This window comes from Carassius gibelio, chromosome B16, assembly GCF_023724105.1.
Source record: "Carassius gibelio isolate Cgi1373 ecotype wild population from Czech Republic chromosome B16, carGib1.2-hapl.c, whole genome shotgun sequence".
Classification (NCBI taxonomy): Eukaryota; Metazoa; Chordata; class Actinopteri; order Cypriniformes; family Cyprinidae; genus Carassius; species Carassius gibelio.
In genome coordinates this window covers 9,950,271-10,022,359 of record NC_068411.1, presented here as the reverse complement: position 1 = coordinate 10,022,359, position 72,089 = coordinate 9,950,271, and the positions used below count along the sequence as shown (strand labels likewise).

Below are 72,089 nucleotides of genomic sequence, written 5' to 3'. Positions count from 1 at the left end.
ACAAAAGCATCTGTAAAGTCAGTATGACATATGCATGTGTTCATGTTTAGCTGTTGAACAGTATTCTGATGATATACTGGAACAAATAAAATTATAATCAAATAAAGGTGAACTGTGATCCTGGTGGCTCTGCTCAAGTGCACATGCTACAGATAAAACTCTTCTTCATCATTCTGTTATTTTTATGGTAGGCAATGGGTCAAATAACCAATGAGGACTTTTTAATCTGCAATCCTTTTATTTCTCAGTCATATGCATCTTTCACTGTGCTGTTAAGTTTGCCATTCTTGATTTTATGGCACAAAGTAAACAGTCCTGTGTTCCCCGAGCTATCGCTCACTCGCTCCACAGCTCTTATCTGACACACGCCAGTAACATGTCTCACACACATTAGCCTCCCAAATGGACCAGCATCACTTAATTAACCGCTGAACTGAGATCAGTGTCTCTGGAGGACAGAAGGGGATGGAGAAACAGCATCTGTGGAGCTCCGTCATTCTGAACGAACCGCTCTGGCAGTCTGTGTGATAGAAACGATGGAGAAATAACCTGATGGTCTGAACATGCACTGAATGATAATGATCCTTAGCAGTGCACACCGATCTTTGACTGTAGCAGTGATAATGCTGATCTGATCAGTTATGATTAAACTGATGTAATCTGTTTGAACCAGCTTGAGTTCTGAAATGGTCTTAAACAGATTAGACGGCAGTGCTGGGAAGATTGGTCACAAACTGTAGTTCGTTACTGATTAAACATTACATGACAAAAATCCATTACTTTACACATTTTAGATAATATACTTTTGATATTATATAATATTACTTTTTAGATAATGTGTTTATCACACTGATTTGAATAGGATACTCACCATATTTAATGGAAAAGAATATAGAACACATTCATTCATTGTTATTAACATAAATAAATAAAACATATATACTATTAATCATTTTATTGTTAAAATGAACACTTACTAAAAAATATTAAATATTTTATTGGTTTACCTTGCATGTCATGAGACTGTTATCCAGCGTTAGAGAATTGTGAACATGCAAAACTGTTCAATATTAACCTGTTTTTTTTATTTTCAGGTTCAGCTGACAAAAAGACTTAGCAATCCCCTGAATTACGTTAATAAGAAATAACACAAATGTGTGCATTTTAACTATTAGTGTTTGAAAGACAAAAGCCTCCCAAATGACATAGTAACACATGGTTAAATAACCTACATAGTGATCATTCAAAAACACATGAAAGTGTTCATCAGTTATTGTTGCAGTGTTGAAATCATAAGAAAACACTTCTTAAAACACAGATGATTTTTGTAAATCCTGTGATCAAATGCTGTGCAGCCTTTCAGTTTTCTAGTGACCGATTTCTGTGTTAATGTCCACAAGACTGGAATATTTTCTGAAAGCATGTAGACGGTGAGCTATTTTAGAAAGTAACATATAATAGATGAACAAGAAGAGGAAAAATAGGTGAATAGTTTATTGTTATTGTGTGAACAATCTGATAATGCAATCAATAAAAATAATAATTATAGTCTGATTATGAGAACATGGAATGTACTGATGAATGATTTAAGACACCACAGTGTTTTGTTTTTTGGGGGGGAAATGAACTGACGATTCACTTACAGTTGTCTCTGTATATTCAGCATAAAAATGACACAAATCACCTAAAAGAGGTGTATATTCATACTGAATCTGTACTTTTCTGACCAGTGTAGATTCCATGATCTCAGGAAGAAGGTCTTTTTGGGACTGTCCATAACCAGGTTTGCGCTCCCTAGTTGTCTCGTTATTTACCGCTGTGCCCTTTCACATGCATGTACTTAATGTTACTCTTCCCCAGATGTAATTTGTTATCCCACGTTGATTAATATACAACACCCTGGACTTGTTTTCCTTACGTTCTTGTATGAGTTGCTTGGGATTTGCTTTAAAGAGACATTCCATGTGGGACGAACCTGCAGACCATTAATCTTTTATACAAGTGCTACCTAAGCAGGGTGCTAATTGGATAACTCATTGTGTCTTGTGAAAACAGAACATCCATAATATCTATTATCTCAAGATACCTCTTCCGGGATATTCGTTTTTTTATTTATTCATAGAGTCGGACGTGTGCATCCATCTTCTCAGTGCACCTAAACTCGTCTTTAATAAGCAGTTTAGGTGGGGGTGGTAAAGCGTCTCTCCTGCCAAGGATGATATAAAATGAATACGTAATTGGTTAATTAACCCGAGCCTCTGCAGGGGTTTCATTCGTCTCGATGCTCTTCCCATAATAAAATGTGCTTTAGAGTGCCTACGTAATTACATCAACTCTGAGAAATATATAAATAAGCATCTGTTGTAAATTCACCTTCTCAAAGTGACCGAAATGACATCTTGTTTTCCCCTCCCCTGTCCGGAGTATCATGTGTGTTAAGGGCTTGTTTATGGATGCGAGCTACACCTGATGGATTTATGCTGGGCTCGTAAAAGGTCTGTGTTGTGGCTTGTTTTTATTTATTATTTAATTTTTTTCTTCAATAAATCTCAGTGTGAAATAAGTGAGGTAACACTGAACCCCTCGGGTAAATAGCGCAGGAACCACTGGCCACAGTTTCAAAGGCTGTTAACCTTTCGGTTTTCATTTGGACTCATTTGATAGTTATGTGGAAGTCACCTTTGGCAAAGAAAGATGGAAAGGTACCAAGCATTCCCTGATTTCATGTCAAAATCATTCCTCTCCTCACCCCCCAGTCGTTTTTCATTTGGACACATTTCAACTGAAAAGGATATAACCAGGTTTGCCAGATCAGTTTATCCAGCACAATGAATTGTTCAAAATTCGTCCAAATGTATGACAAAACCATTTTAAAACAGTATTTATGAGAATACAACGATGTATAGCCTTACAACTATACAAAACAGTGCAAGCCTTTGCACTCATAATGCTAATATTAAGCAATTAACTGATAAAACATTTCCAAAAACCTACATTCACCTGGCTTTCTAAATCCTGGAAGCTGCAGCATCTTTAAGAACTTAAGAACATTTGTGTCCCGGAAAAGAAAAAAAAGAAAAAAGAAAAACATCAGGATACAACAAAGTTATGATGTTTTTGTATTTATAAACAAACAAACAAACAAACACATATCTAGGGCACCAAGACAACATTCTTCTAAATGTCTCTGAGAAGGTTAGAATAGGTCTAATGAGAAGAGAACGCAATGTGTTGTATTACTATATTTACATGCGTCACTATAAGAAATTATGTGATCAAGAAGTTATGGTTACACATTATTTGTTATTTTTCACTCATCAAAACTGAACTTCACAAATTTCTATTTAATTTATACAGAATTTGACCTTTTATTTTGTCAATTTAATATAGTTTAAGTTGAACTTACTTGTAAAGCCAATTTGATTATACTTAATTTAAGGCAGCAGCTGAACTTAATTGTCACGTTGTAGTATGTGTTTTTTTTTTTTTTTTTTTTTTGGAGTGTTGAATACTAGATAAATTTTTCGGCAGATTAAAAAAATAGTTTTGCTAATAATACAAAGAAATTACATAATATAATATCACAAGGAAACTATCAAATGACTGAGATGGTTAGTTTTCTAATCAATACTGGATCATCAGTTATGGTGGGAGGTTTGCATAGAAAGCCCTGTGATCTGAAGCACACATAACACACAGTCATACAAACAATAACACTGAATTATTATACTGAATTATTGCGATTGATAAAATAAACTTGATATGAATAGCTTGCTAGGACTTTGTGGGCTATTAATTTTTTGTGTATGTCATGTTTTCAAATCACCTTTAATGTCACACCACTAAAACACTGAACTGTAGTCTTTGGTGCAAACTCCAAACAGTGCACTTAAAATATACAGAATATACAGAATACAAAATATATTCACATAATACAAAATATGCATATAAACATATACAGAATTAATGGTTACCATACAGTATGTACACAGAATAAACACATATATAACATTATAATCACAGTTTCTGTGATCAACATTGTCTTATACTCAATGAAGCTACTTTTTGTTGGATGGAATAATCCTATATGCAGGTGAAGCAGAATCCGCACTCCCTGAGAAAACACTAGTTAAGGTGCTCCACAAAGGTCAAAACAAATGAGGAGTAGCATTGTGAAAAATAATAATATTCTGCAATTACAGACCTTCTATCCACATGGGATTCAATTTCTCAGAGGACCGCTGAGCTGGCCGAAAACAGGAATTTCTTCCGATGGTTTCTCTCAAGTTGTGCGGGTAAAATCACAGACAGACTCGATTCACCTGGGATTAAAATCACACAGTGTTTCTGTGAACGATGAACTCCCCCTCAGTCTCCTCTGGGACAACAAGTCCCATCCGAATAGGGCTGTATAACAGTGAAATATTTTCAGAGCTCAGGGTTGAAGAAGCAGGTGCATAATTTTCTCCAGAGAAGTTATATAACAAGCTACTGACCTCTTCCAGTTTATTAGTTAGTGGTCAGATGACTGGGTGAGTTTGTTCAGTAAGGCTCTTTGTGTTTTGTGAAGAGTCATTGATTCATTAAGCAAACTAAACTGGACACGGTGCATGGAAAGGCATGTCTTCCAGCCATCATTTTGTCCCCCCGGAAGCCTCTAGTGTTCTGACTACTAAATAAAACTTAATTTTTTTAAATTTTAGTTGCATGATTAAGCAATAGAATTTCATCATTATATCTTTATAAATCTTTGTTAAATCCACCCAGATGAATACAGGCCAGTTCATATTTTGTACACCCACCTAAGTACATTCCAATTGAAACCATCAAATTAAGCCCAAATGACCTGGAGGAACAGAGAGGATATGTGTGCAACATTTCATTTGGGAGTTTGATCAAAAGCACTGCACTTTCTGACCTCGTTTACCTTAATTACTAAAACAAATGAGGAGAAGCATAGTTAAAGTCTTGTGTCAAGTGAAAGGGATGAAAAGTTTACATTTTTCCAGTGTTGCAGAAGGCCTTGTAGGTATTTCTACTTTATAACAAAGATGATAGAAACAATATATGATGTATTGTTCTCTGGGTTGAGGTTGATAAGGAGGTATAACAATATTGCTAACAATCCCACTAAGGACAGTGTCAGGCCTGCTGTCACATCCGAACACTGTTTGAGCGCCAAATCGAAGGATGTCCCGAGGACAGGAACAGTTGGCAGGTTACACACCGCTAGACAGGAATGGGTTAGGTCTTGGGGGGACCAGCATTGTAAATGATACCTAGTTATTAGGGCCATTCTGGAACATCAGCAAGCTGTTGTGTCCAACTGCTTCATTACCCTGGTGCTATCTCAGGCTCAAGTTGCAACAAGGACCATAAAACTAGAAAGTGCTGGTGCCAGGTTTCTTAAAAATTCCATGCCCTCTGTCGACTTTCACGTGATGACTGGTGGGCAGATGGATAGAGAATAACACATGCGAGCGCTCCCTGAACATGCACGCTCCACCATCAGCAGATGTGCCAAGCAGGCTGCTGGAAACACACCCAAACCCCCTGCATCCACGCGTTTCTGCTGCACTCGAGGCTGAACCTAACTAAGTTAACACTGCAGATGTCTCATACCGGGTAAGTACTTAATTGTTCAATTCATAGTGCTTGACCTTGCTGGAATTTAATTAATTAGAGCAGTGGGAAGGTTAATTAGAACTGCATCACAGAAAACCGCTTGTCTTTATTCACCCTGTCAGGTGTTGCACAAATGGCTCGTCACATATTGAATTTGTACACTATTAACATTTTGGACTATTTGGGTACTTCATGTGGCACTGAGACTAAGTTTGTTATAATAAATGTCTCTCAGGTAACTGTGTGCTTATGTGTGAGCTGAGCTGTTACAATGTTTTCAGAACATTGTTCATTCCTGTTCTGCCATTGGTTGGACAAACAGACAGTTGCACCATAATCTTACACCTTCGGTTGAGTAGTGTTGCTGTGTTGGGTTGGTCGAGCATCAGAGTCAGACAGACTTTTTAGGATAAATAACTTGCAAATAGTATGCATGGTATGCAATGGTGGCAGTCGGGAATTGGAGTTGACTCTGGGAAAAAACTGTCATGTCAATCATGTGAACACTTTAATATATCATCAGTTCAAACAGAGTACATCAATCTTGTGTTTTTATACAAAGACAAGCAGATGCTGATTGTTGCACCATGCTTCAATGTTATGTTAACCAGAGAAAATAACTGATCTGTTAAGCATATTGAAGATCACATTTTAGTTTTACAGTGTACCTCTGTCATTCACATGGATATAAAATAGCTAATCATTTAGAACATCAGAAATGTTTGAAATATTGTTTTTTTTTTCTTAAAGTATCCTGTACCACATTGTGCTTACAAGAAACAGGCCTATTCTAGTCATTTAATCATTCTGAGCCGCACAACAAAATATATTGGCCCATATCTAAATCTTTTGATAGACATTTCACTCATTTCAATTTCACAATGATCAGAGCAGTGCAAATTATTATCCTCTGATTGGCTGTAGACAGCCATATTTGTTGACTAATAAACTAACATTTCATGGCTCATTTTGAATCAACTTGGTGTGTATCTTGAGAATGACCAGTTGTTTATGCATATCACATTTTCATAATTTTGGATATTGTATTGAGCAGATATAGGTCAATTAGTCAAATGGATGAATTAACAGCCAACCAGGAGTTCGAAAAAAGTAAGAAACTAAATTGCTGAAAAGTGTCCCAGGCTTTAACTGTAGTTGTACGTATTATAGCGCCACCTTGTGCCTGATGCAGCATGTGGGGAGTCTGAGTAATGGGAGGACTGAGAACCAACTTTGAAATCCCTGCGATAGACTGTATGTGATGCCCACTAACTTTTAGGGCAGAAAAATAATAATTTGCAGATTCAAGATTTTTATTTGTCACATACACGATTATACAGAGCGCATATAACCAAATATAACATATAACTCAACCCATCTCTTTTAGAGAACTACAGACCAGTTTCTCTTCTTCCTTTCATTGCAAAAACACTTGAAGGAGCTGTGTTCAAACAAGTCTCTACATTTCTCACACACAACAATCTCCTTGACAGCAACCAATCTGGCTTCAGAAGTGGACATTCAACTGAGACGGCCTTGCTCTCAGTTGTTGAAGCTCTAAGACTGGCAAGAGCATAATCCAAATCTTCAATACTTATCCTGCTTGATCTGTCCGCTGCTTTTGACACGGTTAATCACTAGATCCTCCTATCAACCCTACTGGCAAATGGCATCTCAGGAACCACACTTCAATGGTTTGAGTCTTACCTATCAGATAGGTCCTTCAAAGTATCTTGGAGAGGTGAGGTTTCCAAGTCTCAACATCTAACTACTGGTGTGCCTCAGGGCTCAGTTCTTGGACCACTTCTCTTCTCTGTCTACATGGCATCATTAGGTTCTGTCATTTTGAAACATGGCTTTTCATACCACTGCTATGCTGATGACACTCAACTCTACCTCTCATTCCATCCTGATGATCCGACGGTAGCTATTCGCATCTCAACTTGTCTAACAAACATTTCTTCATGGATGATGGACCATCACCTTCAACTCAACCTTGCCAAGACAGAACTGCTTGTGATTCCAGCAAACCCATCACAATTTCACCATCAAGTTAGGCACATCAACCATAACTCCTTCAAAAACAGCCAGAAGCCATGGAGTTATGATTGATGATCAGCTGACTTTCTCAGACCACATTGCTAAAACTGTCCGATCCTGCTGATTTGCTTTATTCAACATCAAGAAGATCAAGCCCTTTCTTTGGGAACATGCTGCACAACTCCTTGTTCAAGCTCTTGTTCTGTGGCTGGACTATTGCAATGCTCTCTTGGAAGGTCTTGCTGCCAGTTCTATCAAACCTTTACAATTAATTCAGAACGCGACATCAAGATTAATTTTTAATGAGCCGAAAATAATACACGTCACACATCTGTTTATCAATTTGCACTGGCTTCCAATAGCTGCTCGCATAAAGTTCAAGGCATTGATGTTTGCCTACAAAACTACAACTGGTTCTGCACCCATTTACCTAAATTCATTACTTCAGACTTTACACAGTCACTTTACACAGTTATTACAGTCACTTTTACAGACTTTTAAACTAAATGTTCCTTTCTGGTGGAATGAACTCCCCAACTCAATCCGAGCAGCTGAGTCCTTACCCATCTTCAAGAATCGGCTTAAAACCCATCTCTTCCATCTTTATTTGACCCTCTAACTATAGCACTCACTATTCTAATTCTATTCTTTAAAAATCTAACTACTTTTCTAATCTTTTTGTATATTTTATTTTATTTTCATTTATTATGCAAATATATATATGTGTGTATGTGTAATGACCTCTAACTAGCTTACTCTATTTTTTTTCTATTCTATCAGTTTTCTTTTTATTTATTATATTATTTAAAATCCCATGCTACGTGTACTGTGTTAACCTAACTGAGACTCGTTATAGCACTTATATATCATTGCTCTTTTTGTTGCTTTTGATTGCTTCCACTGTCTTCATCTGTAAGTCACTTTGGATAAAAGCATCTGCTAAATGAATAAATGTAAATGTAAATATAACCAGCAGTGAAATGTGAATAACAGTATAAATGCAGTAGGCTTCCAGCACCTTCTGAGTTTACATCTTTAAAAAGAAAACACAAAAAGACTGTTGTTGTTGTTTGATTATTTTTATCATGTTTCTACAGATGGGCGGGATTCTACAAATTTGAGTATGAGCCATGTCTGAGAGATTAACTCTAAGCTCTAGGGCCCATGTAACTTGTGCTTGCAACTTCAAGGCTGATATGAGTCTCTGTTCACATTTCCCCAGAGCACACGGTTTTTCAGGCCTCCTGGAATCTATAAGCTGCATATATTCCTTTCCCGCTGAAACACCTGATTTAAGGAGTCATTCACTGCATGGAATCTATCTAAAGGTTTTTTTTTTTTTTTTTTTTTTCACATCTTTATGTCCATACGCATTATTTAAACTGTGTCCATATGCATTATTAAAACATTATTTAAACTGCAATCTGAGACATGCATAACTCTTTTATAAAATACACTGTTGAATTGTGTACATTAGCACTAATAAACCAGTATTATCTGACACAAAAAATAATCACATAGCCACAGTGAGTAAGACCATATTTTTGATTGTGAATCCAGGAGAATCTATGTTTTTCTGATGTACCTGTCATTGCAGGAGGGAACATCAAGGGCATATTATGTTTCCTTTGTGTAAAAACCCTCACCTGACAGAGGGCACATGCTGGTGTGAACACTGGACTGTTACAGCAATCATGCAATAGGCCTTGCCAATATAAGAGTAATTGCTTGCTGTCATGCTAGAAGAAAAGAAGAAAGAGGTGGAGAAAAACTGCCTTGTAGAATAGATGGAGAGATTGGCACACCGTGAATGATCATTGATGATGGTATTTCACAGCACTGGGGGGTGGGGGACTGTATGAGAGTGACTTTTTCTGTGTTTAGATAACACGGAAAATCAATAGCTGCTTGTCCTCACCAGAGAACATCATCACGTCTGACAGGCAAGTGTCCCAAGTAAATACAATATTGTCAAAGTGCAGTTTCAGGAAACAGCTGAAACACTTGTGTTCACTGCAAAAAAGGAGATCGCCCGAGTAAAATGGCCTCTGTGCATAAGTGTGTCATAAAATTACTGTGGAAATTGTCTCCCTGTGTTCCATCAGAACTGAATTATGATTGTGGCCCTGTGACATGTACAATATAGCTCTACTGCTGATTCCCACAGTTGTGCAGGTCAAGGCACTTGAAAATGTGTTCAAAACAAACTTTGGACCAATGAAGGCAGATAGCTAAAACATCTGTTATTTATCTTCTGCTTCAAAGTTTGGGGAAATGAAAGCGACTGGCAGTTTTTCATATCCAACAATAGTCAAACTGCTGAAAATCTCTTCACGCATCAGAAGCCATGCACTTCAGCATAAGAAACCTTCATTCTTTTTCTTGCATTTTCCTTCAAGCCCATTTCAGAGTATGATCACGCAAAGCTTGTGTGTCGTTTGGAAGAAATACATCACAGATGTAGATACCGCTTCCACACCTAGATACCGGAGTCGGCGGGATGTGTCAGGATTACAAACTGGGGAGAGTTAGGTTTGACAAACTACTCCTAATAACACATAACTCATCATTTATTATATTCATGGTGATGTGTATGCAGTCATTGTGCTTAATGTAGTCCACTGTATTTCATTGTGTGCAATACACAGCTCTTTTTAATTATTACACTACCTGTTTGAGGGATGAGTCTATATGATTCTCATAAATCCAACCACATCATCAGCATCTTTCATGACAGTCTTCTGCTTCATCACTGTGTTATCTTCATCACTATCAGAAGCATCATCATCACCATCTCCATCATCAACACTGTCATTATCACACAAAGCACCTGTAGGGCAGATCTGTGTGTCACTCTGGGTTACGATGTCTGGGCCTAAAGGTCAAATGAATAAAGATGAACTAATGAAGAGTCACCAGAAGAGCCGCGCTGTGCTCTATCTAACCTCAGCACATCACATATCATATGAGCAGAACAGCTGTATTTAACTGATGCATCTGTCACAGAAGTGCTGAGGCTCCTTAACATTAAAAGATTATCTCACAAACCACCACCAATAGATTTATGAATCACATACAGATCTGCTATAATTTCTGCTGTTTCTGCACAAAGGGCATGTGGTAAGTCTGTTGAGGAATCGAGGAGACTTTTGCCGTGTAGGAAAACACTAATTCCTCCATTTGATGTAATTATGGAGTCTATAAGACGGACCTGTTAGATTTATATGCGCACTGGCATGTCCTGACACAGGAATCCTGTGACATGTACTAAAAGGGGCATTTGTCATTACACTGATGCAAATGTATGCAGCTCACTGGCTGTATCACAGTAATTACAGCCGTCCTGTGATTCATGCTCGCTGTGTCGCCTCCTGTGTTTTAATGACTGTGGCTGTCTACCACATCTTTTTTCTTCTACTTTTTGCTCTATTTATTTTTCTTGGCAGTGTTTTGCTGTAATAACTTTGCAGTACTTAATTATTAAACATGTTGCTTGTAATTGTATGCATAAATAGGGAGTGGTACAGTAGATTATAAATTGTATGTAGGGAGAAGCTTTATTTCTTTAATAAACTTTCCCCTGGTGCTTTATTTCTAAGGTATTACAGCAATATTTTTGTTCTTTGCGTGGTCTCCACAGCAATGAAAATTAAAGCATTCTGTGTGTCAGCATTCATTTTTTCTAAGTACTTTTTTACTGTTATAAACTAAAAACTGAGTTCCTCAGCAAGCTTTCAAAGAAATTACAATAGGAGAGAATCCAGAGGACTAATGAGAAAAACACACACTGTTAAAAATGTATTGTATTTTTACAGGAAACTCCTGGCAACTAATTGCCATGAATTTACAGCAAACAATATACAAGAAACCTACTGTTTATTTAATACAATAAAATTCGGTGTTTATACAGTAGTGTTGCTGTGATTACAGTAGCATTAATACAATAAAATGTTGTATTTTGTATTGTTGTTGTACAATCCTCAACAGTGGTGACAATCCCGAAAAAAAAAAAAAAAATTGCAGCAATGCATGCTGGGAGCCATGAACAAGCTTTGTATGCTGGCATGAAACATGTCACCATTGTTGTGTTTAATATGCCAAATGTTGATGTCTGTGAGTGTATAAATAATTTAAAACATGTGTTTAACAAAAGGTTAGCAAAAACAATATTTATTCACTGTTAAACATCAGTGTACCAACCACAACAGTGTTTCAAATTATTTATTTTTATATCAGTTGGGTCATTTCAACTATTTTAGTGCAGTCAGTTGGTTGCTATTAAAACCAACTTGTTGATCTGCTTTATATGTGCAGAAGTGTTTTCTGAAAACAACTGCAACTGCAGAAAGAAGTATTGCAGCAAAAGTTGAGGGTCTAGAGCACAACTGAAGCAAACCCTGATCTCTATGATGGTGATCTCAAATTTTTTTTAATTAAGACATCAACATCTTAACCTCTGTCAATTATCAGTAAGAACGTCTGTAGATGCATGACAGAAATAAAATCATTCTGGTTAGTATTACTACAAGTGAAGCTGGTAATGCTGTTTGTGGAGTTGTTTATTCAGATCTTGAGAGATTTAAAGTCTTGTATCTTCAGTTCACATAAGACTGTGGCTGAAGAAAGTTGTAGTTTGTGTTCTTATTTCTCTTTCTTTCTTGCTTGATCACAGCAGGTGTTTGAATGACTGAGAGAATGTTGCAGGAACATTTTACTAACCTTAAAATAACATTACACTAATATGGAAACTGGACCTTTTTATGTTCTTGGAATGTTACAAATTAACGTTCCTAGAATGTTGAGTTTTTAAATCAAAATTAAGTTGAAAGAATGTTTGAGAAACATCATACCTTTTAAAAAGTTTCTTTTAACGTTAAGAAAACTGGACATTTTATGTTAGAAAGAATTTGAAAGTACCAGTTTTAACGCTATCCCACAATGCTTTGTGGTGTCTGTAAAATAATGCTTCTACAGTGTAGTTACAATAATATTACAGGACTGACCATCAATTTCCCATCATGCATTTGCATTTACAAAAAAAACCATGAATACAGTGTATTGTTGTAAAATATATTGTAAAATTACATCAATTGCTAACAGTGCACCTCTGTGTTTTCATATCACTCAAGCACAAGCTGAGGGAAGAAACTTTTGTCCCTTTCAAGATGGTTTATTAGAGATCCGTATTCTTTTAATTACCTGCTCGATGTTTTACAGATTTGTAAAACCAGTAGAAAAATCAATACTTTGCTTTTAGGTGATGAATTAAGTTATGGAAGGTGAAGTTTACCCAGGATGCATTAATAGTCACACTGACAGTCAAATTATACAATTATATTAAGTCAAACACTAATATGAAGTATTTAAGAAAGAGTTTAATCTCTTTACACCTCAGTTTGGTTAAAGTATTGCTTTTTTACAGTCTTAAGCTTCTCTCTAGCACACAACTACATAATTTTGTCCTTGCTCGACACCTCTGTTTGTAATTTTTTTACCCTTTAACATCTCGCCTATCTCTTCATGAAGGCTATAAAGCAGCAAGCAATACTGTCAGCATAATAAAACTGCCTGTGATTTAATGCAATAGAGCTGTGATTTAATTCAGTTTGTTATGGACATTTGGAGACACACAAGGACGAGTAAAAAGCCAGCACAGTAATCCAAGACTCTTGTTTAATGCTGGGGTAAAAAAAAAAAAAAAAAATCCTGATCCTGAATCTGAACTTTTTTCCACGGTTTGGGGGTTGCGGGGCGGACACATACACAGGGTTATCTGACAAATAATAAAAATGATTTAGTTTGAAACTAACTAGTTACATATCTGCCATTGCCATTAGCCATTGACAGGCTCAGACTATGGAGAGATATTTGAAATAGCAATTACAAGAAAGAATACTTAATATGGTGCCAACACATCCCACTGAGCAAAGCTACGTCCAGTGGACGTCTTTTTATGTCTTTACTGACATTGGAAAGACGTCCACTAAGGAGCCAGAATGAAAGTTTTTATGACGTCTTTTTTTGGCGTCTTCTGTACGTCCGATTTAGACGTTCAGAGAACTTCCTTACAAGGTTAAAAACTAGTTCAAAAGTGGTCAGTAGAAATATTTTCAACATCATTTAAGGTTCATTTTTATACTGTTATACTCATTACTTATACTGTTTCTGGACCAAGAGATTTAGAGTCATGTTAATTCAATGTAATTCAATGTAAAATCAATAAAATAAAATAATCTTTATGAAATAATGAAATAACTGCAAACCCCACAGCATTGCAAATATCCAGCATGGACACACCTGCTAGAAAGGCCTTGGAGGCCGCCATACCCCGAGTAGAGTGAGCCTTAGCTCCCAACAGCGGGGGATGACCAGAGGATTCAAAGTGGCGTTGATAGTTTCAACTATCCAACGACTAATAGTCTGCTTAGAAGCAGGAAAACCCCTCTTGGGGGGACCACATCATTTGCAATTTGTCCTTTTTTATCCACAGAACAGCTCTGTGGACGTATGCATCCAGCGCTCGAGCTGGACACACACAATTTAGCTTCTCTTGGTTGGGCTCCTGAAAGGGAGGAGGACAGAAGGCCTGCAGCACTACAGGATGTGGTGTGATAGAGGGCACCTTAGGAACATATCCCGCTCGAGGGTATATGAACACTTTGGTCATGCCAGGTGCAAAATCAAGATAGGTAGGGGCCACTGAGAGGTCCTGTAAATCTCCTACTCTCCTCAGAGAGGTAATGGCCAACAGAAAGGCGGTTTTAAGAGTCAGATGTTTGTCTGAGATATCTTGAATCGGTTTGAATGGAGATTTGCAATGAGCCTCTAACACCACACCCAGGGGGGAACACGGGACCCTACTGGAGGTCTCAGCCTCATCGCACCGTGGAGGAAACATGTAACTAAGGGGTGTCTTCCCAAAGACTGGCCATCGAGAAGGGCGTGGTAGGCCACAATGGCCGCCACGTAAACCTTCAGCGTGGAGTGGGTCAACCCTGCAGAGAGCCTGGCCTGTAGAAACTCCAGAACTGTACCAACTAGGCAGTTTGCTGGGTCTAGCTGGCGGTCTCTGCACCATGAGGAGAAAAGTTTCCACCTCAAGGTGTACAGTTTCCTCGTTGAGGGAGCTCTGGAATGGAGGAGGGTCTCAACAACCTCAGTTGAGAGACCAGCTGCTAACAGTTGTGCCCCCTCAGGGGCCACACCCACAGCTTCCACAACTCTGGGCGAGGGTGAATTATCGTACCCTGCGCCTGTGAGAGTAGGTCTGTCCTGATCGGTATCTCCCATGGAGAGCCGTCGAGGAGCAAGTCCAGATCTGCGAACCATACTCAGCCTGGACAGAACGGGGCTACTAACAACAGACGGACCCTGTCCCAGCGTACTCTCGCCAGAACTCCCGGGAGCAGACCAATAGGGGGAAAGGCGTACAGACGAAACCTCGGCCAGGTGTGTACCATAGCGTCCAGTCCCAGAGGAGCTGGATGAACTAGAGAGAACCAAAGGGGACATTGTGATGTCTCTTGAGTCCCAAATAGGTCTACTTGAGCCCTGCCGAATACTCTCCATATCTGCTTCACCACATCTGGGTGAAGTCTCCATTCCCCGGGCCTCGGCCCCTGCCTCGACAGTATGTCTGCTCCCATATTTAGTTTCTCAGGAATATATACTGCTCTTAATGAGAGGAGTTTGCTCTGGGACCACACCAGGATCTGGTGCGCCAGCTTGTACAAAGGACGCGAACACAGACCTCCCTGGTGGTTGATGTAAGAGACCACCGATGTGTTGTCGGTGCGTACCAACACATGGTGACCCCTTAGGTCTGGGAGGAAGTGCTTCAGTGTACGATTAACTGCTAGCATTTCTAGACAATTGATATACCATGTTAGATGGCGACCGCTCCACAGACCACGTGCAGGGTGGACCCTTGGTCTTGAGCCACCACTGTAGCGGTCTCATGTACAGCAGGCTAAGAGGTATCACGTTGGACGCAGCTGCCATCAGACCCAACAATCTCTGAAATTGTTTGATAGTAAGTGACTTTCTCGACTGAGCTGAGGATTGACTCTATACGAGCAGGGGACAATCGTGCCTGCATCGCGGTTGAATCCCATACTACGTCTAGATAGGTGGTTCTCTGAACCAGAGAAAGTACACTCTTCTTGGCATCCAGTCTCAAACCCAGCTCCCCCATATGTGCAAGAACGACATCTCGATGCTGAGCCGCAACCTGCTCTGACTGAGCTAAAATCAACCAATCATCAATGTAGTTGAGAATGCGGATGCTCTGCATGTGCAGGGGAACCAGAGCCGCGTCTACACATTTTGTGAACGTGCGGGGTGAGAGTGCAAGGCCGAAGGGAAGTACTCGATATTGGTAAGCTTCTCCCCCAAAAGCAAACCTCAGAAACTTCCTGTGTTGTGGAAGGGTGGAAGGTGTGTGGTGTCTTTAGAAAGAAGACCCTTTGGGCTTTACTTTTTATCAACCAGATATGATGATGCTCAAAAATATTAAAAGTTATAGACACTGAAGTGCCTTGAATTTTTTTTTACCACTCTTAAATATTTGTTTATTTGATATAAAAATACATGAAATGAGTCCTGGAGCAATCTAGAAAAATAATGGGTTGAAAACCACATGTCTCATGAGTTTCAAATCTGAATAAAATATAATGAAAAATTAGACTCCTGCAAATATTTTTATGAGACTACGTCTACACCCCCACCCCCCAAATATAAGAAAATAAATTTCCCAATAGTATTGAAGGCTTCTACAAACTATTTAGTAAGTAAACATACCACTGCATAGTTTTATTCAATTATAAAACACTAGACAGAAACTTAGACATCATATAAGTGATTTATTTGAGCGCTAGAAAAATACAATAAGAATAATTTGAGTAAGAAAAATAAGAATAATAAGAAAAAAAAAGATTTAACTTTGTTTGCCAATTACAGAACATCCTGAGTTTGCTAGAAATGCATCTTTTACAATGAATTACGATGCAAATAAGCGCTGATATGCTGATGTCCACTTATACAGATGGTAATAACACAAATGTGCCAAAGTAAATAATCCACTCTCTCTATTCATATAGACGTGTTCACTTTGATAGCCTTGATCATTTAGTAATAGCGAGCTGATTTGGGCTAATTTGCACTCAAACAGATGGTAATCATGCAGATACATTCACATTCAACATAAAACACAATCTCACATATATAAAAACTGTCAAAAATTTAAAGAAACAAAGACAAACGCGATCGCTGTAAGTTCCGCCTCCATCAGCTGACAGGTCAATCAATCAATCACCTTTATTTATATAGTGCTTTAAACAAAATACATTGCGCCAAAGCACTGAACAACATTCATTTGGAAAACAGTGTCTCAATAATGCAAAATGATAGTTAAAGGCAGTTCATCATTGAATTCAGTTATGTAATCTCTGTTCAGTTGAAATAGTGTCTGTTTTAATTTGCAATCAAGTCAATGATATCGCTGTAGATGAAGTGACCCCAACTAAGCAAGCCAGAGGCGACAGCGGCAAGGAACCGAAACTCCATCGGTGACAGAATGGAGAAAAAAACCTTGGGAGAAACCAGGCTCAGTTGGGGGGCCAGTTCTCCTCTGACCAGACGAAACCAATAGTTCAATTCCAGGCTGCAGCAAAGTCAGATTGTGCAGAAGAATCATCTGTTTCCTGTGGTCTTGTCCTGGTGCTCCTCTGAGACAAGGTCTTTACAGGGGATCTGTATCTGGGGCTCTAGTTGTCCTGGTCTCCGCTGTCTTTCAGGGCAGTAGAGGTCCTTTCTAGGTGCTGATCCACCATCTGGTCTGGATACGTACTGGATCCGGGTGACTGCAGTGACCCTCTGATCTGGACACAGACTGGATCTGGTGGCCACGGTGACCTCGGAACAAGAGAGAAACAGACAAATATTAGCGTAGATGCCATTCTTCTAATGATGTAGAAAGTACGGTGTTATGTGAAGTGTTCCGGTTCCAGTTTACCTAATTAATGCAGCCTAAAAATCCTTTAACGGATTTGGATATTAAAAGCATATTAGTATGTTATGTGTATGCCAGGTTAAAGAGATGGGTCTTTAATCTAGATTTAAACTGCAAGAGTGTGTCTGCCTCCCGAACAATGTTAGGTAGGTTATTCCAGAGTTTAGGCGCCAAATAGGAAAAGGATCTGCCGCCCGCAGTTGATTTTGATATTCTAGGTATTATCAAATTGCCTGAGTTTTGAGAACGTAGCGGACGTAGAGGAGTATAATGTAAAAGGAGCTCATTCAAATACTGAGGTGCTCAACCATTCAGGGCTTTATAAGTAATAAGCAATATTTTAAAATCTATACGATGTTTGATAGGGAGCCAGTGCAGTGTGGACAGGACCGGGCTAATATGGTCATACTTCCTGGTTCTAGTAAGAACTCTTGCTGCTGCATTTTGGACTAGCTGTAGTTTGTTTACCAAGCGTGCAGAACAACCACCCAATAAAGCATTACAATAGTCTAACCTTGAAGTCATAAATGCATGGATTAACATTTCTGCATTTGACATTGAGAGCATAGGCCGTAATTTAGATGTATTTTTGAGATGGAAAAATGCAGTTTTACAAATGCTAGAAACGTGGCTTTCTAAGGAAAGATTGCGATCAAGTAGCACACCTAGGTTCCTAACTGATGATGAAGAATTGACAGAGCAACCATCAAGTCTTAGACAGTGTTCTAGGTTGTTACAAGTAGAGTTTTTAGGCCCTATGATTAACACCTCTGTTTTTTCTGAATTTAGCAGTAAGAAATTACTCGTCATCCAATTTTTTATATCGACTATGCATTCCATTAGTTTTTCAAATTGGTGTGTTTCACCGGGCTGCGAGGAAATATAGAGCTGCGTATCATCAGCATAACAGTGAAAGCTAACACCATGTTTCCTGATGATATCTCCCAAGGGTAACATATAAAGCGTGAAGAGTAGCGGCCCTAGAACTGAGCCTTGAGGTACTCCATACTGCACTTGTGATCGATATGATACATCTTCATTCACTGCTACGAACTGATGGCGGTCATATAAGTACGATTTAAACCATGCTAATGCACTTCCACTGATGCCAACAAAGTGTTCAAGTCTATGCAAAAGAATGTTGTGGTCAATTGTGTCAAACGCAGCACTAAGATCCAATAAAACTAATAGAGAGATACACCCACGATCAGATGATAAGAGCAGCTCATTTGTAACTCTAAGGAGAGCAGTTTCAGTACTATGATACGGTCTAAATCCTGACTGGAAATCCTCACATATACCATTTTTCTCTAAGAAGGAATATAATTGTGAGGATACCACCTTTTCTAGTATCTTGGACAGAAAAGGGAGATTCGAGATTGGTCTATAATTAACTAGTTCTCTGGGGTCAAGTTGTGGCTTTTTTATGAGAGGCTTAATAACAGCCAGTTTGAAGGTTTTGGGGACATATCCTAATGACAATGAGGAATTAATAATAGTCAGAAGAGGACCTATGACTTCTGGAAGCACCTCTTTTAAGAGCTTAGATGGTATAGGGTCTAACATACATGTTGTAAGTTTAGATGATTTACAAAGTTTATACAATTATTCCTCTCCTATAGTAGAGAATGAGTGGAACTGTTCCTCAGGGGGTCTATAGTGCACTGTCTGATGCGAAACTGTAGCTGACTGCTGAATGGTTGCAATTTTATCTCTAATAGTATCGATTTTAGAAGTAAAGTAGTTCATAAAGTCATTACTGCTGTGGTGTTGGGAAATGTCAACACTTGTTGAGGCTTTATTTTTCGTTAATTTAGCCACTGTATTGAATAAATACCTGGGGTTATGTTTGTTTTCTTCTAAAAGAGAAGAAAAGTAATCAGATCTAGCAGTTTTTAATGCTTTTCTGTAGGATATGCTACTTTCCCGCCAAGCAATACGAAATACCTCTAGTTTTGTTTTCCTCCAGCTGCGCTCCATTTTTCGGGCTGCTCTCTTTAGGGTGCGAGTATGCTCATTATACCATGGTGTCAAACTGTTTTCCTTAACCTTTCTTAAGCGTAAAGGAGCAACTGTATTTAAAGTGCTAGAAAAGAGAGAGTCCATAGTTTCTGTTACATCATCAAGTTGTTCTGAGGTTTTGGATATGCTAAGGAATTCGGATACATCAGGAAGATAACTTAAAAAGCAGTCTTTTGTGGTAGAAGTGATGGTTCTTCGATACTTGTAACAAGAAGTAGAATTTACAATTTTGGCCATATGAAGTTTACACAGAACTAAATAATGATCTGAGATATCATCACTTGGCTGAATAATTTCAACACTATCAACATCAATTCCATGTGACAGTATTAAATCTAGAGTATGATTTCGACAATGAGTAGGTCCTGAAACGTGTTGTCTAACACCAATAGAGTTCAGAATGTCTATAAATGCTGATCCCAATGCATCTTTTTCATTATCGACATGGATATTAAAATCACCAACTATTAAGACTTTATCTGCAGCCAGAACTAACTCGGATGTAAAATCACCAAACTCTTTAATAAAGTCTGTATGGTGCCCTGGTGGCCTGTATACAGTAGCCAGTACAAACATAACAGGGGATTTATCATTAACATTGGTTTCTCTGGATAATGTTATATGAAGCACCATTACTTCAAACGAGTTATACTTGAAGCCTGCCCTCTGAGAAATCCTGAAAACGTTATTATAAATTGAAGCAACTCCTCCCCCTTTGCCTTTTAGACGCGGCTCGTGTTTATAACAATAATCTTGGGGGGTGGACTCATTTAAAATAATGTAATCATCAGGTTTTAGCCAGGTTTCTGTCAAGCAGAGCACATCTATATTATGATCAGTTATCATATTATTTACAAAAAGTGTTTTCGTAGAAATGGATCTGATATTCAATAAGCCAATCTTTATCATTTGTTTATCCATATTGCATTTGTTTTTTATTTGTTGAACCTCAATTAAATTGTTAACCTTAACTTGGTTTGGACGTTTTTTGTATTTTCTAGTTCGTGGAACAGACACAGTCTCTATAGTGTGATATCTAGGTGAAAGAGTCTCTATGTGCTGAGAATTAACTGACCTCTGTGACGGGAGGCAGCTAGCAGACGGTCGGTTTAGCCAGTCTGTCTGCTTCCTGACCTGGGCCCCAGTTAGTCAAGTATAAACACTAAGACTATTTGCCATATTTCTAGACAGAAGAGTGGCGCCACCCCAGGAGGGATGAAGACCATCTCTTTTAAACAGGTCAGGTCTGCCCCAAAAGCTCGTCCAATTGTCTATATAACCTATGTTATTCTGTGGGCACCACTTAGACATCCAGCCATTGAGTGATGACAATCTGCTATGCATCTCGTCACCACGGTAAGCAGGGAGGGGACCAGAGCATATTACAGTGTCTGACATCGTGCTTGCAAGTTCACACACCTCTTTAAAGTTATTTTTAGTGATCTCCGACTGGCGAAGTCGAACATCATTAGCGCCGGCATGAATAACAATCTTACTGTATTTACGTTTAGCATTAGCCAGCACTTTTAAATTTGCCAAGATGTCAGGCGCTCTGGCTCCCGGTAAACATTTGACTATGGTGGCTGGTGTCTCTATATTCACGTTCCGTACAATAGAATCGCCAATAACTAGAGCACTTTCATCAGGTTTCTCAGTGGGTGCATCACTGAGTGGGGAGAACCTGTTTAATGTTTTGATCGGAACAGAAGAGCGGTGTTTTGACCCACGACTACGCTGCCTCACCGTCACCCAGTTGCCCTGCTGCAGGGGCTCTGCTGGAACCGGACAATGTACAGGAATCCCTGAGCTAGACGCATCCAAAGCCATATCTAGAGCCCTAACATTCTTACTGTCCTCAATTAAAGTTTGAGTGTCTCTAATTCTGAAATCTTCTCTGTCAGCCTAACTGTTTCCCTGCATTTATCACATGTGAATCCCTCATCAGCGACAGAGATAGATAAACTGTACATGTGGCAAGAGGTGCAAATAACAATTGTAGGAGAAGCCATTACTAACCGTGCTTGATGAAATATTCTTACTGCGGTTGTTTGATGAACTTGTGGAAAACTGCAGCGTGAGAGAGGAGAGGAGAGGAGAAAAGAAAACGCTAATGACAAGCCAACGAGTGCTAACGCTTTGCAGGTGTGCTGCAGTCACGGAAGAGTGAACGATCAAAGTTAATCTGATAAGATTGATCGGTAATATCAGAAATATGGTGTGAATTAAGTTATATTTTACAATTAAAAAAACAAACAAACAGACAGTGATAGTAAGAAAGATTATAGAGAAAAAATATAAAATAAAAACAGCTACATGGAGCTATGATTAGCTACAGAAGGCCAACAGGAAGTAGAGAAAACACTGTCCAACAGTGACACCAACCGACAGGTGCGCCAGAGTGCGTCACGAGCCCTCAGGAGAGAGCGCCAAATTCAAATATACTATCTTCCGCCTATTTTTCATTCATTCTTTTTTCCGGTGGATCGCTTCATTCTGTTTGTGACACTGTACGCTGCAAAACCATGCCATGTTTTTACTACCAAGACGCAGTTTCCGACCATGAGTTATTCCATAACGGATGCAAACAATTCTGTCGCTGAAGAAATGAAACGTAAACAAAGGAATTATGATCCATATTACAACGTTATTGCTTCGCTGGACTAAACGTGCTTCATGAGGTCATTCAGTGGACCCTTACCTTCTTAACTAAACTGGGATTTACAGCTGTGGATGTGTTTATGACTCGTTATTCTGATGGATCTGGTATGTACAGCGTTTCTAATGTTCATGTTTGTATGTGTACTGCTTACACAAATGTAGCAAATACAGTCTTTATAAGCTTTCCATTGAAAAAAAGCGATCTGTCGTCGATGCTTGAGGCTTAGATCTTTATAATGATAAATAGATAGTCAAGATTAAATCTGTCCCGTTTCATTTAATCTATTCATAAACACTGACATGTGCGAGTTGAGTGGCTTTGAGGACGAAGGCATCGGGGTGCAGGCTAAGAGGTTCAAAGGGACTCAGACTTATGCCCCGTCCACACGGAGATGCGTTTTCATAAGGTGAAACCGCTATTTTTTTAAACCGGGTCCCAGAGTGGATAAATTTGAAAACGCCGTATTTGCTTTTTTGTCTGGACAGCTAATCCATATATTTTCTGAAACAATGACGTCATCAGCCCACGTCTACCCCCTAGTCATAAACCTCTACGTCACGTAACTGCAACAAAAACATGAACAAACACTGAACGATTGTCTTTTTATTAACTAACATTAACACTGATTAATAAATGTGTTGTTCCATGTTCGTTTGTGTACCACGCGCAAGGTTTATGAGCATAGTCCAAGTCTTCTTCTCTGTTTTTAATGTATCTCTGTGGCAGAATTACAGCGCCACATACTGGTCTGGTATGTATACTACATCATTATGCGGTTTCATGTGGACGCGGATATTTCTTGAGATGAGGAAAAAAAAGATCGGCTTGGGGTAAGCTCCGTCTCCGTGAGGACGTGACCTTAAACACACATTATTATAATTGTAAACAGTTACTTGCATTGGCTTTGTTGCTGAACAAGTGTCCTGATGAGGTAGAAAATGGAGATCTTATTAGAAGGAAGCTGGAGATTTTCCTCTGGTTCGAAAGTCCTCAACGGTTCGACAAAGGTATTTTGAAGAGGAAAAACTGCTGGAAAGTAAAACTCAGGAGAGTTTTGAGGAGTCTTGGAAAGTGTTCGTCTCGAAAAGCAAGGGTTTCTGAGCTCAGATTATCCAAAGATAATGGTTTTTAACAGTTTCTATTCACACCCACCTTTTGGGTGGAATTCCCAGTCAAAGGCATGAAATTTAAGCGGGAGAAAGTTCTTTTGTCTCTGGTTTATTGCTATTGGAATGTTTATTGCTAGTCTAGTGAACTTCCATCCATCCATCGTCTTCTGCTTATCCGGGGCCGGGTCGCGGGGACAACAGTCTAAGCAGAGACGCCCAGACTTCTCTCTCCCTAGCCACTTCTTCCAGCTCTTCCGGGGGGACCCGGAGGCGTTCCCAGGCCAGCCGGGAGACATAGTCCCTCCAGCGTGTCCTAGGTCTTCCCCGGGGCCCCATCCCGGTGAGACGTGCCTGGAACACCTCCCTGGGAATGCGTCCAGGAGGCATCTGAAATAGATGCCCGAGCCACCTCAGCTGGCTCCTCTCGATGTGGAGGAGCAACGGCTCTACTCTGAGCTCCTCCCTCTCTAAGGGAGCACCCAGCCTGCAGAAACTGCACCGTTCCATCTGTCCCTCACTCGTGAACAAGACCCAAGATACTTGAACTCCTCCACTTCAGGAACTCTCCACCAACCTGAAGTAGGCAATCCACCCTTTTCCGACTGAGAACCATGGCCTCGGACTTGGAGGTGCTGATTCTTGGAGTGAACTTGTCTAGTTTTATCCAAACTGTGGTACAAATAGTATGATGCATTTTAGGATCACGTAATGTAGATAATTGTTTGAGGAATAAAAAGCAGATCATTTTGATACTAAGAATGAAACATGTAGAAGATCTTAGAGCAGAGATACACTCATATACCTGAATATAAGCACTGAGAGTCTAACTAATACAAATAAAGAATTTTAACTAGGCTACTAGTGAAACATACAAACAATACATGCATATACCAGATACATTTGTAACTGATTAATTATAGTCTAAATAAATAAATGTATGTGTGTTGTTTATTGTGAGAATTTGTTTTGGCTGGACAGCCAGGCCCATTTGGTGGCCCTATTTAGTTATAATGTGTTTGAAGGACTCTTCCAGATATGGGGGGGAAACCTTGCCATTAAGCACTCCAATAAATGTATACTATGGGGCCAGATTCTGTAATTTATTTGCAAATATCAAAAGGCTAAAGGAATCCCTACGACATAAAGCCCAAACGATCGTACATTATCCTAAGAAGATGCAACACTGGTATTTTTTTGATAAAAAATAAAATCCATTATCAGCTTTCATCCACAGATTCCAGCATAGTTATGCCAACATTGAGGGGATGTGTGAGAATGGTTGTTAGAAGATGCCACCTGTTGAAGAGTTCCTACTGCACAGACCAAACACTAAATCCGAGACAAGCCCGCTGGGCGTTTTTCTTCACCCACTTCCATTTCACCATCTCATAACGCCCAGGGGTGAAAAACGTGAAGGCTGACGCTCTTTCCAGGTGTTACACCCCCGAAGAGAATCCCGAAACTCTGGAAACCATTCTTCCAGAAAGAGTCATCGTCTCTCCTATTACCTGGTCCACTGAGACTCGTCCTCCTACCGAGCCTACCACCAACACCCCGCCGGGTTGCCCCCCGGGATTTCAGTATTTTCCCAGGACCCAGCGCACTCCACTCATTCATCGCTTGGCAGTGGTCACCCAGGGTCAATGAAACCCTCTCGTTGCTGAAGGAACGCTTCTGGTTGCCCAACATGGCCTCGGATGTCAGGAGGTATGTGAATGGATGTACAAGCTGCGCCATAACCAAAAGCCCTCACCATCTTCCACCAGGCAAGCTCCATCCTCTGCCTGTTCCCAATCGCCCGTGGTCACACCTAGGGGTGGATTTCATAACCGATCTCCCTCCTTCAGATAACAATACCTCCATTCTTGACATAGTGGATAGATTTTCTAAATCCTGTCGTCTTCTTCCTTTGAAGGGTCTGCCCACAGCCATGGAAACGGATGAAGTGTTATTTAATCATGTCTTCAGGTACTACGACATCCCAGGGAATATCATCTCGGGCCGAGGCCCCCAGTTCATCTCCCAGGTATGGAAGGCTTTCCACTAACTCCTAGGTGTGGCCATCAGCCTGTCCTCTGGGTACCATCCCCAGTCTAACGGACAGATGGAGAGGAAGTTTCAGGAGATTGGATGCTTCTTCTGTACCTACTGTCACGGCCACCAGAACTCCTGGAACCAGTTCCTTGGGTGGGCCGAGTACGCACAAAACTCCCTTCATCAGAACTCCCCTCGTCAGCTTCGTCGGCTTCCAACCACCTCTATTCCCCTGGTCAGGTGAACCCTCGGATATCCCCGCCATCGACTACTGGTTCCGGGAGAGCAAGAGGGTCTGGGATGCGGCACACCACCAACTTCAGCGGGCATTGCGCAGACACAGAATGACAGCCGACCTTCGCCAATCAGAGGCCCCTACGTACCAACCCGGTCAGAAGGGCTGGCTGTCCACCAGGGACATCCGCCTGCTTCTGCCCTGCCGCAAGTCCCAGATTCATTGGCCCATTCACCATCATCCAGCAGATCAATCCGGTCACATACAAACTCCAGTTACCCCCCCGAATACAGGATTCACCCCACATTCCATGTGTCTCTTCTTAAACCTCACCATCCTTCTGTCTCTCCCTCCACAGAACCTGGCGAAGCCGAAGCCCCCCCTCCACTCCTCCTAGATGATGGTGCAGCATATGCTGTTAGTGACATCCTGGACTCCCGGCGGCGTGGTGGACAACTGAAATACTTAGTGGACTGGGAAGGTTACGTTCCAGAGGAACGTTCTTGGGTCCCACGCAACGACATCTTGGATCCTAACTTACTCGACACCTTCCTCTCCAATCATCCTGACCGCCCAGCTCCCAGGGGAAGAGGACGTCCACCATGTCGTCGGGGGGATAACTTTTAATGGCGGCACAGTGATGTATTCTCTGGACTCCCTGGGCAGACTTTTCAGATATCCCATGGTATAATAACAGCTAAATTAAGTGCATTTTGCTTAAAACAAGTAAAATCATCTGCTATTTTACTTGGTTTAAGCAAAATGCACTTAATTAATTTTCCCACTTGAAAATAAGACTAAATATCTTAAGTAATTTGGCTTAACTAGTAAAAGTGTCTTGATTTAAATATTTGTAAGGTATATTGACTAGAAACTAGACAAAAATAATAAATAAGATAAGCCATTTTTTTGCAGTGTAACTGAACTGACCCACAAGTGTCACCCAAACCAGGTGAGATGGACTAGGGAAGCAGAGCAGGCTTTCACTGACCTGAAGCAGATGCCCTCCATGATGAACCTATCCTGCAAGCCCCAAACTTTAGTGAACCCTTTGCGTTACAAACAGACACATCAGAGATATTAGTGGAAGCAGTGCTGTCCCAGCTACAAGATGTTATAGAACATCCAGTCATTTATATTAGCCTTAAATTGGTTCCTCAAGAAAAGAACTACACAACGATAGAAAAATAATGCCTTGCTATAAAATGGGCTGTCAAAACGTTGAGATATTACTTGTTAGGGCAGAAATTTATCTTGGTAACTGATCATGCCCCACTCAAATAGATTTCTCAAAACAAGGGGAAAAATGCACAAATCACTTGATGGTTTCTTCAGTTGCAGGACTTCCAATTTAAGGTGGAACACGGGACTGGGAATTCTCATGCGAATGCCGATGCAATGTCCAGAAGACATGACTGCTTTGGGGCGTGCGCTCCAAGTGGAATCCTGGAACAAGAAAGTGAGGGAAGTGGTGGCCAGAAGGAGGTATGGTTCCCCACAAAACAGACTGAACACCTTCAGCACCATGGAGAGCCTCATTACTGGAAGCAACAAGAGCTGGGCCAGTAAGAGGGTTCAGGACCAAGAAAAGCCCCAACACAGGTGTTTACCTTTTCCCCTCTAACAGTGAGACTCAGCTGCAGGCTGTTAGGGACAATCAACAACCACCACATGAAAGGGAACAGAGAGGCCTCAGTTGTCTCTCAGCCAAGGAGATTAATGCTGGATCGCCCTTAGCCCAGTCACAGGACAAGTTCTTAAGGACGGAAGTCAAGCCACCTTTATTTATATAGTGCTTTAAAAAAAAGGATTGTGCAACTGAACAACATTAATTAGGAAATAAAAGCAATGCAATGTCTATAATGCAAAATTACATTTAAAGGCAGTCCTTCATTGAATTCAGTGATGTCATCATCTCAGTTCAGTTTAAATAAATGCCGGCAGCCATATCACCCTGGAGCCCAAGACCGGTTTCCCACTGAAGCTAAGCAGGGCTGAGCCTGGTCAGTACCTGGATGGGAGACCTCCTGAGAAAGCTAGGTTGCTGCTGGAAGAGGTGCTAGTGAGGCCAGCAGGGGGTGCTCACCCTGTGGTCTGTGTGGGTCCTAGCGCCCCAGTGTAGTGATGGGGATGCTATACTGTCAACGAGCACCATCCTTCGGATGAGACGTTAAAACGAGGTCCTGACTCTCTGTGGTCATTAAAAAATCCCAGGATGTCTTTCGAAAAGAGTAGAGGTGTGACCTCGGCATCCTGGCTAAATTCGCCCATTGGCCTCTGACCATCATGGCCTCCTAACAATCCCCATATCCGCTGATTGGCTTCATCACTCCGTCTCCCCTCCACCAGTAAGCTGGTGTGTGGTGGGCGTTCTGGTGCAATATGGCTGCCGTCGCATCATCCAGGTGGATGCTGCACACTGGTGGTGGATGAGGAGATACCCCCTGTCTATGTAAAGGGCTTTGAGTGCCTAGAAAAGCGCTATATAAATGTAAGGAATTAATTAATTAAATAGTATCTGTGCATTCATTTGCAATCAAGTCAATGATATCACTGTAAATGAACTGACCCCAACCAAGGAAACCAGAGGCGACAGGGCAAGGAACCAAAACTCCATCGGTGACAGAATGGAGGAAAAACCTTGGGAGAAACCAGGCTCAGTTGGGGGGGCAGTTCTCCTCTGACCAGACGAAACCAGCAGTTCAATTACAGGTCGCAGCCAAGTCAAATTGGCAGAAGAATCATCTGTTTCCTTTGGTCTTGTCCCGGTGCTCCTCTGAGACAAGGTCTTTACAGGGGATCTGTATCTGGGGCTCTAGTTGTCCTGGTCTCCTCTGTCTTTCAGGGCTGTAGAGGTCCTTTCTAGGTGCTGATCCACCATCTGAGCTCAATACGTACTGGATCCGGATGGCTGCAGTGACCCTCTGACTTTAATACAGACTGGATCTTGGTGGCTAGGGTGACCTCGGAATAAGAGGGAAACAGACTAATATTAGTGTAGATGCCATTCTTCTAATGATGTAGCAAGTACATAAGGTGTTATGGGAAGTGTCCCAGTTCCGGTTTACGGATTTGGATATTAGAAGCATATTAGTGTGTAATGTGTAAGCCAGGTTAAAGAAGATGGGTATTTAATCTAGATTTAAACTGCAAGAATGTGTCTGCCTCCTGAACAATGTTAGGTAGGTTATTCCAGAGTTTAGGCACCAAATAAGAAAAGGATCTGCCGCCCGCAGTGGATTTTGATATTCTAGGTATTATCAAATTGCCTGAGTTTTGAGAACGCAGCGGACGTAGGTGATTATAATTTAACAAGAGCTCATTTAAATACTGAGGTCCTAAACCATTCAGAGCTTCATAAGTAATAAGCAAGATAAAAAATCTCAAATCTATACAATGTTTAATAGGGAGCCAGTGCAGTGTGGACAGAAAAGGGCTAATATTGTCATACTTTCTTGTTCTAGTAAGAACTCTAGCTGCTGCATTTTGGACTACCTGGAGTATATTTACCAAATATGCAGAGCAACCATTATACAGTAGCCAGTACAAACATCACAGTGGATTTATAATTTGTTTCTCTGGATAATGTTATATGAAGCACCATTACTTCAAAAGAGTTATACTTGAAGCCTGCCCTTTGAGAAATCCTGAAAACACTGTTATAAATTGAAGCAACATCTCCCCCTTTACCTTTTGGACTTGGCTCATGATTATAACAGTAATTTTGGGGGGTAGACTCATTTAAAATAATGTAACCGGAAGCTCAGTGGAGTCATGAATAGTCTGAAAATGTCTCTCAACAGTGGCAAAAAGAGTATGAGTGTTGTTTAAGTTACTGTTTATAAGGTTTGAGAAGAAATTTTGTCTAGCTGTGGCTAGTTTCACATGAAAAGCATAAAGGCTGTCTTTAAAGATGCTATAGTGAATTTCAAATTTCATCTTCCGCCACATCCGCTCAGCTTTTCTGCATTGTCTTTTCAAAGTTTGAACTGCCATTGATTTTTCTCCAAACTGATTTCTGTCTGTTTGTTTTCTTACTGACTATTATTGGAGCATTATCACCAATAACATTTTTTACTTGAGTTAAAGAAATCAAGGAGACTAACAACAGAGTCTGCAGAAATGCTTGGTGTTAAAGATATAGCCTCCATAAATAGTACACTAGTGTTCTTGTTGATTCATCTTCTGACAGAGACAGATCTAGATTCAATGGTAGCAGAGATCAATTTATTAAATAAAATACAGAAAATACAGAATACATTAGATAGTGCTACGTCCTTAATAACAATGGATGAAATGTTCAGACCCCTACTGATGATTAGATGTAGAGTGTGTCCACCTTTGTGTGTGGGTCCATGCACATGCTGAATCAGGTAAAAAGTGTTTAGGACCATTATCATTTCTTTTGTAGTTTTGTTTTCTGCATTGTCTATGTGAATATTAAAATCCCACCCAATAGCAAAACAGTCAAACTCTGAAGAAATCATTGATAATATTTCTGTGACCTCTGGAGGGTATTTTGGAGACCTGTAAATGCTCAACTGAATGCGTGGTGCTCCTTTCAGCACAATCCCTAGTATTTCAAAGAAAAGTACTGAACAAATGACGATTGCTTGCATTGATAAACATCTTTAAAGAGAGCAGCTACACCTCCACCTTTCCTAACAGTCCTGTAGACCCTCATGAAATTAAAGTTAGGAAGGGATGCTTCATTGAGGATTGTTGCACTGCAGCTGTCTTCTAGCCATGTTTCCTACCTGCCTGGTGCATTGTCTTTGTGAACAACTTGAGCTAATCTCACCAAAGTGTTCAAGGTATGTCTGTATGTGCTGGTGGTAATGTCTAAATAATCGTTCTGTGAGATTGCTTTGCAGTGTTTTTCCGGGACCTATGGATCTCTGTCCTTTAAAGTAGGTCCTCTGTGAGCACCTCCCCTTGCTGGATTCAGTAACCGGGTGCAAAACTTGCAGTTTTACTTCACTCATCGAAATTGTGTCCAGACGGTATGATAGCCCTGGTTCTGGCTTCATGCTTTCTGAAACATGCGGCCAGGTCATAGGCTTCTGCAGGAGCCGCCTTGATCATCAGGCTCCCAGCACGGCATTGCAAAATTTATATAGGCAAATTTTGTATAGGTAGCATTTACTATAACTTTCTTGTGTAATTCTGTCTCAGGCAGTGCTCCCCTCGCAGAGGGTTGTATTTGAACTTGCATCTTGTTCAGTTCAGTACCATCTATAAACAGATGCTTGGGAAGCTTTAAGTACACACACTAAGCTCTGTGTACTTTCTGAAATCCAGATGGTGGTAAGTGTGCATGTTGAACATTTTGTGCACTTTCTAAGATCCACATAAGTAGTGAGTGTGCACGCAAGACTCTGCACACTTTCCAAAATCCTGTGAGGTAAGGGTTACGCATATTAGCTTCATTCCCTTGCTCTGAGTTTCCAGATTCCTCGCTCCATGTGCTGTTCTTGTGGTAGTATTAGCAGTGCTTGAGAGCATGCTCTTCCTTTATTGAAGCAGTTGCTTCGTACCCTTTTAGGAGCTGGTAAAAGCCCCATTCATCTTGGGCACCACTCTACCTATGTATCCTCAGGACACCTATTTAAACAGGGTGTTGCTACTAGGGATGTGTTGAGACAATTCCATCAGCAAGCTTATGCGAGAGCAAGCGGTAACCCCTGTGTGATAGACCAAGACTTAGTATGATGCTAAGGTCTTGGTGGTATGCCCTAAAAGGGATCTATTCTTGATTCCAAGCCTTGAGCGCTACCCCGGGCCCAGGAGTCTGGCCCTAACAGGTACGTTTAGGTATGTAGCCTAGGCTTTTGGCCGTATGGGGTAATGTCACAGACAGCCATCTAACATCCCAGGGGCAATTCCCATGTAGATGGTAGAGTTGGTACTTAGTGCTCACCATGGTTCTGGCCTGCACTTCCCTCAGCATGGTGACATGGGTATACCATTCCCTATAGTGACCACTAGATGATGTAGTTTGAAGTACCCTTGAAAGGGAATGTCTCAGGTTACTTATGTAATCATGGTTCCCTGAGTAGGGAACGAGTCACTGCATCCTTCCTGCAATGCTTCGGACACAAGCGTCAGATGAAGTGGATTACATGATCTCCCGACGCCTATTATACTATAGTCCCACCGGTAGTGACGTCATGGTCTGTCACTGGCCAACATAATATTGGTGTTATTCCCCATAGCGACCCCTAGAGGATGCGGTGTCTCGTTCCCTACTCAGGGAACCAAGGCAAAGTCATGAACTCTAAAGTAATATCAACAAGTGTTTTTAAATGTTGGATGATTTCTAAACTGGAGGTCAGCAGTAAAAATATCAGGATTACTCCAGCAGTGAAAACAGCACGGCTTTGACTTATGGTTTGTCCTCTGGGCAGATATACAAAACATTTACCAGCGAGAGTGATGGGAAGCATAAGAGGACAGAAAAAGAGTCATGGAGGATATTCATAAAATAGATGAATGTGAATACGTTTGTGTCTGGATGTGGTTTTATACCTGTCATCTTGACTGAACCCTAATATGTGATACGAGTCTTGCAACTGACATCTGTCATAAAGCATGAGTGAAGTGAATTAAGGTCACCCCTCTACTATACGAGTGTCATAGGTTGATTACACTGTCAATCAAAGTCAACAACTGTGTTAAATTTCATGTGGCCAATTAATGATATGCCTTCAGAGCAAACATGTAAAAGAAAGAAACAGAATAATAAAACAATAGAATGACAGACAGAAAAAAGGAATTACCTACAACTGTTCTCAAAATCCACTTCAACGTACACAATATACTTTAGTATTTAAGAGAAGCAGAGGTTCAGGGAGTATGCACATTTCCTTGGGAAATATATATATATATATATATATATATATATATATATATAATATATATACACTTAACTAAATATTACGCTAAAGTAACATTACAGCCTCAAGTATTTTTTTATTTTTTTATTTTTTTTATTTTATGTTTTTGCTCTGTCAGGTTGCTCTATTGCTGTGTGTTTAGGATCACTGTTGGAAGATGAACCCAGTCTGAGATTCTGAATGCACATTTACTTTTAGGATGGTACTCTACAGGTGATGATCAAAGCTGGTATCTTTCAAACATGATGCTTAGAATTGAAGTTCATCAGACCAGATAATCTTGTTTCTCAGAGTCTGAGGGTCCTGTAGGTGCTGTTTTGTAAATTCCAAGTATGTTTTCACGTGTCTTCACTGAAGAGATGACTGAGTTTGGCCCCACTGCCATAAAGCCCAGATTGGTGTAGTGTTGCAGTGATGTTTGTACATCTCCACATATGATCATGGAGCTCAACTAGAGTGACCATCAGGTTCTTTGTCACCACAGTAACCAAAGCCCTTCTCCATCAGTTGCTCAGTTTGGCCAGCTAGTCCTGGTGGTTTCAAACTTCTTCCATTAAGGCTAACAGAGGCTCCATGATTCTGTGACCCTTCGTTGAAGTGGAATGTTTTTTCTGAACTTTTTCCCAGATGTGTGGCTTGACGCAAACCTGTTTCTGAGCTGTACAGGCAGTTATTTTGAGCTAAGGGCTTGGTTTTTGCTCTGATATGCATTATCAGCTGTAAGACTTTAATTAAGATGTGTGTGCCTTTCCATATCATGCCCATTCAATTGAATTGCCACAGGTTAACTTCACTTGAAGTGTAGTAACATCTACAAGCAATATGAATGCTCCTGAGCTAAATTTCAACTGTCCTAGATAAGGGTATGAATACTTACACAATGGAATCATTTAAGTTTTTTTATTTTTAATAAATTTGCATAGATGTAAAAAAAAAAACTTTATTTTTTTTTCATTATGGTCATTGGGTATAGGTTTGTGTGGGGGGAAAAAAAGCTGTAGATATATAGATAGATTTCTTTGACCTCTGTGCAAGTTCATGAGCTGTTTTATTTGCTGATTTAAACATGGGGCTTCCATTAACATATATATTAAGTTTTCATTTGCTTTCTGTTTCCTGTGTGAACTCGAGTCGTGTGTCACGGGAGCTCAGCGCCGCTCTCTTGGGCTGCTGAGAACCATTTCTCATTTCCCTGTCCTGACAGAAGGCAGTTTAGAGACGATGGGACAGAGGTCACACCTCTGACGCAAGACTCCCTTTAAAACGGTCTCACTAAAACATTTTCTTGTCTTTGTGTATTAATTTTTCTTGGCGTCTCTTAAAGGACAAACATCACAACCAGTGTGGCACAAAAGAGTGCCACACTCTCCAAAGGAATGTCATTTGTTTTGTTTAATTTCTCACTCTAATAGGATAGTCAATTTCTTGAAGGCAAGCTCTAGAGGCTTTCTTCTTGAAGATGTACCGTCATAAGAAATTCTATTAGTTGTGAAAGTGTGCTGAAAAATAAATGATTTTTCCATGGGATGAACTGCTGGACCAACAAGGCTGTCAGTCACCTTGTGAGTTCAAGGACTCAGAGAGATATGGAAGCATTTGCCACGTGATTGAACAGTTTTTGTTGGCTTATGCTCAAATTGCCAGGCCTGACCTTTCACCTTCCTGGTAAAAATACATCCACAGGATTGGAAAAAGGTGAAAGCTTGGGAATATGTTTGCAAACCCCCAGCAACAGCTCTATCACTCAGAATCTTATCAGAGAAAAGTGTGAATGTTCTGCTGTGACATTAACCTGATAAACATGACACTGGTCCACTGAGGCTGAACACAAAGGTAATGACTAGGATATTTCTGCTTATTCACTATGTAAGACCCAATGTAGATTCTTAAAATCAATCAAGTTTCATAAGCTATTTAACTGAAATTCTATCTATTATTGACCGAAGATTAACATTTCTCAATTGCACAGTTTATTTTCACAGTATGGCAAGAAAACGAGTAACCAACCATTTTCTAAATTTTAGTAATATTATTGTGTTGACAACATTTGCAAGTGTTTACAAAGAACAAATAAAACAATATTTAATTTAAACTCCCGAGGATGACAAGAAACATTTTCAAGATTAAGCATTTGTTCATATATATATATATATATATATATATATATATATATATATATATATATATATATGCACGTCCTGATTAAAGTTAGATGTGTTCCTAGGTCAACATATTTTGTTGACCCTGGAACAACATTTTACTCAAAAAATGTCGTCGTGACCATATCCCTACACCTAAACCTAACCTTAATATGATAGATACACTGATGTACAAGCACCTAACAGTAATTGTAAGCATAAACTTCACAAAATCTATAAACTTGTTCTTCAAATCTGATTGGTTAATCACAAGTGTTGTTCCAGGGACAACAAAGATGTTGTCCCAGGAACATGTCTCACTTGGTAAAATCAGGTTCTGCATATATATATAAAGCCGCAGTTAAAAATAATTTTAATCACTTAAGACCCTATATTTTATGTTACTCATGTGCTTTCTGTTCCTTTTTCTTAATTACTGACAAATTCAAACACCATTTGAAATCATTCTGTTGAACTTAGACAAATTTCCTAAATGTTCATGTCATACATCAGATGCTCAAGTCCTTATATTGTCTTAATGGTGACATAATTGTCCACATCTCTACTCAAGAGCCTTTTCCTCAAATATTACATTTACAGAAGTGTTTGGTGTTCCCTCTGATAGCTGTATGGAGCAGGATAGGTCTCGTGAATCATCCCATTATACAGTGTGTGTTATGTAATATGTTATTTACTGCTGCTGAGTGGTCAGATTGGACGTACAGAGCCCATTTGACTCTCATTTGTGAAGGAGCATGTGGTTCCAAGTACATACATGTAAAACATGCCTCTGGAAAATGAACTTAGACCTGATCAAATTACCAAGATTGAGTACTTGTCATTAAAGGTGCAATTGACACATTATAGGCAGACTTTCTAATTTCTGTAATGACGTCTCAAACTGGATCCGGGTAAGCAGAAACAAAAGGATCCGTTTTAGAGCCACAATGCAAATAAGTCTCAAATTAGATAACATATTCAGACATGGCTATTAAAATGCATTACATTGTAAGTCAGTAGCCAGCATTACAGGTCATTGCATTAGGAAGAATGTTTATAAAGTGCATGTAGTTTGAGGGACATGTCATTGTCAATAGGGGAAGAGAAGGTGAGCCTTCGTCATGAATGTGTTGGTTTATCTGTCATTCCTTTTTCTTTTTGTCCTCTCTGTTCTGACACTATCATCCCAGGGGGAATTGCTCTATTCTTCGAACTGTCCATTGGTGCTGATGGTTCCTAATCCCCCTCTCTAAATGGAGGTAAGGAAAGGGCAGTAGAGACACAAACAAAACCCTATTTATCCAGGACACAATGCTATCAGGCGAGGCGTGCTGGAGACTCACTGATGGAATGACCCACACAGTCCGGAGGTGAGACATCAGCTATCAGCAGCTCGCGCTACGCTCGTCAGATCCCAGCAGCTGTTAGAAAACACACATTCATCTGTGTACTCACAAAACACATTATTCTGTTTATTTTGGGATCCCTGAAAATATCTGAGAATCTTTCTAAATGAATCTCCTGTTAATCTTGAGTACCTATAGAGTAGTACTGCATCCTTCATAACTCCAAAAAGTCTTTAGTTTTATTATATTCATAAGAGAAAGATAGTCTGTACCGATTTTTCCTGGAAAAACACGAGCGGCTGGAGGCGTGACGTGTGGGCGGAGCTAAAGAATCACGTGCGCCAGTAGGCTTTTGCGTTGAGAGCATTTGGAAGTTGTGACACAGATCCAGAGGCTGAAATTTAACAAGAGCAGCATCAGCAAATGACGTCTCTATGTGGTATGTACTAAAACTGTATATATTTGCTTAGCGGTTTTGGAAAATGACTAAGTTCCACTTTATGTCGTCTTTTTTTTTTTTTTTTTTTTTTTTTAAGCTGTACATGTGGAGAGTGCAGTTTGATGACAACATCACACGATGTTTACTTGATGTGCTTACACGCCGATAGCTAAGTTAAAAACACAGAGATATTTGAAGCAGTTTTACTCACCGCCTGCGGTTCCAACACACGATCGTGACCCTTTTTCGTTGGGATTGCATCATCCTTAAGAAATAAACGATAAGCAAATCCGTCGTCAAACTGGGCCTTGTTTGTAAAACAAGCATCTTCGAAATGCAGGGAACAAACACAAACACTTGCACAACTCCGTTGATGCTCTGTAAAAATAAACTCCATCCACTGGTCCCTTAATGCTGTTTCTCTTTTGGTAATCTGTGCAGGGTTGTCTTGTCCTGGCAACCAAAAACACACTTCTTTTGTGACATTTGGTGACGCTCTCGCTCTGATCAGTGAAGTCTGTTGTGCTCTCAGTGCTCTGCTATACGGGAGCGCGCTCTTCCGGCAGAAGTGCCTCAGGACACATATAAGGAAATTCCGCTCCATCTAACGTCACACAGAGCCATACTCGAAAAAAACTTTCCCAAACTTGTGACAAACCGGAAGGAGTATTTTTGGAACAGAAATACTCCTTCAAACGTACAACTTAATTTTTGAAACTTTGTCCATGTTTAGCATGGGAATCCAACTCTTTAACAGTGTAAAAAACTCATTATGAATGAAATAGCATTTCACCCCGCCTTTAATACATACTGATTTAAACTAGATAAAAAGTTTGTGAAGAAACTTTAGGTTGGCTTGAGAAAGTTTAAAGTAGATGTAAAAGCCTGAAGTTTGGAAATTTAGATAGATTAGACAGATGTTGAAAACTTGTTTCTAGCATTAGCATGTTTAAACATGATTGGCCTGTTACTAGCATATTGCTGGCATGATACACATGTTGCTAGCATGATTAGAAAGTAACTAGCATGTTGGTAGCATGATTAGCATGTTGCTAGCATGAAAGCGCTATATAAATGCAGTCCATTTACCATTCATTAATCTCTACTCGCTGAGCAGGGGTTTACTTTACTTCGGAACATGGACTGGAATTGGGAACCGCTGATGTAGACTATAGTATTAATGTTGTCTCTGGTATTCTGGTCAGGGGTCGTGGCTTTGGACAGTGATTGCAGGGAGGGTGGGACGTTCGCATTCAGTGCTATCAGGCTAATGTTAGCATTGTCCAAGATCTCCTATTGCACCTTTAACAAGTTACTAGCATATCCTTGGTGACACAAGCTTGATTAGTTAGAGGCTTAGTTATAATAGTTAAATGTTAGCATTTTTCAAGATCTACTATTGCATGTTTAACAAGATTCTAGCATGTCACTAACATGTCTCTAGCATGATTAGCATGTTATTAGGACAAGACTAGCATGTTTCTACTGTGTCAAGCCAACCTAATTATGAAAAAGAAAGAAAGAAAACCACTAGAAGAAATTATATATAGCAAAAAATGCAGCCTTTTGCATTGTGAAATTTCTTTCATAACAATTAAACAACAACAATTTCAACTATGTCGCATAAATAATCTTAGATCAACTAATCTCATTACTTCTCATCTCATAACTGAAATTATGAGATGTCTTTTTCCCCTTCAAAATTTAAATGCAAATATTAGGTTTTTAGATACAATAAGCAATTTTATTATAAAACTGTTTTTCACATTACAGTAGACAATACTACATTACAACAGCAGGAATGGCTTAATTTTGCTTAATTATCATGAAAGTGAAAGTGACATTCAGCCAAGTATGGTGACCCATACTCAGAATTTGTGCTCTGCATTTAACCCATCCGAAATGCACACACACAGAGCAGTGAACACACACACACACACACACACAACTATAAAAATACTAATAGTTATAAAACAGGCTTAGTTATAATAAACTGCTTCCATGTTTATTTTAGAATGAGTGATTATATGTTCTTAACAGGTGCCATAAGACTCAACCTTGTATTAGTCTATTCTTTTTCAATGTTCTTTGCATGTTGAATATCAGTGACAACAGTACTGTAGAGTCAACTGTTTTTGCATGTGTACAAACAAACCCCTCAAATTGTGTACCCTTTTAAGAGATATTTTGCAAAACTCACTGTTTACAATATTTATAAAAGGTACAAGCCATCTAATGCATTATTTCTTCAAATCAGAGCTGTGTAAGGAAATGAAGGTGAATGTGTCTCAGTGTATTTACATTTTCCTGCTTTGTAAGGTGACTGTTCCTTTTATATGACCAACTGAAACCTCTCCTGGATCACTGGCTATGCTTTGCATGTAGCAATTTGCAGTAGTGGATAAGAGTCAATGATAGAGCTCACATGCCTCTGCGGTCTGGAGGTGAGAACATGTCAGGGCAATGAAATGAAATTTAGCCACTTTGTCAACAATGGAGCTAACTTGTAGAAACTGAGACAGACAAAACCAATTCTTTAAATGTAGAGAAATGGTAAAATATTTTCTCAGTTTAACATTAAAGAGAGCGAGGTAAGATGAAGCTGCAAATCATAGTGTTCCTGTAGCTCAAGTGGTAGATCATTGTGTTAGTAAGCGCAAGGTTGAGAGTTAGAATCCCAGGGAACACATGTTAGGAAAAATTGTTAGCCTGAATGCAATGTTAGTCACTTTGGATAAAAGTGTCAGCTAAATGCATTAATTTAATTTAAATAATTTAATATTAGTCCACTTTTAACAATACATTTTACAATAGAAATGTTAAATGACCGACAGTTATATCCAGTGATGCTAACTACAAATTTTTTCCATCAAATATGACAATTTTGAGAGAGAGAGAGATGTGAACTGCGTCTGAGTCTCGCTTTATAAACAATGTAGCTTTAGTTACTTAAAACAGCATTATACCCCCCTCCTTGCTAATAAATATAATGTGGTGATTCATTGTAGATTAGTAAAAGTCATGTGGCAGTACTGGCAACAAGTTTATGAGATTCTGAAAGTTATTTTTTGCACAACGCGATCTCAGATCTACATGCCATTGTGGTGTGTGTGTGTGTGTGTGTGTGTGTGTGTGTGTGTGCACACACATCAATTAAAGCAGTGAATTAATATAGAATGGTGATTAAACTGAACAGTTTTAATGCACTGGCCTTATCACATTGTATATCTGCTATTCAAGAAACATTTATGAAAAGTTTAAAAACAATTTATGAAAAAAGTGCCTGCTCAATAAACTTGATTAGAAAAGAATATAAGTTATAAAATAAACAAAGCAAACATTACAAAATACAAGATTAACCCTTTAAAACCCTGAATGCTTCTTTTGCCTTAATGAACATGTTGTTTTATTCTGAGTGACACGAGACGCAGATTCACTCTCTGCCAGCAGGTGATGCTTACAGCAGCAATATAGTGTTTCTTTGGTTAGCACTGTAAACAAAGCTTTTGTACGAAAGTAAGAGGAGAAGAAAATGCCTTTGATATCAAAACCTTTCTGAAGACAGTAAATTCAGTAAATATATATATATATATATATTATATAACTACCAGATCTACCAGTTGAAAGTGATCCATGGGTTAGCGACCACTGATCTATAAGCCTATGAGCCCTTGGACTTTATTAGGTAATGCACCCTTGGCAGTATGATCGCATACTTTTAATTTCTATAACTATGTTTACACAGTCAGTTTTTGGGATTGATAACCACATTTACTTATAGGTGTGAGTCTTGAAAAGTCCCGTTCACACAGCAGTTTACAGTTGTGTTTAGACTACTGTCTGTATGAACGTGCAACAGAAGTCAAGTATTCCTCACCAGCAACCATAATATCATTGATGGCAACGCCCATAAAACTGAAAGTCTTATCACTTTCTGACACGACAAGAGTCCAATCGAGCTGCGAGTTCTTCTGCCAAATCTTCATTAATCGACCAAAGCTTTTATATTTGGGTGGAGAGCAGAGCATTTGAATCACATGCAGAAAACAAAACTGATGGGAGCCTAAAAAACCTGAAACTTCTCCGTCACTGTAAGACACTAGAAACACACATGAAAACACACACACACACACACACACACACACACACACACACACACACACACACACACACACACACATATATATATATATAGGTTTCTGGAGGGTTAGGTTACATACTCCAATGGCAGATGTCAATCTCATTTTTTTTTTATGTTTATTTATTTATTTATTTATTTATGTCGGGCAAATAAACATAAAATATGAAGAGCAAGTCAAACACAGCGTACCCAACCCGGAAACTCTTGTCTTCCAGTATTTAGAGCTGCGCCACACTCAAAGCGAAAGTGAAAGAAACAACGAGCGGAGGCTACTTATCATCAGCGTGTTTACTGTAAGTTTTTATCTGTTAAAGCATTATTTATATCGTCTATTGCGACATTACGAAAACTAATAGTGTTACCTGCTAATATTGTGATGTTAACCTGCTCCTCAATTATAGAGCAGGGAACAGAAAAACGACATATGGACTTCCTGTCTGTCGCACAGCACAGCTGCCACAAATTCAATCCAAAGTTTTAGATCTCTTGACACGCAGGTTAAATCTGCTGAAAATGACACTAAATACATAAGGGCCAGCGCTGCCCTCTTGCATAAAAAAAAAAAGAAAAGAAAAGAAAATCCTTCTATCATTTAACCGATTTATTTCAGAAGCGGATTTTGCTGGCATTAAAGGAGGTTCCAAATTGGTCTCGTTAAGTTACATAAAATTATTAGAAAATTTTATATATATATATATATACAGTATATCAAATCGAATGTGAAACTAATTTTAGACATTTTTATCTTAACGCCTATTGCTTATAGGCCTACAGAAGGTGTTGTATAGTTTTAGTTTTATGTAAGTGTGTTTTACTCTGACCACACCCTCACACCCTGGTTGTCTGTTTCCTGAATCATCTCTGGTAAATCATGCGGTCAGGTTGGCTCTTTTAAATTTGTGGAACTGGCATGTAAGCAGGTGTTGTAGGCTATATAGCCTATTGTTTTGTTTTGGCTGTATTATGAACGAAGTGAACTGCTGATTAAGTTGAGTGCCATAAGATCTGTATATCACAGAACTCTCCCACCTTTGCTTGGTCTGTAAAGCTTGCAGTGTGTTTCAATGATAATGAAATGTGCTTACCATTTACTTTTAATGGATCAATATATTAGTTTAGACTAAACTAATACATCATTTCTTGATTAAAAGTTAACTGTTAAACTGTTTAGCAGTAAATTAGTTAATAATGACTGGCTGCACTCATACTTTTAGGTTGTCATTATTGCATGCTGTTTATTAAACATACCATAACACTAATTTAACACGACACAAGTAAGAATTTGGGGATAAACATAAACTGAAAAACATTAACAGTATCAATTTGGAAATCACAATGAATCATTTGGAGCAGTTCTTTAATTAACATTCTACTGTAGTTTGCCACTGGTAGCTGGGACATTATACATTATAACTGACTTTTGATACGTAACTTTTATACATTTATGGATAAATGTTCCCTCAATATAATCATTGCAAGCTCTATTCATAAGTATGTAGGAAGTTGTGGAGTCAAAAGGACAGTTGTTTTGTATGTTTGGTTCAAACAGAATCTGAATCGCAAACACATACAGTAGGCATAGGTCTCATATTCAAAATGGGAACAGAGAAAAACATTTTTTTTTGGAATGAAACTATACATTGGTCAAATCTTGTGTCTTGACAGGAATGCATTAGTTGATCATGAGTGCTAAAGGGAATGATGATGGCTCTAAAGAAGACCTTCACTCTGAGAGGTGAGGACAATGACACTCACTTACATTCCAAGATTGATTAAGCATTTCATTGATTTAGTGACATTTGTTATAAAGATAGCAGTTCAGCAGAACTGACTTCATTCATTAACAAAAAAATTATAGAAAAATGGTTGATCATGCTACATTCAAGATTTTTGATATGTACAATAACAGATATAGCACTACTATTCAGTCATTTTTACTTTAAAAGCAGACTTCAGTTCCATTACATAACCTTTGGCATATACAGGACAATTTCTTTTTGAAATGACACAATAACTAGATATATATTCCCCGTTTCCCCTTTAGAACTGAAGAGGCGAGATCAGACTCACCAACATCATCTCATCAGTCTCTGACGAGTGAGAGATCAATTCCTCTGCCACTGGACTTCAGTGATGAAGCACAGAAAAATACAGAAAGGTCTGAGCTAGTTAAACATGTACAATTAATTTAAAGTGAAGAAGGAAAAATATAAACTGTCTTTTATTTGCAAAAGTGAATATACTCATTTATGTGAAATAAATGTTCTGTGTTTTTCTCAGATCTAAAGAGACACCAGACTCCCCGACATCATCATCTCATCAGTCTCTGACGAGTGAGAGATCAATTCCTCTGCCACTAGACTTCAGTGATGAAGCACAGAAAAATACTGAAAGGTTTGATATAATTAAACATTTGAAAAAACAAAAAAAAAAAAAAAAAAACAACAACTTTGAGCTAGACATAAAATAAAATCAGATTTTTTTTTCAGAACATTTGAGCAATTCAAGAAAATGACTTCAAATTTGTAACATGTACAGTACATATTTTGCAGCATCTCACAGATAAAACAGCATTCTAAAAACATGGCGCACAAGTTTTCAAAAAGTTGTCTCAACTCGCGTCTCAACCTTGTGTTTTCAGCACAAACACATTCTGTGTGAATAGCTGGTCAGGACTAGTGATATGTTCTACATCACGATCCTTCATAGAGTGTGTCACATGTGAGAGCTGTCATGTGCTCACCTGACCTCTTATCTTTCTAATTGTAATGTTTGATAATATTTTGTTTAATCAAAACAATGATTCCTTGATTTAAAAAAAAATTACATTACATTGGAATTAATTTCTAAAATCAGAAAAATCACCTAGCCCTACAAAGAAGTTCACATTAATAGCATCATCATTCATTTAAGTTAAAGTTAACTGATTAATATTGATATGGTTACAGTAATTTGTCTGTGGAAGAATCTCTACAGCATGCGGAGTCCACACCTGCTAAAGGAGTCTGTCAGCGGCACCACAGAGATCTGGACATGTTCTGTAAGACAGATAACATGTACATCTGTAAGATCTGTGTGGAACAAGAGCACCAAGGACACAGTAAAAGCTACGCTGTGGTTAGTATTCCTCTCAACTGGAGGTATTTATGTTATTTCATTCATGGCTGATAAATGTTGTTCAGTTGCACATTCTTTTATTTTACCACAGAAACCTGATGTGCCAGACGGCCAATCCCTGCTTCTTTATGTTATGAAGAAAATGGAGACAGAAAGCTTCCAAGCCTTTAAAAGAAAACTATCGGAGGATTACCCAGAATGCTTAGGGAGTGAGCCGGATGAGCTCAGTGTCTCTGACACTCCTCAGAAAATAGTGGAGAGCTTTGGAGAAGAGGGGGCTTGGAGAATCACCTTTCACTTCCTGGCAAATGGTAAGGCTATTATTACATTTCTTTTTTTTTTTTTTTTTTTTATGGATTCGGAAATATTTAATTTAATGTTAACATCCCTTTCTTTTACCTAGCTAATCCTCTTCAAAAACACACAGAAGCCAATAAAGCAACACTTAAGAACAAATGTCAGCTTATAAATGAAGGAAATTCATTGCAAGGGAAACAGAGTTCACTGAAGGAGATCTACACGGATCTGTACATGACAGACGGTGGACGTGGAGAGATAAACAATGAGCATGAGGTGTTGAGGATTGAAATGATTTCACAAAGTGGCACCACTCCAGAAAGTCTACTCACATGTAATGACATCTTCAAGACACCGCCAGGACAAAGCAAAGAAATCCGAACAGTCCTGACGATGGGTATAATTGGCATTGGAAAGACTGTGTCGGTGCATAAGTTCATTCTAGACTGGGCAGATGGAAAAGCAAACCAAGATATCAACGTCATCATCTATCTACCCTTTCATGACCTCAACCAGAAAAGGGGGAGCTGCAGTCTTCTACAGCTGATTCATCAATATTCCCCTGAGCTGAAAGAAGCAAATCTTTATAAAATGAAAGTGCTTTTTATTTTAGATGGATTAGAGGTCTGTCAGCATCCTCTTGATTTCCATAACAATGACCACTGCTCTGATATAAATGAGAACGTTTCTGTGGATGTGCTGCTCACAAACCTCATCAAGGGGAATCTGCTTCCCTCTGCTCTCCTCTGGATAACCACACGGCCATCAGCAGCCAGTCGGATCCCTCCTGAGTGTGTGCATCGAGTCACAGAGATTCGAGGATTCAGTGACCTGCAAAAAGAAACATACTTCAGGAAGAAAATCCGTGATCAGAACCTAGCAAATGAAGTAATCACACACATCAAATCCTGTCGGAGCCTATTCATCATGTGCCACATGCCCATCTTCTGCTGGATTTCTGCCACTGTGCTAGAAAATATGATGAGCAATGGAAATTCTGGTGAAATACCCAAAACTCTGACTGAGATGTATACTCACTTCCTGCTCATTCAGATCAGCTGGAAGCACAAGAAGTTCAGTGGAGCTAATGCTGATAACCCAAAGAAGCTCTCTGACTTTGACAAAACATTGATTCTGAAACTGGGAGAACTTGCTTTCCAGCAGCTGGAGAAGGGCAAGATGATTTTCCAAGAATATGATCTGATAAAGTGTAACATTGATGTGAGCAAATTCTCAGAGTACTCCGTGTTCACAGAGATGTTCAGAGAAGAGCATGGACTTTACAGGGAGAAGGTCTACAGCTTTGTGCATCTGAGCTACCAGGAGTATCTGGCAGCGATATACGCTCACTTTGCATGTGTTAATGATGGGAAAAATGTTCTTGACAAAAATACAGCAACAGATCTTTCTGAAGTACATCAGAGTGCACTGAATAAAGCATTGGAGAGTGAAAACGGACATCTTGACCTCTTCCTTCGCTTCCTTTTGGGTCTTTCTGTTGATCCTAACTGCACTCTCCTGCAAGACATTCTCACCAAGGGCAGTTCAATTAAACCCTGTGTAGTCAAGAAAAAGACAGTGCATTTAATCCAAGAGGCAATCAAACAGGAGGAATCACCAGAGAGGATCGTCAATCTGTTCCACTGTTTAACTGAGCTAAATGACAACACTCTGGTTAAAGAAGTCCAGACGGCTATGAAATCAGGAACACTCTTGGGTAGCGAGCTGGAGCCTGAGCAGTGGTCAGCACTAGCTTATATCTTGCTCAAATCTGGGCAGGAATTAGATGAGTTTGACATGAAGAAGTTCCACACAACGACAGAAAACCAGCTCCGACTGCTGCCGGTGCTAAAGATCTGCAAAAAGGCCAGGTCAGTTTTCAGTGATTATTCATAGCATTCATTAATTGTTTACGACATTTACAAATAACTTTTATTTAAACAAAACATTTCTAAGTGAACTGAGACTTTCTTGTCCACATATAAATGCACATAGTAACATTATTAATGTATTATCTGATTAACCTTAGTCACTGAGCATTAAATCAAACAAAACATAATTAAACATAAAGATGTAACTTTGTTTACAGATTGAATTGTTGTTATCTCTCATCCGAGTCCTGTGGAATAGTGGCCTCAGCTTTGAAGTCAGTGAACTCACCTTTGAGAGAACTGGATCTGAGCAACAATAAACTAGACAAGTCTGGAATGAACATGCTCTTGACTGCTCTAACAGATCCAAATTGTCAATTGCAAATACTCAGGTAAGTAGTGCAAGTAGTCATTTTTGCCTCATTAATATATTTTAGACATAAAGCAGAAGTACTTTGGTCAAATATGTGCAAAATTAAGACACTGATTTTACCTGGTAGTAGACAAAGGCAGTGAAGCTATAACATAATTGCACTGTTGTCGCCTGGATGACCTTCTAATCAGCCATAGATATCCCTGACAGCAAGCAGTTTCGGTCCAGATTCGGCCCACATCTGGCCCGCATGGATTTCATGTTGCTGTCTGGGATTATACATAACTTATATACATTTAATTTGATAGTTTACCACTGATTGACTTTTTTTTGTTGTCACACTACTTAGTATCAGACATGTGAACAAAATAAAAACAAAACGTATTATTATTAGACAAAATCATGAGTATACGTTTATTGTAATTAGTTGATTTATCTATTTTTTGTTTCTTCATCTCAGTTTTGCTGGCTGTAATTTCCCATCAACAACCTGTCCAAATTTGGGCTTAGCTCTCAAATCAAACTCGTGCCTGAGAGAACTTGATCTGAGTTACAAAAAGATCAGTGCTTATGGAGTTAATAAACTCTGTGAAGGATTAATTAGTCCACAGTGTAAACTTCAGAAACTAAAGTAAGTATTGCCTAATGTGTGAAAACATTTATATTTGTCGTTGCTAAGTTGGTGTGTGATGTAATCAGTCTCTTTCTGCAGGTTAAAGAGGTGTGGCCTCACAAAGACAAGCTGTGTACATCTAGCATCAGTTCTAAAATTGAACTCACAATTGAGGGAGCTGGAGCTGAAAGGCAATGATCTGCGGGATTCAGGAGTGGAGCAGCTCTCCATGGGACTAAAGGATCCACAGTGCAAATTAGAAAAACTTGGGTAAGTGCAACTATGATGACACAATAACTGTATTATAATTTTAGCAGAAAAGGTCACCTTAAGTTATTCTAGAGGTTGTTGTATGCGTCAATTTTCCTTTTGTTCATTCTTAAAGTTAGAGAACGGTAAATTCCTTAACCCTCCTGTTACCCTAAAATCTAAATGTATAAATGTAGATTTAAATAGAAATGAAATGGACACACTTTCAGGTTATTCTTCTGTCTAAAGAGATGTCCAGGCATAACTACAATGGGGGGGGGGGCATTTTACTAAATATATACTAAATATGTGTTAAGAAATTATGTTTTAAACTGAAAAGGTAAATATGCACATAATGTAGTTATTTTAATATATTTTACTGTAATTTATTGTAAGTAAATTAATAAATAAAGTCAGACTTACTAGTAGCTATGTAGAGTTTAGCTCTGTGCCTTTGAATCCACATTAGGATAATAAATTGATATTGTGGGCACAAAAACATTGGATGAATATGGCTTACTCCATGAACTCCATGATCTTCCCCCAAACACTCCAAACAATACTCAAGTAAACATACAATCAACCACAGGATAATGAAATAAAAACCAGCCAAAACACCTTTGCAACTACATAAGCTATGCCAACCACTTACTCCAAACCATCATGATGGCGAGTTTTGCATATACAAATGCATCGCACTCATCTTCATGAAAGAATTTAGTTATTGCTAATCGTCCCTTGATGGATTATTAATATCTGACTGTATGGTAAATTGTAGAACACATTGGACACACTGATTTGTTATAATCTAAAATGTATATGGATAAAGTTTATATTTTGGAGTAGTTTTTTTATTTCTTTATTGTAACTTTGGAATCTGTTGTTCTAGAACACTGTTCTTTATAATATTTCCTGCAGACTGTCGGGGTGTATGATCACAGAAGAGGGCTGCAGTTCACTGGCCATAGCTCTCAGCTCAAACACTCATCTGAGAGAACTGGATCTGAGCTACAACAACCCTGGAGATTCAGGAAAGAAACTTCTCTCAGCTAAAAAAGAGGATCCAAACTGCAAACTGGAGAAACTACAGTATGTGCTTATTTTGATATTATCTGCTATATAACTTGTAGGAATTTTGAGCAAGGACATCATAGATTGACCATGATCATATTTATTCTGCTCATACCTTTTTTGTTATAAATTCTGCTTTTTTAGCAGTTTGGTGTATTTTATTCCCATTCTTTTTATTTTCCCCAGTGTTGAGAAAGGAGGAGCGTGTCGGATGAAACCAAGTCTGAGAAAATGTAAGTATTGTATGCAAATGCACAAAATATAACTTTATAATCTACTTTAAATCATATAATCAACTTTTATAAGTGAGAAGAAACTCCTTTGTTGTTGATGTCAACACTGCCACATTCTGGATGGGCTTTCCTGGGGTTAAACTCAGTTGACTGTTCCTTTAAAGTTTCTCTTATTACTTTGCTTTAAATGCACATAAGGGCGTTGAATGTCCCGTGTGAGAAGGGTCAGTCAAATGCTCACATTGTTCTCAGAGTGCTCACATTTCACTATAAACAGATGGAGAATTAAACCTGTTTTTTATATAGTAATTTCAATTAGAAAACAATGACATCAATTTCCCTCCTTTTCTGAAGATGTCTGTCAGCTAACAGTGGATCAGAGCACTATACATTCACGTCTGAAACTGTCCAATGGAAAAAAGACAATATCGGAATCTACAGAGGAGCAGAAATATCCTGATCATCCGGACAGATTCAAGCTGTATCCCCAGGCCATGTGCAGAGAGGCTCTGACTGATCGCTGTTACTTTGAGGTGGAGTGTGAAGGTGGAGTTGGAGTGGGAGTGGCCTATAAGACCTCAGATAGAACAGAGTGTATAATGGGAGTAAAAAATCCATTCCCTACTCTGCTCTTTCAGAATGGGAAACTAAAACTGTGGGAGAATAATGAGGTAACTCGTGAGTTCCCTGTGGTTGATCAGTCTAAAAGAATAGGAGTTTATGTGGACTTTGAAAATGGAAGTCTGTCATATTACAGCGTTCTTGACAGATTCATTCACCTGCACACGCACCGAACAACATTCAAGGATTGCTTATATATAGGGTTTACCTTTCTGACTGACTCATCAGTGACTCTTTGTGAGATAACATAGACCCTGAGAGAGTGGATATTTCAAGTGAAAAGTACTTTGTTAAAGAGTGTATTTATATTATCACTATCACTAAGTGGCCGAGTGACTTATTTTTATTTGTTAGAAAAAAAAAGAAAAGACATTTTCAAATTTTCTGTCACCTAATCAAAAGTGAAAAATATTTGTGGTTAAGTTTAAATATATATACTGTATATATGAGTTAAATATGAATAATGGTACAAGTAATTCCTGAAGATAGATATGATTAATGATTAATGATAACCCGCTGTTATTAGTTATGTTTATCTCACTTTGAGCTAATTTGCTACACAATAATGTGGTTCATTTCAGTGACTTAAAGACGCCACTCTATTGATTTTATTAACCATTAACTATACTATTCATGAATATTTTGTGAGTGATTTGTAAGTACTTTACTAGCGCATACAGATGCACCTTATATATATATATATATATATATATATATATATATATATATATATATATATATATATATATATATATATATATATCATGGAAAAGTTGTTCTTTATTTTTTGTAATTTAATCAAAAAAAATATTTTATTCTAGATTCATTGACAAACTGAAATATTTAAAGTTTAAAGAGTTATTTTATTATTATTATTATTATTCTGATGGTTATAACTTACATCTTTGGGAAATAAAAAATTCAGTATCTCAAAAAAGATTTACAAAACAGAAATGTTCAATATCTCCAAATTAGGTTTAATTATGCACTTAGTACTTGGTTGGGGCTCCTTTTGCACAAATCACTGCTTCAGTATGGTGTGGCATGGAGGCAATCAGCCTGTGGCACTACCGTAGCCACCAGATCCAGTCTGTATCCAGATCAGAGGGTCACTGCAGTCACCCGGATCCAGTACGTATCCAGACCAGATGGTGGATCAAGGTTTTTTCTCTCTTCTCTCTATTCCTCTTGTTTGCTTACAGTTTTTTATAGACGCTAGGACACATTTCTCAATACTTTGGTCACTTTTGTAAAACAGTTCTCCAAACCAACTTTCAGCTTGGCAAAGCAGTTCATTTCACATTCAAAATGCACTACAACTACCAAAACACTTTCTTCAGGTTTTTCAAATCAATGCATTCTTCCAGAACACTAGCAAAGGTCGACAGACGACAAACACACTTTGTCACCCACAAAACAATGACCTAAACAACACTAACAACATGTAGCATTATATTATGTTTTTTGTGTAAAGCAAGGACACATCTCTGTTTATAATTCACTGCAATATATGTTACTGGAAGGAATCAGACATGATGCAGAATTCGTCAATATTTTATGTCAGTTATTTATTTTTATTTTGAGTAATTCCAAAATACAAGAATTTGTATACACAGCCATCCACTGATACAGATACAATAGTAATGCTCATCTACTCAGTCTTCTCCATTTGGCCACAGGTTCTCATCCACATCACAACCTTTTCATCTAGGGCAATAGACCTAGGAATATGTCTGATCCATCTCTGGCAATCTTCTGCTGATATCTCCAGGCATCCAGCATTCATTGTGTCCAGGAGGGACATTTGATCATGTGGATGGTCATATTTATAATTGATTTTATAGCATTTAATTTTAAGATTTAAAATAAATTTCATTAAAATATTAGTGTAGAAATGTAGCAAATTACTGTCTTATTCAGTTTTGTACTGTTATTGTTCTGAATATAAGTTTTACAGTTGTAAAAACAGTATGTAATCATGTGTAAACCGGCCTGTGCGTACAAAGAGTTTTGTCAGTTGTTGTGTCTGAGTGAGAAAATAATTCATGAAATTTGAGAGATGTAGTGGTTGAATGCATTTTGTGCCAAAGCAATGATAATTGATCCTCAGTTTAGCCCACATAGACTTCTGTTTTGCTCACAGTGTAAAGAGTTTTGCAAAAGTGACCTAAGTATTGAGAAATGTGTCCTGGTGACTGTAAAAAAAAAAAAAAAAAAAAAAAAAATGTAATTGGGGAAACTTAATTCCCAGCGATTTCATCGACTTGATTGCAATGACACTATTTAAACTGAACTGAGCTGGATGATGACATCATTGAATTCAATGATGAATTGCCTTTTTGCATTATTGACACACTCTTTTCCAATTTAATGCTCTTCATTTGCTTTGTTACAATCTGTATTGTTAAAAGTGCTATACAAATAAAGTTGACTTGATCTACTCATTTATGAAACCCATCACCTGCAACACCTGAAGCGAGACCCAGCTAGAGCATGACACCTGCTGAATTGCATAATGTTCAATCCAAACAAATACATCGTAAGTTTGAAATAACCAGATTTCTGCCAACGACTGGCTGTTGTACACCTCAAACATTGGGCTGGAAGAGCTTCCTCAGTATGGGGCAGAGCAGATGCATTTGGCATGCCACTTACTGGCTCTACAGATATCCTCTAGAAAGATTCCAGAATACAGCCTTCTTTGTTGCAGTGTTATTGGCTGCTAAATGCTCCAGTTACAAAACAAACACTATTGGTCACTAATGAAAATAAATAAATAAATAAGCATTATTAGCATTGATGGTTCCATGAAGAACATTGAACACCCATGGAAGTTGTCCATTGCACAAACGATTCATTAGTGGAATAAGGACCTTTAGATTATTAAAGCATTCTTAACACTAAGAAAAATAAATAAATAAAAATTTTCAAAGTTTCAGGAATGACATCCACATATAAATCTGGGAATCACTCTCAAACTTGAAATGACTGACATAGTGATAAAGACAAAGATCTGTGCACTGAAACGTTCTATAAGATCAGCACCTAGAGAGGACATCTTCACCCCTGAATGTTAGCGGCGACCAGGACAACTAGATGAGCCCCAGAGACCACAGTCAATACCTTGTCTCCTAGATGGCAAACGGGTCAAGACTACAGAAACAGATGATTCTTCTGCACAATCTGACTTGCTGCAGCCTGGAATTGAACTACTGGTTTTGTCTGGCCAGAGAACTTGCCCCCTGACTGAGCCTGGTTTCTCCCAAGGTTTTTTCTCCATTCTGTCACTGATGGGAGTTTTGGCTTGCTTAGTTGGGGACACTTTATTTCCAGTGATTTCATCAACTTGATTGCAAATATACTATTTAAACTGAACTGAGCTGGATGAGGACATCTGTGCACTGAAATTTTCTTTGGGGAAGCAAAAATGGTCTCTCTATGGCAGTGGTTCCCAACCTTTTTCAACTCGTGGCCCACACAACCACACACAAATGTTTGCGCGGCCCACAAAAAAAAAAAAATTGTTGGGTTAATAAACTTAGTACTCAGAAGCTAGATTGTTAACTGTATTTATTGAATGAACTAGGGCTGTGCGATATGGACAAAAAAAAAAAAAAAAAACTATCACGATTTCTTTGATCAATTTTGCGATTGTGACACACACCGATATGCTTTTACAGTCATAAATGCATTCAGGATTGATTTGAAACATATTTCCAAAAGAAAACCAATTAGAGCTTTATCAAAAAAGTTCTAACGTCTCTAGAACAGACATGTCAAAATTATCACTATAGTAAAGATGTAACAAAATGTATAGACGTAGGGCAAAAAGAAAATCCTGTGTACAGGGACTTTTTTTTTCTTTTTTGCCATGCATTGTTCATAGAGCTCATTACTTGTAGCGGTGCCTCAGGTGTATGCAGTGTGTATACCGTATGTGTATGCGGTCAGCAGCGAGAGCGCATAAATATATAGCAAACACACATTAAAATAATCTCTCTGTTCGCACCCAGATTTCCTTTGCTCTGTCACAAAACCAGACGTGCTTGTTCAGATACACGCTGCTCTGCGCGAAGAGAGTGTGCTCACTTAAAAGGTGTCTCCTCTCACTTAAACTGCATCCTGTGCAATTTTTTTTCGCACGTTATTATTTCTAGCCTTTTACCGCATGCAGTGTGAACGCTCTGATCCGTTAAGGGGGAAGTCGTGGCCTAATGGATAGAGGGTTGGACTCCCAATCGAAGGGTTGTGAGTTCTAGTCTCGGGCCGGATGGAATTGTGAGTGGGGGTAGTGCATGAACAGCTCTCTCTCCACCTTCAATACCACTGTAGGGGAATTTACAGTTAAAACCCAAGGACCAGATATGTCGCAATAAAGACCAGGAGTCAGAGATGAGTTAAATGAATAATAATAATTTTACTTGAAGAAAATGGTTTGCAATTTCATCAGCAGAAGTCAGCTTCAACACTCTCCAAGGAGTTCGCAGGCCGCCCCCCGTACAACTCATAATCAACCCCAGTTATACCCTGACAGAGGATACTATTTAAAATTACATTACACATGTTACACATTACACTCTTGCCATAACTTGATTAATAATCAAACAATAAATCATGTAATAATATAATTAATATCAGTATGAAGGATATGGCAACTCGGCATCCATTCCTTCACCACGACTTAGGTGCCCTTGAGCAAGGCATCGAACCCCCAACTGCTCCCCGGGCGCCGCAGCATAAATGGCTGCCCACTGCTCCGGATGTGTGCTCACAGTGTGTGTGTGTTCACTGCTATTTGTGTGAGCATTTCGGATGGGTTAAATGTAGAGCACGAATTCTGAGTATGGGTCACCATACTTGGCTGAATGTCACTTTCACTCACTTCACTTCACTTAACAGGGGCTCGGAAAAAAGGCACAACACAGACTGAGTGAACCTGGAGTTAGGCATATGCCCAGTCTGTTCTGTTCTGGCGCTAGGTGCTGCATTCTGATTGGATCGGATAGCATACTACGGGAGGTCAGAGCCGCAGAAAATCATGATATAAAGTGATTTTATGACGATTTCTTTTAATTGTACAGCCCTAGAATGGACTGGAAATTAACAGAAAATAATTGGCAGCCCACCTGCAATACCACAGGTTGAAAACCACTGCTCTATGGTATCACTGCTAAAACTCCCTTTTGGAAGACTGTACAATGTAAAATTCATACTAGATTTGCATGTTGTGAAGTTCTCGTAATGCAACAGAAGAATAGTGTCCAATCCTGAATAAATGAAATGCCACATCAGTTCTGCCTTTCTCTGCATGGAAATGTTAACACAAATTTAAGAAAGAAAAGACAATTGCCAATTTGAAAATACATGCATGGAGAAAGATTGGTGATAACGAAAATACTAACAGTGTCTACATCATCATTAGATTTTGCATTGAGATTTTGAATACTGAACACACTGTCAACCAATGCATTTATTTTTTTACTTTACACCTTTGCTAATCTGAACCCACTCCATTTTACAGAGTTTATTTAATGCAACAATTGATAACATACCTAAAACCACAGAAATCTACAAACTAGAAGTTTTGAATAAAGTCTCTATATTTAATGTAATTTATCAACAGAAGCTGAATAATTAAAGTACGGTGTTTAGAGTGAACCATGAGGAGAATGACTGAAAAAATATAAGGCTTACAGTCCCCCTTGTCACAATCATTAGATGGAGTGCCCATGAACTTCAGTAGAGGGCACTCCACTCAGGACCATTCCACCCATCAACCACCAGATGTCACTTGGACACTAGAACCTCTCATACTGTTGCACCACACCCAAACTACATTCCCCATGAGTCACTGCATCACAATCGCCTTGCCACACCTGCACCTCATTCATCAGCTAATTTCCTTGCCACACCTGCACCTCATTTACACACACATAAAAGCAGCACAATCACTCTCACTCACTGTGAAGTCTTGTTTAGCCTGTCTAGCATTTCCGAGCGGTTTCCCTTGTGTTTGTTTTTCCTGTGTATGATCTTGGATTGTGTAACCAACTCTGATTCTCTGCTGCCTGCCCCGATCTCTGATTGTTACCATTAATGATTCTGGATATCCTTAATACACTTGACACCATTCCTGATTTCTGCCTGTATGACCATTCTCTCAATAAAATTCTGCACATGGATCCGAATGCCTCTGACTCCTTGTTACACCCCTCATGCAAAGTCCACGGTCATCCTAAAACCTTTTCTCAGCAAAAAAATTTTTTTTTTTGAAAAAAATTAATTCATCCCTGCACAAACCTGCAATAAATAAATTTTCAATAACAAAAATGTATATAATCCCATTTTATTCAGTTCAGTTCAACCATACTAATAAGCAAAAATGACTTTAGGTGAACTAACAATTGTGCCTCATTAAATTATTATCATTATTATTAGTTTTATTGCTGAAGACTGTTGAACCTTCTTCTCCTGTGTTCTAATGTACAGACTTGAATTTATTTTTCCTTCTGCCTGTGGTTTATTAACATTTTGGTGTGAAAGAGCTTTTACATTTGCTATAAGTATAACTTCTTATATTAAAAACAACCAACCCTTTTGTTTGTGTGTGCGTGGCAGTCGTCTGCAAGGGGCTGTCATGCTGTTTTGTGTTTATTTTGTAATTAAAGTTTTATTTAAATGTTCACCGGTTCCCCCTCCTTCTTCCCAACTTATGAATTGCATTACAGTAATTAGTTTCATTTTTAATTTCATTAAATTTTTTAGGAAGTAACACAATATTGTAATGCATTACTTTAAAAAGTAACTTTCCCCAAAACTGGCCATCACTGTTATTCCACTTTGCTGGTTTGAATCCTATCTCACTTTCTATCAGGGTGGCTTGGGGAGGGAAGGTATCCAAAGCACAGCAACTGGTCACTTGGGTTCCCTCTTCTTCATATACACTACATCCCTGGGTCCCATCTTGTAACCAAGCTTCTCGCTTTCCCGACAGAACGGTTTTTTCGCGTTTTTGTGCGTCATCATTGCGTCTACCTGTCTGTAAGGACACATACAGTCGCAAGTTTCTGCTTGGTGTCGACAGAAACCGCATTTTTACAGTTAAACTCTGCGCACGCAGAACAGCTGCGAGATCTCGGTCTGCTACGGAGGCCTTCACAATCACCGACTCCCACTACTGCATCTCCACCACAGCGGAGGCGCCACAAGCGGTGTGAGAGGAAGCAGAAGAGGGGTAAGCTTGGAGGTATCCGGGCTAGACTAACGGCTAACCTACACAATCGATCTATCCCCACCATTGTACTGGCTGACGTACGCTCGTTGGACAATAAACTGGACTACATTCGATTTCTACATTCAACTCGGAGGACTGTAAGAGACTGTTGTGTTTTTGTGTTCACGGAAACATAGCTCAGCAACAGTGTTCCAGGCGGCGCTATTCAGCTCGACCAGCTAACATGCTATCAAGTGGACAGAGCTCTCGTCGCGGGAGAAAAAACCCGCGGCGGCGGGCTTTGTGTTTACTGTTGTGATCAGCATACACTGCTCACCCCTGGTCGAGTTTATGATTATTAAGTGCCGGCCGTTCTATCTGCCGAGGGAATATACTGCTATACTGCTCATTTCTGTGTACATTCCCCCGATCAACATCATCTGCAACAAGAACGACGCACTAAATTAACTGTACCAGCACATCCGTGAGCAGCAGACAGCACACCCCGATGCTTTTCTCATCATAGCTGGGGATTTAAACCATGCTGACTTAAAGAGTGTGTTTCCAAAAGCCTCATCGTTTCACCAACAAAGAAGTTATCAGAAAACTAATAAGAAATAAATCACTGGAACATGCACGATCACACACAAAAATGCCATTGCCACTGCCGTCCACTCAGCACTCAAACATATGGACAAAAAGGACTCATATGTCAGAATGCTGTTCATTGGCTTCAATTCAGCATTCAACACAATCATCCCTCAAAAGCTCATTTACATCCCTCAAAAGCTCATTTACAATCCCATCACGTACACCTTCTACAGAGGCACCATCGAGAGCATCCTGTCGAGCTGCATCACTGTGTGGTATGGGGCCTGCAACGCGTCCTGCCAAAAGACTCTGCAACGCATAGTGAGAGCAGCTGAGAAGATCATTGGTGTCTCTCTCCCCTCCCTCCAACACATTTACGGAACACGTCTCATTCACAAAGCCCTCTGCATCGCAGGTGATCCCACTCACCCATCACACAGCTTCTTCAGCCTGTTACCATCAGGGAGGAGACTGCGGAGTCTCCAGGCCAGGACCAGCAGACTGAAGGACAGCTTCATCCATCAGGCTGTCAAGAAGCTGAACTTCCTCCTGAACTTGCCCCCCCTCCCTTCTTCTGCCCCAGGCACCACTGAACTATGAACCCCCCCCCCACTAATATACGATGATATGCACCAGTCACTTTGTGCAGCATTGGTCTGCTCACTACCTCATTCTCCATGGAACTGATGTCATTCCACTACCTCATCAGTCAGTTAAATAAAATAACTAATCTTGAGCCCTTTGTCACTTTAATCAGACTTAATAAGATTTTGTTTTTGCACTAAAAATCTTTTATCTGCACTGTTGTTCACTTCATTAATTTGCACTCTATCTGCCATTTGCCTTGCACTTCTTTATTTAACTTTATTTTTAATGTTATTATATGTCTCTTTTTTTTTTACATTACCTTATTGTATAGTTGTATCTACATTTTATATTTGATCTAGATTTTTAGGCTTTAATGTTAATGTTATCTGTGTGCACCGGAGGTCTGAGAGTAATGCAATTTCGATTCTCTGTATGTATGTACTGTACATGTGGAATGAAGCAGACTTGAACTTGCACTTGAATACAGGCACATGGACTCTCCAATCATTGCTATGGTGATGACACACAGCTCTATACTTCATTTTCAAGCAGATGATCCAATGGTAACTGCACGCATCTCAGGCTGCCTGGCAGACATCTCAGCATGGATGAAAGAATATCACATACAGCTCAACCTGGCAAGGACTGAGCTTCTCTGCCACTCCAAATCTACAGCATGAGTTCACCATCCAGCTAGGTTCTTCTACAATTACCCCTTCAACTTCGGTCAGAAATCTTGATGTGATTTTTGATGACCAGCTGACTTTCAAATACCACATTGCAAAGACTGCTCGATCTTGCAGGTTTGAATTGCACAACATGAGAAATATCAGGCTCTTCCTAATCGAGCATGCTGCACAACTTCTTGTCCAGGTCCTTGCCATTTTTGGACTTCCATCTTGCAAAGTCAAAGCTTTACAAATGATTCAGAATTCAGCAACATGACTGGATATGCTTGCTTATGAGGCCTCGTGGTACCATAACAGAGAGGCTCAAAACCACTTTCCAGAACATTTTCGTTTCCCCTTCCTGGTTGTTGGAATGATCTTCCAACACCTGTCTGGAATGCTGAATCCCTGACATTTTACAATTGTGCCTCATTAAATTATTATCATTATTATTAGTTTTATTGCTGAAGACTGTTGAACCTTCTTCTCCTGTGTTCTAATGTACAGACTTGAATTTATTTTTCCTTCTGCCTGTGGTTTATTAACATTTTGGTGTGAAAGAGCTTTTACATTTGCTATAAGTATAACTTCTTATATTAAAAACAACCAACCCTTTTGTTTGTGTGTGCGTGGCAGTCGTCTGCAAGGGGCTGTCATGCTGTTTTGTGTTTATTTTGTAATTAAAGTTTTATTTAAATGTTCACCGGTTCCCCCTCCTTCTTCCCAACTTATGAATTGCATTACAGTAATTAGTTTCATTTTTAATTCCATTAAATCTTTTAGGAAGTAACACAATATTGTAATGCATTACTTTAAAAAGTAACTTTCCCCAAAACTGGCCATCACTGTTATTCCACTTTGCTGGTTTGAATCCTATCTCACTTTCTATCAGGGTGGCTTGGGGAGGGAAGGTATCCAAAGCACAGCAACTGGTCACTTGGGTTCCCTCTTCTTCATATACACTACATCCCTGGGTCCCATCTTGTAACCAAGCTTCTCGCTTTCCCGACAGAACGGTTTTTTCGCGTTTTTGTGCGTCATCATTGCGTCTACCTGTCTGTAAGGACACATACAGTCGCAAGTTTCTGCTTGGTGTCGACAGAAACCGCATTTTTACAGTTAAACTCTGCGCACGCAGAACAGCTGCGAGATCTCGGTCTGCTACGGAGGCCTTCACAATCACCGACTCCCACTACTGCATCTCCACCACAGCGGAGGCGCCACAAGCGGTGTGAGAGGAAGCAGAAGAGGGGTAAGCTTGGAGGTATCCGGGCTAGGCTAACGGCTAACCTACACAATCGATCTATCCCCACCATCGTACTGGCTGACGTACGCTCGTTGGACAATAAACTGGACTACATTCGATTTCTACATTCAACTCGGAGGACTGTAAGAGACTGTTGTGTTTTTGTGTTCACGGAAACATAGCTCAGCAACAGTGTTCCAGGCGGCGCTATTCAGCTCGACCAGCTAACATGCTATCAAGTGGACAGAGCTCTCGTCGCGGGAGAAAAAACCCGCGGCGGCGGGCTTTGTGTTTACTGTTGTGATCAGCATACACTGCTCACCCCTGGTCGAGTTTATGATTATTAAGTGCCGGCCGTTCTATCTGCCGAGGGAATATACTGCTATACTGCTCATTTCTGTGTACATTCCCCCGATCAACATCATCTGCAACAGGAACGACGCACTAAATTAACTGTACCAGCACATCCGTGAGCAGCAGACAGCACACCCCGATGCTTTTCTCATCATAGCTGGGGATTTAAACCATGCTGACTTAAAGAGTGTGTTTCCAAAAGCCTCATCGTTTCACCAACAAAGAAGTTATCAGAAAACTAATAAGAAATAAATCACTGGAACATGCACGATCACACACAAAAATGCCATTGCCACTGCCGTCCACTCAGCACTCAAACATATGGACAAAAAGGACTCATATGTCAGAATGCTGTTCATTGGCTTCAGTTCAGCATTCAACACAATCATCCCTCAAAAGCTCATTTACATCCCTCAAAAGCTCATTTACAATCCCATCACGTACACCTTCTACAGAGGCACCATCGAGAGCATCCTGTCGAGCTGCATCACTGTGTGGTATGGGGCCTGCAACACGTCCTGCCAAAAGACTCTGCAACGCATAGTGAGAGCAGCTGAGAAGATCATTGGTGTCTCTCTCCCCTCCCTCCAACACATTTACGGAACACGTCTCATTCACAAAGCCCTCTGCATCGCAGGTGATCCCACTCACCCATCACACAGCTTCTTCAGCCTGTTACCATCAGGGAGGAGACTGCGGAGTCTCCAGGCCAGGACCAGCAGACTGAAGGACAGCTTCATCCATCAGGCTGTCAAGAAGCTGAACTTCCTCCTGAACTTGCCCCCCCTCCCTTCTTCTGCCCCAGGCACCACTGAACTATGAACCCCACCCCCATACCCCCCCCCCCCCACTAATATACGATGATATGCACCAGTCACTTTGTGCAGCATTGGTCTGCTCACTACCTCATTCTCCATGGAACTGATGTCATTCCACTACCTCATCAGTCAGTTAAATAAAATAACTAATCTTGAGCCCTTTGTCACTTTAATCAGACTTAATAAGATTTTGTTTTTGCACTAAAAATCTTTTATCTGCACTGTTGTTCACTTCATTGATTTGCACTCTATCTGCCATTTGCCTTGCACTTCTTTATTTAACTTTATTTTTAATGTTATTATATGTCTCTTTTTTTTTTACATTACCTTATTGTATAGTTGTATCTACATTTTATATTTGATCTAGATTTTTAGGCTTTAATGTTAATGTTATCTGTGTGCACCGGAGGTCTGAGAGTAATGCAATTTCGATTCTCTGTATGTATGTACTGTACATGTGGAATGAAGCAGACTTGAACTTGCACTTGAATACAGGCACATGGACTCTCCAATCATTGCTATGGTGATGACACACAGCTCTATACTTCATTTTCAAGCAGATGATCCAATGGTAACTGCACGCATCTCAGGCTGCCTGGCAGACATCTCAGCATGGATGAAAGAATATCACATACAGCTCAACCTGGCAAGGACTGAGCTTCTCTGCCACTCCAAATCTACAGCATGAGTTCACCATCCAGCTAGGTTCTTCTACAATTACCCCTTCAACTTCGGTCAGAAATCTTGATGTGATTTTTGATGACCAGCTGACTTTCAAATACCACATTGCAAAGACTGCTCGATCTTGCAGGTTTGAATTGCACAACATGAGAAATATCAGGCTCTTCCTAATCGAGCATGCTGCACAACTTCTTGTCCAGGTCCTTGCCATTTTTGGACTTCCATCTTGCAAAGTCAAAGCTTTACAAATGATTCAGAATTCAGCAACATGACTGGATATGCTTGCTTATGAGGCCTCGTGGTACCATAACAGAGAGGCTCAAAACCACTTTCCAGAACATTTTCGTTTCCCCTTCCTGGTTGTTGGAATGATCTTCCAACACCTGTCTGGAATGCTGAATCCCTGACATTTTACAATTGTGCCTCATTAAATTATTATCATTATTATTAGTTTTATTGCTGAAGACTGTTGAACCTTCTTCTCCTGTGTTCTAATGTACAGACTTGAATTTATTTTTCCTTCTGCCTGTGGTTTATTAACATTTTGGTGTGAAAGAGCTTTTACATTTGCTATAAGTATAACTTCTTATATTAAAAACAACCAACCCTTTTGTTTGTGTGTGCGTGGCAGTCGTCTGCAAGGGGCTGTCATGCTGTTTTGTGTTTATTTTGTAATTAAAGTTTTATTTAAATGTTCACCGGTTCCCCCTCCTTCTTCCCAACTTATGAATTGCATTACAGTAATTAGTTTCATTTTTAATTTCATTAAATTTTTTAGGAAGTAACACAATATTGTAATGCATTACTTTAAAAAGTAACTTTCCCCAAAACTGGCCATCACTGTTATTCCACTTTGCTGGTTTGAATCCTATCTCACTTTCTATCAGGGTGGCTTGGGGAGGGAAGGTATCCAAAGCACAGCAACTGGTCACTTGGGTTCCCTCTTCTTCATATACACTACATCCCTGGGTCCCATCTTGTAACCAAGCTTCTCGCTTTCCCGACAGAACGGTTTTTTCGCGTTTTTGTGCGTCATCATTGCGTCTACCTGTCTGTAAGGACACATACAGTCGCAAGTTTCTGCTTGGTGTCGACAGAAACCGCATTTTTACAGTTAAACTCTGCGCACGCAGAACAGCTGCGAGATCTCGGTCTGCTACGGAGGCCTTCACAATCACCGACTCCCACTACTGCATCTCCACCACAGCGGAGGCGCCACAAGCGGTGTGAGAGGAAGCAGAAGAGGGGTAAGCTTGGAGGTATCCGGGCTAGGCTAACGGCTAACCTACACAATCGATCTATCCCCACCATCGTACTGGCTGACGTACGCTCGTTGGACAATAAACTGGACTACATTCGATTTCTACATTCAACTCGGAGGACTGTAAGAGACTGTTGTGTTTTTGTGTTCACGGAAACATAGCTCAGCAACAGTGTTCCAGGCGGCGCTATTCAGCTCGACCAGCTAACATGCTATCAAGTGGACAGAGCTCTCGTCGCGGGAGAAAAAACCCGCGGCGGCGGGCTTTGTGTTTACTGTTGTGATCAGCATACACTGCTCACCCCTGGTCGAGTTTATGATTATTAAGTGCCGGCCGTTCTATCTGCCGAGGGAATATACTGCTATACTGCTCATTTCTGTGTACATTCCCCCGATCAACATCATCTACAACAGGAACAACGCACTAAATTAACTGTACCAGCACATCCGTGAGCAGCAGACAGCACACCCCGATGCTTTTCTCATCATAGCTGGGGATTTAAACCATGCTGACTTAAAGAGTGTGTTTCCAAAAGCCTCATCGTTTCACCAACAAAGAAGTTATCAGAAAACTAATAAGAAATAAATCACTGGAACATGCACGATCACACACAAAAATGCCATTGCCACTGCCGTCCACTCAGCACTCAAACATATGGACAAAAAGGACTCATATGTCAGAATGCTGTTCATTGGCTTCAGTTCAGCATTCAACACAATCATCCCTCAAAAGCTCATTTACATCCCTCAAAAGCTCATTTACAATCCCATCACGTACACCTTCTACAGAGGCACCATCGAGAGCATCCTGTCGAGCTGCATCACTGTGTGGTATGGGGCCTGCAACGCGTCCTGCCAAAAGACTCTGCAACGCATAGTGAGAGCAGCTGAGAAGATCATTGGTGTCTCTCTCCCCTCCCTCCAACACATTTACGGAACACGTCTCATTCACAAAGCCCTCTGCATCGCAGGTGATCCCACTCACCCATCACACAGCTTCTTCAGCCTGTTACCATCAGGGAGGAGACTGCGGAGTCTCCAGGCCAGGACCAGCAGACTGAAGGACAGCTTCATCCATCAGGCTGTCAAGAAGCTGAACTTCCTCCTGAACTTGCCCCCCCTCCCTTCTTCTGCCCCAGGCACCACTGAACTATGAACCCCACCCCCATACCCCCCCCCCCCACTAATATACGATGATATGCACCAGTCACTTTGTGCAGCATTGGTCTGCTCACTACCTCATTCTCCATGGAACTGATGTCATTCCACTACCTCATCAGTCAGTTAAATAAAATAACTAATCTTGAGCCCTTTGTCACTTTAATCAGACTTAATAAGATTTTGTTTTTGCACTAAAAATCTTTTATCTGCACTGTTGTTCACTTCATTGATTTGCACTCTATCTGCCATTTGCCTTGCACTTCTTTATTTAACTTTATTTTTAATGTTATTATATGTCTCTTTTTTTTTACATTACCTTATTGTATAGTTGTATCTACATTTTATATTTGATCTAGATTTTTAGGCTTTAATGTTAATGTTATATGTGTGCACCGGGGGTCTGAGAGTAATGCAATTTCGATTCTCTGTATGTATGTACTGTACATGTGGAATGAAGCAGACTTGAACTTGCACTTGAATACAGGCACATGGACTCTCCAATCATTGCTATGGTGATGACACACAGCTCTATACTTCATTTTCAAGCAGATGATCCAATGGTAACTGCACGCATCTCAGGCTGCCTGGCAGACATCTCAGCATGGATGAAAGAATATCACATACAGCTCAACCTGGCAAGGACTGAGCTTCTCTGCCACTCCAACTCTACAGCATGAGTTCACCATCCAGCTAGGTTCTTCTACAATTACCCCTTCAACTTCGGTCAGAAATCTTGATGTGATTTTTGATGACCAGCTGACTTTCAAATACCACATTGCAAAGACTGCTCGATCTTGCAGGTTTGAATTGCACAACATGAGAAATATCAGGCTCTTCCTAATCGAGCATGCTGCACAACTTCTTGTCCAGGTCCTTGCCATTTTTGGACTTCCATCTTGCAAAGTCAAAGCTTTACAAATGATTCAGAATTCAGCAACATGACTGGATATGCTTGCTTATGAGGCCTCGTGGTACCATAACAGAGAGGCTCAAAACCACTTTCCAGAACATTTTCGTTTCCCCTTCCTGGTTGTTGGAATGATCTTCCAACACCTGTCTGGAATGCTGAATCCCTGACATTTTTCAAGCGACAGCTGGAAACTAACCTTATTCATTACTATCTGACTTAAAAATTTTCTCTTTTCTTTCATCTTTCTTTGTCTAGTTTGTACTTATTTGAACAATGCTTGAAACTTGGTATGACAAGCACTTCCTGTGTCTATTTGCCTCTTTAAGAAGAAACACTTGATGTATTCCCCAATTTTAATTTGCTTCTGATAAAAGCATCTGCTAAATGAATAAATGCAAATGTAAATGTTTCTATGTGTAGCCATTGGGACTTTAGGACACAGGAGTGGGTAGTAAGGGCTTAAATTTAGAAGGTGTCCATAAGGGCGGGTTCTTGTGCTTTGTTGGCAGCTTAGACAGGAAACGGAGGGGAGTGGTACTGCGAGTATAGGTGAGTATAGGCAGGCTTTTTTTTGGGGGGGGGGGGGGGAAGTCACTAAATCTAGCGACAAAGATGCCAAGTTAGCAGCTCCACTGCCCAGCGGACTGGCTTCAACCATTTCGCCAGCGTTGATAGGCTATTACTCATGAGGTGTAACCAATCAGATTGTGCCATGGGCGGGACATTGAGCAAGCCTGTAGAGTGCTGAATACAGAGAGGATGAGGCAGCCAAAGAAGCGCATTTTAAAATAAAATTGACTTTAATCAAACCATGGATCCGTGATATGTTTTGTGATCCGTCTCGTGGAGTACTGATCATTTTGAGGGGGGGGGGGGGTAAATTTATCCCCACCAGGGATAATAATAATTAAGCAGAGGATCCCATGCATCCCCCCCAGCAAATCGCACCCTGAGCACCTAGTAGTGTTTCTAGTAAAGAAAGTCATGCCTGCTAAATAAAAGAGCCAATTACCAATTGTTAAAGTCATCTGGTCACAGATGCTCCAGCTCCATCAATCAGTCTCGCTATCAATCTTCCCATCACCATCAAGCTTTTCCTGTTGGTCTCTAACATCACCAGAGTGCTCTTGTATGAAGATGGTCCTCGAGAGGAATTTGCTGCCTTCATTGAATGGACTTTGGTGTGAAACAGGTCGCCACTCACCATCTGACCCATGGATGATCTTGCTGGATCCACTCTGTACCCTGAGCCCAGCCCACCATCTCCCTACACAGCAAAAAAAATCTGAGTGAAATTAACTCTGCTGGGAGTACATGTGAGACCACACTCAAGAGTGTAAAAGTGTTAAAATATGAGTGTTAAATTAACACTGCAGCAGAGTTAAAGTTAATCAGATAATTAAGTGATTAATTGAGTGATGATTGACCATTATTGACGAGACCTGATGTTAACATGCAGAATCAACAAATACGAAAACCACTATTTTAGTGGTGTCACCATTATAGTGGTCAGTGTTTGCTTCAGTTGGGCTCTTGACCCCTAAAATGTTAAAGTCAGATTTTAATTGTCAGTTATAACTAAGTTATAAAACTGATGGACAAGCAAAGACTATTGTTATTCCTGAATTAAAGTTACACTGTTGATTATTGCAGACCTGTGATTCGTCAACAACCTATTTCCAGCATTTTAAATACAACTTGAGGAATTTCTTAAAAGGTGTTTGCTCAAAAATCTTTCAAAAGAGTCTAAGTCAGACATGCAAACATCAAGAATCAACCTGTGAATCAAAAAAAGCATGTTGCAGTGCATTCTGGGTGCCACCTATCAAAATTCACCCATGACTCCCATGATGCATTGCGGCATGAATAAATTATTAGCTGAATTGTTTCAGTAATTTCCTTTATTCTTACTATTCTATTTATGATTTTTATGTTACTTTTAGTAGTTTGTTTTCTAATGTTTAGAGTTGTTCTGTTTTTCTGAATATGCTGTTTGTCACCGTTGTTGAGATTCCGGCACTAATCTTTGATGTATGTTTGTGCCTAAAACAAGTTTTTTTTTTTAATTATCAGAACAACTTTCAAGAAATCATTTTAATTAGCGGGGGTACTGTACAATCACAGGGTTGTTATAATCAAAGGACAATCAAAGTCAATCAAATCTGTTTAGGCTTAAGTTGAGTTTTGTGATTCAGGTCAAATGCCCATGTTTTGATTTTTTTTCCTGTCTGTTTGTTACAATTCAGTTGTAACATCCAAACCAAATCTCACTTTAAAATTGATTCTGCATGTTAACATCAGGTCTCGTCAATAATGGTCAATCATCACTCAATTAATCAATGACCAGTGGAGCGGTGGGTAGAAGTGTTGTATGCCCACACCAACTGAGAGATGTACTTTGTCCACACCCGTTTCTTTTCCACAGTGAGCGATCAGAGGAGGTCATGGAGGGTCCTGTTAAATCGCTCACATTGGCCATTCCCTTGGGGATGGTATGCTGTTGTTCTAGACTTTTCAATCCCATATAGCTGACACAACTGTGCGATGAGTACACTCTCAAAGTTTCTCCCTTGGTCGGAATGTATTCGTTTAGGCACCCCGAAGCAGTTGAACCAGCAGTCAACTAGAATCTTCGCCACTGTTCTGGCACTTTGGTCTTTTGTTGGGATTGCCTGGGTGTATTTTGAGAAAACATCGGTCATGACCAACACATTTTCCCTGCCATCTGTTGCAGACTCAAGCACGGTAAAGTCTATGGCAAGTACTTCTAATGGCTGACCTGCCAGCAGAACCCCCTGGTAAGTCTTGACTTTGGGCTAGACAGCTTTAGACAGCAAACAGCGTTGGCAATTCTGACAGTACTTCTCAATTTCTGCTCCCATCCCTGGCCAGTAATACCGTTGCCTCACCAGGTCAGTAGTTCGCCGTACTCCTTGATGTCCATGTTGGTCATGGAGACCCCGGAGAAGTTCCTAGCGAAGACACTGCGGCAGGAGTAGTTGGGTGTATGGCTCTCCATGAGGGGCAGTTGTCTTCCGGTACAGCAGGCCATCCTTCTTCAAGATACGATCCCACTGCCGGAGGAGATGTTGTACATCCTTGGTGAGTTTGGTCTGCTGTTCCTTGCTGGGAGGCCTTCCTAGTCTCCAAAGAGACAGAAAGTCTTTCAAAACAGGATCCACCCCTTGCAACATTGCCAGTTCGGCATTGGATCGACTTGGAAGGACTCCGATTTGGTGAGTTATAGCTCCCTCAGCCTCAGGGATGAGGGGTTGGTAAGGTTCAACTCTCAGCTGGTCAGTCTCCAGATCTGTGGTCTCTGCCTGCATGCTGTACTGGCGAGAGAGAGAGTCAGCATTAGCATAATTTTTTCCTGGTCTGTAGTGTACAGTGAAGTCGAAAGCTGCCAACTGGGCAACACATCTTTGTTCAGTAGCCCCCAACTTCAGGGTCTGAAAATGACTCAAAGGGTTATTATCAGTGTAAACCTTACATTTGCTGCCAAGCAAGTACTCTCTGAATTTTTCTGAAACTGCCCATTTTAATGCTAAGAACTCCAGCTTCATGGAGCTATAATTCTCCATGTCACGCTCTGAACCACGCAATGAGCGACTAGCATATGCCACCGGTCTCAATTTTACCTCCTTCTCCTGAGAAAGGACTGCACCTAGCCCTTGGTAACTAGCATCTATCTCAAAGACAAAGGGCTTTGTGAAATCAGCAAATGCCAAGATGGGAGCACTCACAAACATGCTCTTCAACTCAGTGAAACTTCTCTCACATTTTTCAGTCCACATACTGGGAAGGATGGCAGCTGGCCTGGTCCTACACACCTTTGCAGTTTTAATCACATCTGCCACTAGTTGGTGAAGTGGGGCCGCTAACTGAGCAAACCCTTTAATGAAGCGGCGATAATAGCTGCAAAATCCAAGAAATGATCGGACTTCGGTCACATCACAAGGCCTCCTCCAGTTACTCACAGCAGACACCTTCTCTGGATCAGTGGCCACGCCTTCTTTGGACACGCGATGTCCCAAGTACTGTACTTCCTTCCTGAAAAAGTGGCACTTACTCAGCTTTCCCTAAAAGCCCTTTCTTTTGGAGTCGGCTAAGGACCATCTCCAGTCTCTGCAAGTGATGGGCCACAGAAGAAGAAAAGATTATGACATCATCCAGATATAAAAGAACTGAGTGAAAGCTCTGATCACCAAATATTCGCTCCATGAGCCTCTGAAACGTGCCGGGAGCATTACATAGCCCAAATGGCATCCTTTCAAATTCAAACAGGCAAAAGGGGGTACAGAATGCAGTTTTTGGCTTATCCCTGGGCCCCTGACAAGGCATCCAATGACTCCTCAATACGAGGTAATGGGTAGGCATCCTTTCTTGTCTTGGCGTTAAGCTGACGGTAATCGACACACATCCGCAGCTCTCCAGTTTTCTTTTGCACCAGGACAATGGGTGATGCATAAGGGCTGCTGCTCTCCCTGAACACTCTGCTGTCCAGAAGCTGTTTTATGTGGTCCTTTACAGCCTGCCACTGTGTAGGGTGTATTCGTCTATATCTTTGTCGGACTGGGGCATCATCTAAAAGAGGTATCTCATGTACAATCTCATCAGTGCAACCCAGATCTCTATCATATCTAGCAAAGACATCACTATACTTCTCTAACAGCTGTTTTGCTTGGCCCTCCTCTTCAGGTGAAAGCTCTGACCAGTGTAAAGCTGCAAGAACTTCTGAGATGGAGGCTGGTGGCCCCCCAGCAGTATGTATATTAACTAGGGCAACATCACCATTCTCCCCTTCAAACTTCAGCTCCTCTGCCTGAATGCCAGCCACTGAGTGCAACATCCCCAGCACCTGCTTTGAGTGGACAGTAGCACCAGTGGCTCCTACATTTACTACAGGAACATATGTCACACCATTGGTAACACTGAGTAGCGACGGGGACAACAGCAAACCTGGGGCAAGATCGGAGCCTCCAGCTTCCAACAGCATTGTGGCAGGTGGCGTATGTGGGACTTTTGGGCAGGTGACTTTGATAAACTTAAGTGACCCAGCTGGGATGAATCCCCCACCCCTTTCTAGGACCCGCACCTGACCCTCATGAGTTAAATGGCACACATCTTGGCGACGACAGTAGCGGAGCACAGACTCCCAACAGGCCTCTGCCTTAACAGCACCTAGAGAAGCAAATAATTCCTCACCCTGTTGTGCAAACAACTCCCTATAACACTGAGAAATGACATTCATTCCTTACAGCCCAGGAATGGAATGTTGTAGTGTGCCAGGGGCATCCTTCACCACCAAAACCCCCCGTCCTGGAAAGGTTCTACCCAGTACCTGGATATCCATTTCTAAATATCCGACATAGGGGATATTTAAACCATTTGCAGCTTTTAATGCCAACCAACCACATGACTTGAGCCTAGGTGCTCCCCAATGTTGAAATTGTTAGCTGAATTGTTTCAGTAATTGAAATACTTCCTTAAAAAGGGACTCTGTGATTGTTGTCACCATAGAACCAGTGTCCAGTAGACACTTACTATAACACCCCCCATCTTTACCTCCACCTGACTGTCCTGTAACTGAAGGATTTTCCTCGGGCTGGACATTGGGTAAACTGGCTGTTCGCTGCTTTGGTCCCTGTCGACATTGACGGAGGACATGCCCAGGGTTATGACATCGGAGACAGATGGGTTGGCCTTCTGGGGTAAACTGGTAATTGGGGTTATGAGGACGAGAAGTAGGCTGGTTTAACACAGATTCTATCTTAGACAGACTCAGTAGTATTTTATTAATCTGTGACTGCTGTTGGTTAAGCTGTTCCTGCAAGACAGAAACTTCAAACCCTTTTCCCACCCCCACTGCATGACAAGCCCCTTCAACATTTAGATCCACCCCACAGTGGTGAAGCTCGGCTCGAGTTTGTCCAGATGGGCACTCACCCTCTTCCATCCATCTAATTGCTTCATGCCGTAGTGCTATAAAAGCAAAAGCCGGATTTTGATGCACAATGCTCTTTAGCTCTCGTCTTAAGGAAACATCACGTACATGCTCCATGAACTGATCTCTAACTAACATATCTGGGTCTGTCAACCTATTAGGGTAAGCACGTTTGATTTCTTCAATTACAGCCCACAAACAGTGAGAAAATTATTTTAAAGACTCCCCATCTTTCTGTTTTCTGTCAAAGAATTTTCTTTGCAGGCTGAAAAAGGAGGAGGAGGAACCATAAACTTCTTTTAAAATGTTTAAGATTGTATCCGGATTTTCCCACTCAGCTAAAGAGCGGAATCTGATTTCAGCTTTTGCTTCTCCTTCCAAATGATCATAAAGGAAGAGGGCCTTCTCCCTAGCGCTCATATTCCTATCCCTCATGCATGACTCAATATTTTCTATCCAATCATAAATCAACCTCTTCCTCTCTGAAGTTGTTCATTAGCCACTCGTAATCTCTGCACTTCTTCCCGAAGAGTCAAGAGTTCCTCAGGCACATGTTCCTCCACCTCACTCATCTTACCAGTTTAACAACCTCACTACCACAGAAGAGAATATGGAACAATGTCAAAGACATGGAAATAAAAAAAACACTTCAGTTGAGAAGTAGTAGTCACTGGCTGTTGATTCCCATCGATTTTATTATTTTTGTCTTGGCCATCCACTTGTAGTCTTCTGTTGTCCAGAGCCAGCCACTGTTTCTATTTTAACAAATAAAATAAAAAAAGATACACAAAAAACCATGTAGACAAAACAAAATATCAATGCCTCATTTAGACCCTGCCGACTACGCCATAAATGTGGTACCCATCAAGCAGTAAATCTTTATGGTTTGACTACGCCACCCCCTGATGATGGGCAGGAGGACCCACGAGTCTTCCCTTAATGTAGTGTAGCTAACTTTATATTTTCCCCACAAAGGGACATTTGTCAAGAGGCAGGTATATAAATGTACTTCAAATTTATTACAATTTAGTACAAAAAGTGTGGTAAAGTTATAAAAATACTGCTATACAATTGGTGGATTCTCCTCAGTCTAGGAAGGTCGGAACAGCTAATGCGAAACCCCTGCTCAGGTGGACCCTGGTGAGACAAAAAGAAACAGGAGACCGCAACCGCATTCCGTTGCTACAGACAGAAAAAGCATTTTAAAACATGTTCCAATGCAGATATAAAACACTCAATGGCAAATGTGCATATTAAGGCATTTACCGATGCAGCCCAGCAGCTCAGGTCACAATGAGGTGATCACAGCACATTTTAAAACTCCATGCAGAAGCCTGTGTCCTCCATGAAGAGTAGACACACACGTCTAGAAATTACCCTGATAAAACAAAATAAATATTAAAATTCAAATGGCAGTGATTAATCATGCTCTACCATGACCAACAGTACCTACACTGAAATAAAGCCCAACGCGCACACCAGTGTCCAGCAACAACACAAAGAGAATCTGCCT

At 40.0% G+C, this 72,089-nt stretch overlaps 2 protein-coding genes across 4 annotated transcripts; one reads left to right on the top strand and one right to left on the bottom strand.

Moving 5' to 3' along the window:
* Window positions 1-18,948: 18,948 nt before the first annotated feature.
* Window positions 18,949-32,598, bottom strand: LOC127975443 (uncharacterized). The gene is made up of 2 exons (XM_052579542.1): window positions 28,303-32,598; window positions 18,949-21,763 (listed from the first exon to the last, which is right to left on the bottom strand). Exon 2 carries the CDS (start codon window positions 20,615-20,617, stop codon window positions 19,280-19,282), a length of 1,338 nt encoding a protein of 445 aa, XP_052435502.1. The 5' UTR covers window positions 20,618-21,763; window positions 28,303-32,598; the 3' UTR covers window positions 18,949-19,279.
* Window positions 32,599-39,118: 6,520 nt separating this feature from the next.
* si:ch211-201o1.1 (NACHT, LRR and PYD domains-containing protein 12) lies at window positions 39,119-49,846 on the top strand. 3 transcript variants are annotated; one of them, XM_052579478.1, is made up of 13 exons: window positions 39,119-39,143; window positions 42,359-42,428; window positions 42,738-42,851; window positions 42,974-43,087; window positions 43,642-43,810; window positions 43,902-44,121; window positions 44,214-45,978; window positions 46,197-46,370; window positions 46,812-46,982; window positions 47,064-47,234; window positions 48,132-48,302; window positions 48,471-48,517; window positions 48,872-49,846. In XM_052579478.1, exons 2-13 carry the CDS (start codon window positions 42,376-42,378, stop codon window positions 49,387-49,389), a joined length of 3,687 nt encoding a protein of 1,228 aa, XP_052435438.1. In that variant the 5' UTR covers window positions 39,119-39,143; window positions 42,359-42,375; the 3' UTR covers window positions 49,390-49,846. The 3 variants fall into 3 exon arrangements, with proteins under 3 accessions (XP_052435438.1, XP_052435437.1, XP_052435439.1); XM_052579477.1 differs by lacking the exon at window positions 39,119-39,143 and adding an exon at window positions 40,871-40,986; XM_052579479.1 differs by lacking the exons at window positions 39,119-39,143; window positions 42,974-43,087 and adding an exon at window positions 40,871-40,986.
* The last annotated feature ends 22,243 nt before the right edge of the window (window positions 49,847-72,089 follow it).

Coding starts and splice junctions, on each gene's coding strand:
- LOC127975443 (XM_052579542.1), bottom strand. CDS start 20,617: ATGGATAAACAAATGATAAAGATTGGCTTATTGAATATCAGATCCATT.
- si:ch211-201o1.1 (XM_052579478.1), top strand. CDS start 42,376: ATGAGTGCTAAAGGGAATGATGATGGCTCTAAAGAAGACCTTCACTCT. Junction 42,429..42,737: donor GAAGACCTTCACTCTGAGAG/GTGAGGACAATG, acceptor TTTCCCCTTTAG/AACTGAAGAGGCGAGATCAG. Junction 46,371..46,811: donor TGTCAATTGCAAATACTCAG/GTAAGTAGTGCA, acceptor TCTTCATCTCAG/TTTTGCTGGCTGTAATTTCC.